Source organism: Thalassophryne amazonica, chromosome 7 (genome assembly GCF_902500255.1).
Source record: "Thalassophryne amazonica chromosome 7, fThaAma1.1, whole genome shotgun sequence".
In the NCBI taxonomy this organism is placed as follows: domain Eukaryota; kingdom Metazoa; phylum Chordata; class Actinopteri; order Batrachoidiformes; family Batrachoididae; genus Thalassophryne; species Thalassophryne amazonica.
Window position 1 is genome coordinate 38,083,362 of NC_047109.1, and position 72,089 is coordinate 38,155,450.

Sequence of the window (72,089 nt, forward strand, 5' to 3'; positions counted from 1 at the left end):
TCCTCAATAATAAAGATCAACAACAATAAAATAATAACAAAAACAATTATAACTAGGACTGCAAGCAGTCATATACGGGCCCTCGTTCCGCGCGACCGCCTACCTAGGCCAGTGGTCCCATTGTGACTACATGTGGCATGTGCATGCAGGGGAACAACTCATCACGCAGTTAAATTTTAAACAATCACACAATGCATCAAGGAGTTTGACATTGTGATTGTCCATCCACTAGGGGGCGCTCAGTGTACAAACAGATGGGCTGGTGTGTTCAGGGGCCAACCGTCATCATACATGTGAAGTTTCAAGTCAATCAGGCAAAACATGAAGGAGTTATCATGACTTGATGTTCCATGGCAAAGGGTCAAAATGGCGGCACCATAGCGGCCACACCCTTCAACATAGAGAAAAGCTTTTGATAACTTTTGGTCAGTATCATCTTTGGATGCTGTCAAAGAAATTTGAAGTGCATTGGACAAAATCCCTAGGAGGAGTTCGTTCAAATACATGTGGAAATCATTCAAAATGAGAAGAAAATTCAAAATGGCCGACTTCCTGTTTGGAGTAGACCCATGGTGCAAGAGACTTTTTTGTATGTCTATGCAAGGCACACATGTGTACCAATACATATCTCCCTACTCCAAAAAAACCCCTATGTGGAGGGGTTTTTGAAAGTTTCAAGGGGGCGCTATTGAGGTATTTTGCCCCGCCCATGGGCGACACCCCTATGAATTGTAAGAGGTTGTCGAGCTTGACCTGTGTATCAATTTTCATGATGATGTGACAAAATTAAAGCCGTCAAAAGGAAGAACGTAATTTCATGGCAAATGGTCAATATTCGGCACGACGCCACACGGACGCCGTTACTCGTAACTTCACGGTATTCATCGCCTACATTCACCAATTTGTTCTGCATGTTTTAGAAGTGGAATGAAGTTGATTGGGTTACGTATGTGACATAGGACCTTCCCTCCACCACCGGGGGGGTGCTATGGCGCAAGTGGGAACTTAAGATATGTAGACGTTCAGGGCAGAGCCCTCATCATGTCCAGCAAGTTTGAAGGATCTACGATGAAGTATGTGGGCGTGACAGCCGTTTGAAGTGAAATGGCATGCTCCGAAAAGCTCGCCAAAGTTGACGACCCGTAGCAGCCACGCCTTTTGACTTAATTAGAATCTTTTGATAACTTTGATCACCATTGTGTTGTGATGATTTTGACCAAATTGAAGTTATCGGATGAAATCCCTGGGACGAGTTCGTTCAAATGTAAGGTAGTGGAAATGGCCAAAAATGGCAAAAATTTGCTCAAAATCGAAACTTAAAATCAAAATGGCCAACTTCCTGTCGATATTTCACTATGACAGTAAGGAGCTTGTTTCGTGCACCCTGGCATGGTAAATAGGTGTACCAAATTTCGTGAGGCTACGACGAAAAAAGCCCAATGCGGAAGGGTTTTTTAAAATTTCTAGGGGGCGCTATTTCGCAATTTTTCTGCGACCATGTGCGAGGCCCCCAAAATATCGAATTTCGGATCTGGCCGGATGACTTTGGAAAGTTTGGTGAGTTTTTGAGCATGGGAAGAGGCCGAAATTTCTATTTCAAGAGTGAGAATAATAATAATAATAATAATAATAATAATAATAAACAGAGCAATTACAATAGGGTCCTCAGAGGACGTTGCCTACTCGGCCCTAATAATAATAATAATAATAATAATATAATAAGAATAACAGAGCAATTATAATATGGTCCGAGAGGACTGTTGCCCGTGACTCGGGCGCTAATAATGAATAATAATAAATAATATATAATAATAATAAGAATAAACAGCAGCAATTGACAATAGGGATCCTCGTAGGAGCGTTGTCCGGTACTCGGCCCTAAGAATGAATAGATCATAATATTATAATATAATAAGTAGATAATAATAATAAAGTTAATAAATAAATAATAATAGAGTAATAGAGTAATAATAATCAATAAACACGGCAGCATTATCAATAGGGAGGTCCTCGTAGGACGTTGCCTGACTCGGGCCCTAATGTGTGGTTGAAGGTGTGGTGGTAATAAGTTTGCACGTTTCTGTTAAGGCTATGGTTATGCTCTTAACTGAGTGCCCCTCTAGTTCTATTAGCGACATCACTGGGTTAGGTAGTTCTTGTGATTTCCCTGTTGTCTATGTAACTATAGATGTATGTTAGGAATATATCTGAAAAATAAATCATCCAGTTTTGCTCAAACGTGGCAGGTACATTGTTTCTGGGAATGGGAAGAAATTATTTGATTTTGGTTAGAATCAGTCAACGATTAAGGTCAGAGGTCAAGGTCAAAATGGCTACATATATGGAAATGGGATCAGACGTTCACTGTTTGTGATGTTGACTTTTGAAAGCACATGTAACATTTTCTCTGCATGTCTGATACTTTGTAATCTGGGTGTGGTGTCGCTGGTCTCTCTGGCAGCTTGTGATGGCATTATTTTAGTTTTTATGGTTTTGCGGCGCTCTTCGTGGGATGATTTTCGGCATAATCAGCAGGTGTTCTGCATTTTCTCTCCATTTCCATTTCACCTCCTAATAGCGATAGCACATTCTGAGCCGTCTGTGTGACATGAGGACCCCGTTTACTGAAAACTGCAGTGGACGACTCCTCTGGAGAGGGGTGGAGGGGGACACACTAGAAAATGATTTTAAATGCTTCAGGTGTTAAAAAAAAAAAAAAAGCAAACTGGGTATAGATGAAAATGTTTGGAAATGAAAGTGTCCGGTACGATCAGTACCGAGCTTGAGCCCAGCAGTTATTGCAATGAACACTTGGAGCAGGGTTCAACGAGAGGACAGGAGGAGGGCGGAGCTAAAGTGACTGAATGCAATCACACACGGAGGGAAAACGGTGAATAATATTGCCACACACGGATGCAAATGTGGCCAAATGACACGCCCACACATGTGAAATTTGAAGCAGAAGGCCCTCGTGTAAAGTCACATGCAGGAAAGGATAAATGGAAATTGAAACAGCTATTATCACTGGCGTGTTTAGATGCACAGCGAGGCACAGCGACGGCGCCTTTGGACGCAAACTGTCACCAAGACAGTTCCTTGATAAAGTCACAGCCTTTCGGCCTTAATTGTCACAAAAAGATTGACTCTTCAACTCTGTACGTGTGCACATGTGGGCCCGCCACGACACCAAACATGCCCGGAGGATGGCTTACACCCTGCTGCTCGCACAGGAGCGGGAGAGCGATGCAGGGACAGATTGAGGATGGAGATGGAGAAGAGGAAGAAGGAAACAAGAAGAGTGTGCTGGGAGACGAGTGAGACATAGAAATGGGGTGATAGAAAGAGACCGAGAGAGCTGGGAGGAGAAGGAGCGAGTGAGAGGAGAAAGAGAGAGTGAGAGGAGAGGTAATTTGAGATGACAGAATGAGAAAGGGAAAACACAAAGGTAGAAAGAGACAGCAAGGGGGAGATATGCAGCGTGATATATAAAAACAAGATGAAAGGCGATGGAGAGAGTGTTCATCAGACAAGAGAAAAAGGTGGAAAGAGTATTTATCTAAGGCCTTGGGGGAGAGAAAAAGACAGCGTGTGATAGACACCATATGTGAAAGGAAGAACAGCAAAGGAGGAACATGAGGAATGAGAGAAGCTCATGAGGTGCCATAAATTCAGGCTGCATTTAGCCGGCTCTGTGAAGTGCTCCTCGAACAATGGATTCATCAAGCAGCCTGCACAATCTGAATGTCATTACAGGAAAAGAAGCAAGGAGAGGAGGAGTGAAGACACTGAGGAAACACCGAGAGGAGTGTGTGGGTGGATGTTCATCATCAACAGATCGGCAAAAAAAATTACTGCAAAACTACTGTTCCTGGTGCTGGTAACAGGGATTAGCAACTCAAACACAGGCGTTTTGAGGCACACGTAGCACCCGCCACCCATCTTGTCACTTTCTGCTACAAACATGTCAGACACTTGTGACTCAACTTCACTTACATATGAACTTACACATGAAAAGCTGGAAACCACAAAAACACTGTGGTATATACACCAAGCCTGTATGTGGCACTGTAACACTCCCACAAAATACAGAGAAGAAGACATGCACATAACCGGTGTAAATGTAGCAGCAGAAGCTACAACTTTCAAAAGCAGCACAGAGAGTAAAATAAAGCTTTTTTTTAAAGAAAGAGGGTCAGTGCTGATTATCTCAAATAGACGTGTATCTGTGTAAAAGTCGCATGACAAAATTAAGTGGTCCGCCCATCAAAACCACCAGACTCTAAGTCTCTGTTTGAATTTATTTGAAAGTGCAGACTTCAAACTACATACGACTTTTTAAATTCTGTTGTAAACTTTGTATAACTTGAATAATGAATAATAACAATCTTGCAGCTTTTTGATGAACATTATGGTCATTTTTGGTGCATGCATTTGCTGAAACGCACACCAAACACGAGTCTGACGTCTTTGTTGAGTGAGCTCCATCACGCTGCAGGAAAGAGCTCCGTCAGGCTCCAAGAGAGAGAGAGAGGTGAAAAAACAGTGTCCCCTTTATCATTAGTGGAAAAACGCACAACCTAATCCTCAATCAGTCAAAAACACCAACCCCCTGTGGTTTAAGGATCATGCCACATGGGGGTTGGACTAAAATACAAACGCTGCCTCCAGGTGGTCAACAGGAGGAGTGACACTCCTGGGGGTGAAGACTGTGTTCATTCTGTCATGTTTTGGACAGGAATTATTTTTTGAATGGCACAAATAATTTGTGTGACATTTTATTGTTTTGTAAAAAGCTGTACAAAACAAAAAAATTCCTGAAGCATTTCCTGCATTTTAATGTAAATAGTTGTTCATTAACTTTCGTTAACTTTGTTATTTGCAACATTTGACATGTCTTTGAAATTCTAAGTTATAAAAATGGTTTGTTAAACATGTTTGTGCTTTTTCTATTTGGATTTTATGTTTTTGTGTGAATTTAGGTTCACTGTGTTAATACAGTATGTCAGAATGAAATAAAAGCTGTAAAGTGACAAAGATTTTGCTGAAAAAAAATGACACCAAACAAGGCAGGGTAAAGGTAAATTATGAAGATAAAACCAAATGTAGAGAAAAATGGTCAGTTATACCCTGGACTCTCGAGGGTTAAAGCAAAACAGTGTTTTGGTCCACTGACTGCTCTCCACCTGCCAGTCACTCATTTTAAGTAAATCAAGTTGAACTATTAAAAAAAAACAGCCTTTATTCGGATTTGATCTGATATGAGTTTTCGTCAACGAGGTGAACAGTGGATTTATCATTGTGGCTTTGGTGGAAAAGCTGCACTCCAGAGCCTAGTTTTTGACAGGCTGCATTCCCTGGCACACGTGGCCACCTCACTGACTGAGGATTTTGCAAACCGCCAGTGCTTATGGTCCAGAAAAGCTCCAAAACTCATAACGACATGATAAAAAAATAATCACTTTGAAAAACAGAGAGGAACACCCTAAATCTGAAAATCTGCACGAGGAGACAGCGACCTTGTGCCACTGCTAAGTGAGAGCCCTGGCAACATTGATACTGTATCCGATTACTTGATTAATCTACTAAACAATAGATACAATACTCAATTCTAAAAATATTCAATGGCTGCAGCCCTACAAGAAATCCATGATGAAATAGGGAAAAAAAGCAACAAAGATGACAAAGTACTGGCCAGCATGAAGCAGATGACACCCATGTTGTACAGATGACATTAAAGGCCACTGAACAATGCAAACTCGCAAAGGTCTCGCGTTACACAGATGCAGTTGGCCACATGCCGTGCACACACAGTGCACAGATGTTGTGCAGAAACTTTGGTTTGCATTTTCATATAAATGAAGATATTTTTGAAAAACTAAGGAAAAACAGGTGAATATATAAATGGCAAAGATAACTAAAACTTTTGACTGTAATACAAATTACTCCCAGCAAACTTGAAATGCTGTTCTTAAACCTTTTTATGTCTTTTGATGATTGTTCTGGAATTCACATGAACATATCCTGTGCTGTCATCTCCTGAACACTGGCACCACCTGGTCAGTTACGGAATGTGCAACTGCGTCAAATGACAAATTTAGTACTTAAAGGCAACATTCAGCACGGGGTCTGTAGCACATGAATTGCTTGTTCATTCAATGGGAAGTCCAAAGACAGCGTGAGGGTAAAGATTGTGTCTATATACCTGACTGAGCATTTGTTTCTGCACCATTGTGACATTCTGATTGTTGACCTTCTATCCTGATGCTTTGATCCTGATTGCTATTTTGTGATCCATTATCCTTGGCCCTGATCACTCATCTCTGATGGATGATCTTTGGTCTTGTCCTTGAATCCTGACTGCTAAACTTTGATCTTGATCACAAGGTGTTGGTCTTGATTGCTGACCTGTGATTACATTTATCTTTGATTCATTGATTTTTGATGCCGTCCTCTAATAACTGATAGAGCATCTTTCATCCTTTGATCTTAATCATGCATCTTTGATCATGATCTCTGAGGACTGATCTTTCAACCTTTCGAAAGACGGTAAGTTTTGTTCATTAATTTGTCTGATTATCTGTCTTACTTTGATGTTGTCATCAAATCAAAGGAATCGGGATCAGAGAGTGGAAGTTTGATTGTGATGATGTTGGTCCTAATTACATGATCAAAGCAATGAGGATATAAGATGAATGACAGAATTAAAATCAAAGGAATCCAAATTCAAAGATGAAAGAACAGAGGAGTCAGGATGCAAAAATCAAAGGTAGCATCAGAATCAAAATCATCAAGGTTACACACTCTTTTTGACCAAATGTCTACGGCTCCAACAAAATTCAGTAAAATCCATTTGCATGTTTTTGAGACATTCTGCAGACAGACAAAATAAATCAGGCAGAAAAAAGTGACCTTACTGCTAAAACAGATGACAACAGCCCAAATTTATATATTAAACTACAGCAGTGCTCCTTTAACATAAATAAACAAATAAATCATTGTTTTATGAGAAAAACGAGTAAAACATCAAATGAAAGCATGTGCATGACTATTATGAATCATGTGATTATCAAATGCAATGACTTAAAAAAATCTCTTCATTAGTCCTTCAGCTTCAAAGGCAATTTAATTATCTGACAGAAAGAAAATAAAAAGCTAATTTTTTTCTCAAGCTGCTTGAAAGTTTTGTTGTTTTTCTTTTAATAAAAACAGTGACATAAGTTTGCTTGCGCCATTGAAAGGTCATAATCATGTGTGGGTGTATGCATGTGGAATCAAACAAGTGAATCACAGATGCATCTTGATTGCTTGAGATGCTTCTTTGGACAAATTTAAATAATTACATGCAATTTGTTGCCTGGAAATGAAATGTCATCCTCAAGTGTTGTTCTGTGCTTACATGAAGACAAGCCCACCGCAATGAATTTCCAGAAGTTTGCACATTTTTGACATTTCCGCCCATTTTGCTGCTCCCGTCTCTCCTCGCCGCCTCTGCGTCTCATCAGTTACAGCTGACACCTCCATCACTCCCTCCGCTGGGATTATTTACCATTTACAGTAGGCTGCTGCATCGTCTGTCAGTTGTCTTTATTTCCCTGCCTCCCATCGCGCTCACAAAACAGCGAGGTCATTGTCCGCGGTAAAATAACAGCAGACAAAAGCATTCAGTGTCTTTCATTTTCTCCCTCCTGTGTTGTCTCCATTTCTGCGCTCTTCCTGGTGCTCCACTTATCTACAAAATTCCCAACCCAGCTCGACAGGAGAATGGAAGCCGAATTCCTCGTTGTACCTCCTTCAAATTATTAAATCCCCCCCACCACCACACACATCACCGCCACCTTGGACAAAAGTGACACTCAGCTAATACAGCTCGCCATAAACATCTCTATAAACCCTCTGCAGGCTCATTTCTCCGTATTAACACTTAAACACTCTATAAAGCTGCACAGTTTAACGCCTCTGTAATGTCCAGCACTTCACAGCAGTCATAGAAGAATGTCTTGGACATTTACGTCTCTGAAATAAAAAGCCCAAGCGCCACCATCTTCTGTTGTGTGACACATTTCTCTGTAAAATTAGGGAATAACCCTGTTGTGTCTGATGATTTGCCGACATTAATGCTGGATTTTGCTGTCATAAATTGAGTTTTACTGCCAATGCGAGTTTCTCTCGCTCTCAGCTGACAGCGCCATTATTGACATCTGCGTAGCAACACGCACGGTCAGGGCGCGGAGTAATACATCAAATGTGAAAGGGTCGAATATTTTGCCACCGTCAACGCGATATTTTATGGTCTGAAATCTCACACGATTAACCAATCAGATTTGCGGAACAAATGTAATGGAATTGGAATGTGATTTTTGACGTCCGCCAATGGCATAATAAAATCATCGCCGTCTATTTATTTGTCTGTCTGATAGCAGGATTACGTCAAAACTACTTCACGGATTCTCACCAAATTTGCACCACAGACAGATATTAGGGCATGCAGGACTCCATTAAATTTGGGTAGCGATCCTGATCCCAATTTCAATTTGTACAATTCACTTTTTCTGATTCTGAGGATTCAGATTCTGGATCAGGATTTCACTTTGTAGACTTTTAAGGATTACATCAGAAGTACTTCACAGATACGACATCATGATGTAAAACCATTATCAGCAAGACACTATTTTATTTCAGTTTGTGAATTAAATATCAGATCTTGATCAGTGTGACCATTCTGAATCAGTATGCAATTATTGCAGTGTTGTGGAATCCGGATTCAAGTAAAGTCCAGGTCACGATGTGAATCACATAAGCTGCTATTTTGAGTCCTCGTCAACACTTGGCGGATGTCACAAATTTTGGAGTGCTCTTATTACGTCACATCAACACTGAAGTCAGAATCAGGATTAGAATCAGAATGGCCTGTATTTGCCAAGTATCTTCAAAAAATAAAAGGAATTTGACTGTACTCTCTCTGTACAAAACATGTACACATACACTAAACACTAAATAATTCACAGCTAAAAATGTGTAAATAAAATGTGCAATATAAATGTGTGCAAAGGAGAAACAGATAAACAGAGTGAAGTTGGTGATGGTCTATCAGTGGTGGTGGTTAAGACCAACGCTTAACCATCACAGTGGTTAAGCGTTGGGCTTGAGACCAGAGGATCCTTGGTTCACATCGCAGCCTGACCAGAAAATCACTAAGAGCCCTTGGGCAAAGTCCTTAATCCCCATGTTGCTCCTGGTGTGTGGGTGAGCTCCTTGTATGGCAGCACCCTGACATTGAGGTGAATGTGAACGCGCTATGTAAATGCAGTTCATTCACCATTTGTACATGAGGTAGATGAATTAGTGAGTTTTGTGGCAGGTTAAGTTGTTCATCAGTGTGATGGCCTGTGGAAAGAAACTGTTTCTGTGTCTGGTTGTTTTGACGTACAGAGCTCTGTAACATTGACCAGAGGGGCAGCGTTTAAACAATGGCTACGTTTACATGCCGTTAATATTCAGGATAAGCTCAATATTCTGGTTTCTGAATCATTAGGAATAACCCATTTACATGCTTAAGCAGACAGAGTTACTCCTGTATACGTGGTCATTGGTATCATTTGGAATATCCCCATCTTAACAGTGACGCACGTCTTCCACCGGTGCTTGATTTGGTCTGGCATTCGTGCAAATCCTGCTTTGCGCAACTTTTCGGCCACCTTCTTGTAAATGTCACTATCTTGGTACTTTCTACTGTCAATAAAAGACATATTCATGTCTTTCATGATACTAATGAAGTACTCGGTTTCCTCCTCGCTCCAAAAGTGTGGTGCTATGCTGCCACGCCTGGATTTCCCCATGCTTGTTTACATCTGCTTGTGGTGTCCGGTGGGTTGCGCGCACCGCATACACGTAGTTGCTGTACTTAAAAGACCAAGATTCCTTGCGGATAGGACATGCGCAGAACACAAAATAATGTTCCTTTCTATGGGGATATTCCAATGCACGTTTATATGACCTGATATTAGGGTTAGAAAAGGAGTAACCCAGGGGTCATATTCGGGTTTTTGCGGGTGTTTACATGGCCGTGTACAACCGAGTTATTGCTAATATTCCGGTTATGAAAGGGTTATGAAAGGGTTATTGGTTGCATGTAAACGTAGCCAGTGAGTGTCTAGGCTGTGAGGCAGAGGTCTCAAACCAGTTCCAGAGGGTGCAGGCTTTCTGTACAACCACCAACTCCAGCAGGTGATTTCACTGATTAACTGATTTCACCTGCTCAAAGTGATGTTAATCAGTGAAATCACCTGCTGGAGTGGGTGGTTGCACAGTAAACCTGCACCCTCTCGGCCCTTTCTGGAACCGGTTTGAGACCTCTGGTGTGAGGGGTCTGCAGAGATGTTACCAGCTCACTTCCTGGTCCTGGACCTGACAGTTTGTTGGAGTCTGTGACTGTCATGTTTGGAAGCAGAAGGAAACCAAACAGAGATGGAGATGCACAGGACAGACTGGATGATGGATGTGTAGAAGATGATGAGCAGTTCCTGGGGCAGGTTGAACTTCCTGAGCTGTCTGAAGAAGTACATCCTCTGCTCTGCCTTTTTCCTGATGGAGTCTATGTGGGAGGTCCACCTCAGATCTTTCGAGATGGTGGATCCCAGGAAGTGGAAGGTGTCCACAGTAGACAGTGTTGTTGAGGATGGAAAGTGGGGGGAGTGATGGTGGGTTTCTCCTGAAGTCCACTATCATCTTCACAGTCTTCAGCGTGTTCCGCTCCAGGATGTTCTGACCACACCAGAAGACCAACTGTTCCATCTGCTGTCTGTATGCAGCCTCAACACCATCCTGGATGAGACCACTGATGGTGTTGTCGTCTGCAGTCTTCAAGAGTTTAACAGAGGGGTTCCAGAGGAAATACAAAGTCCATTTATCCATCCATCCATCCATTCATTTTCTATACCTGTCTACTCCAGCTAAGGGTCACAGGGGGAGCTGGAGCCAGCAGTCATAGGGAATGAGGCAGGGAACACCCTGGACAAGATGCTAGTCTGTCGCAGTGCCACAAAGACAAACTCATAAGACCCAAATTAGCTTGATAATAAAGTATTAAGAGATGATTGGGGACTTGACCTAGTCACCAAAATCACATTCTCACTGTCCCTGATATGCATCCCAGAAGCTCAATGTCTATTTGCCATATAGGTACTGTAAAAAAAAACAAAACAAAAAAAAACACACAACATAGTAACAAATTATGGTTTGATGATGTAATGTGCTGGCACAATATAGCATGTGGACAACATTGTGTTGTGTGGGCCGCCAGAAGAGGAGGTACTGCTGGCCCACCACCAGAGGGCGCCCTGCCTGAAGTGCAGGCTTCAGGCACGAGAGGGCGCTGCCGCCTCACAGGAACAGCCGAGGTGACAGCTGTCACTCATCAACTATGACAGCTGTCACCGATCATCTGCACTTCACCCCAGATAAAAGCAGGATGACACCTCCACCACGTCGCCGAGATATCGTTCTTCTAAGGAGGTAATATTCTTAGCCATAAACTAAACTGTATCTTAGTCTGACCTCTTTTTGCAGCCGCTTTCCTGTGGAGCCTTGTCCGCTGATTGGTGGTTTGTGAGAGTGCCGACGTCTTCGCCTCTCACTCTTTCCAGATAAGTGCTGAAACAGGAGCTGCACGAGTGTGTGATTTGAGGTGGAGGTGGAATTCCCACCATTGTTGTTACTGGGTGTACACACACCCACACTTGACTGTCTTTGCTCTTCGCCAGCAGTACCAGATCCGACACGCGGAGACGGTGGCCACCTGGGGGATTCGGGACCTGGCGGCTCCAGTATCCTTCGGATTCGGTGGCGGAGGAAATCGTGTGGTTCCGGTTCTTCTTTAGACGGACATCTCCTATCGTCGAGCCTGCCCACACGACACCTTTATCCATTGACTTTGTATCATTCTATAATCTGCTGTGTATGGTTGTGGCATTCACAACAATAAAGTGTTCAAATTTGACTCCTTCTATTGTCCGTTCATTTGCGCCCCCTGTTGTGGGTCTGTGTCACTACACTTTCACAACACATTGGGGCTTCCGGAAAACTTCCCATTGATGATGTATATTAATGTATCAGGTTTTACAGAAATGCAAGAGATTACAAAAGCATGTCATGGTCCATGTTTCTGTTGTTCAGTTCTAGTCTCTAGCACTGTGTCCTGCATAATGATTTGTGTTGGTTTATTGCTTTCTGGTCATTTCCTCACTTCGTTATGTAGTGGTGTTTCTTAGTCGTGCTCTTATTGTGGCATTCCTGCTGTATTTCTGCTGTGTTGAACTCATTCTATCTCTGATAACTGAACTCATTCTTTGAACTTATTCTATGATTTGGATATTCTGCTGCCCAACCCCTTGAAAGACTGTTGCTACTGAAAACTCTGGTAACTCCGCCTGGCTTTTTTGGATTCTTCTCCTGTGTTTTCCTCTCAGATAAGCTGAGGCAGTGTTTGGAGTAATTTTCTTGTATCTTGCTCAAACCAGTGTTATTGACCATTCCTCCTGCCTGCCAGTGAAAGGCAGGAGGAAACAGTGAAACAGTGAAAGGCATGCCTTGGTTAAAACAAGAGCACAACACAATGATGGAATATCGCAATTCATCACACACAACCAGATGAAGCTGCCAACCACTAGTGTTATTTCTACCAAATGGACAATGTTTCAAATCCTGATCTTTCAGGATGCATATCTGTAAAAGTGAGAACATGGCTTGATAAGACCCAATGTTCCATCCACTACAAAGCAGAACGCAGTGTAACAGAAATGCTTGTTGCTTGTTTCCACCCAACAGAGCTGTCATTTGTTATTGCATTTTCAATTTTCAATTTCAATTTATTTTCATTTATATAGCACCAAATCACAACCAAGCTGCCTCAAGTCACTTTACACAAGTAAGGTCTAACCTTATCAACCCCTAGATCAAGCACACAGGCAACAGTTGTAAGGAAAAACTCCCTCTGATGATTTGAGGAAGAAACCTGAAGCAGACCAGACTCAAAGGGGTGACCCTCTGCTTGGGCCATTGCAGAGTTGGACACACCTTAAATGTAGCCATGTACTTGAAACAGCAATTGTACTTGTGCTCATCTGTGCAATCGTCAGTGTGTTGGTGTCAATATGAGGTGATTACACTACAGATCTCCAAAGAACTAGTCAAAGTCAGGTGGAGAGGTTTCTGCTGTATATAATTTGCAATATTCAGACACACCTTACATAGGCAGGTTCATGACACCCATACACTCACCTTATACACACAGGGATATACATCAATAGACCAAATTGCAACCAAAGTGAATTGAAAACAAAAATGAAGAACTACGTAAAATGAAATACTACTGGAAAACAAGAAGTTTTATTTTATTTTTATTTATTTATTTTTTGTACAACATTTTTCAACTGTTTCTTCCTCCTAAGACAGGTATGGTCATAGTATAGTGCAGATGCAGTGGATATATAGGGGAGGCAGATGGAATATGTCTGTCGACATGTGGGAAATTGGGTTGTTGGAGAAAAGTGAGGAAGCATCACAGGAGGTGGTCTAATGCTTCACCTCAGGTAACCAAGGTAGATGACTGCTGCTTCCATTCTTTGGCTTTGATGGTTTACATGTAGAAACTGTTCCTGACAAGAAAACCTTTCACTTCTGGATTGGCCATCTATAGTAAATGTAAATGCACCTGCTGATAGTGCACCTGTATATTAACCCTTTAATGGTCAACTCAACCATTTGGTAGATCACATTGATATTTACTACATCCTATTGAAAAACATGAGGATATCAAAGTGTTAAAGTTAATGACAAGTGAAATTCTGATGGATGAAACATGCACATGACGACGTGATCAAATACAATACCCTTGGATAAATGAGTTAGACACACCTGAAATGCATTTAAATTATGCATTCCGCACTATTCTGCAATTCAGAATTCCAAGAGAGTAACTTGACAGTGGTTTTCTCTCAGCTCTTGGAGTAACTTGTTTGAAAATAAGCGGGGAAAACACATTGAAAGACAATGGTTATTGCTCTCCTTTGAACTGTGGAGGACGGAGCTCACGACATACTTCATCTTACTGTCTGTTTGTCAAAGAGAAAGGAAAACCCTTGATTTCATGTTGTATGTCTGCAACTGACAAAATCTTGCATGATCATGTTTAACATTGTTACCTCTGCCAACCAACAGAAGAGGATGGAAAATTTGTTTGTCTCTTAGATTGAAACCAAATTTTGTACAGCTTTAATCTACCTTATGACCAGTGATGCCGGTAACGTGTTACTTAGTAACGCGTTACTCTAATCTGACCACTTTTTTTAGTAACGAGTAATCTAACGCGTTAATCTTTCCAAATCAGTAATCAGATTAAAGTTACTTCTTCATGTCACTGTGCGTTACTATTATTTTTCATTGTGGGTCGATAGCAGCATTAAACTTGGTCCGTGGGCAGGAGGTCGGGGTTCGACTGAACTGCCCACTTTCAGTGAGCTGTGAGCTTATCATCCGCGGTTTTTTGCAGCTGCTCGACTCGTCGTCACCTCTTAAAGCGCGGTGATCAGCACACCTGCACTGAGCTTTACAAATACATTTTTATACTTTTTTTCCTCCTTTATTTAGAGCTGAGCCGCTCCATATCTGCACGTTAAAACAGCTGATCCTCCGCGACGCGTCAACAACTAATACTATTTTCCACTCAAATGCACCTAAACTCTCTTTCTGAGGACCACATGATGTGAAAACACAATAAACTTTCTTACCTGTAAATCTGGTCACGTTTTCTGCATAAATAAATGTTATCCATTCTTTGTGCTCAAACGCCAAAGTAGGGGCGAATCCAGATGGAATGGGGGCGTGGGGGAGGGATGTGCCCCCCTCACAACACCCCTAAATTAAAGGTCCAGTTTTGAAGCCTTTTTTTTACTACAACTACTAATACTACTTAAAATAATATTAATTTCGACAAGTAAAATATTTAGAGAGAATTTAAATGTTAGAAAAATGCTAGAATGAATTTAATAGTTACATTTATAAACAATGTAGGTTCGAAATTGCAAGTTTTACTGTTACAGTGCTGTCAACAGTTAAATATGAGGTCAAGAAAGAGGTCTTTATTTTACTTTTTATAAAACAAGTATTTATTTTCATTGAAGTCAAGAAAGGGTGACTATAAAGTAAGTTTTGGCAAAACAGGTATCATTGTCATGTTGAGGTGGCAGAGGGTTGTTGTCGGCAGCTGGGAAAAGTAACTAAAAAAGTAACTAGTAATCTAACTTAGTTACTTTTACAATTGAGTAATCAGTAAAGTAACTAAGTTACTTTTTCAAGGAGTAATCAGTAATCAGTAATTGGATTACTTTTTCAAAGTAACTGTGGCAACACTGCTTATGACATCACAAAGCCCTATAGAGCCAAATATAAACCCCTCTTGTGATTGATAAAGGCATTCTTGTCTTGAAGTACCCTTTCAAATTCACATTACTGATTCACAGCAATGAAATATATCAGACAATAAGATCCCTTCCATAAGTCTGGGCTGTTTCATCCTACCACAGATATGGCCAGTCTGAAACACTGACAAAATGTGACCTGGTTTCACAGGAGTTACGAGGGCAATCTCTGAAGTATGGCACAGGCTTTTATGCTGATGTCCTCCAACTGCACCTGATCCACATTAAACCAATACAGCCTTTGATCATGAGCAGAGCACATTAAAAAAAATGAAAATCACATTGTTGACAACATCCAAAAAGAGAGAGACCTTAGGCCAATGACTTTGCTCCGCCAGCTACTATGAACACAATTAACAGACAACTTTAGTTTTAACGGGTAGGTTTTCTGATTGCCCAGTTTGACAGGATTCAGTTTTGTAAATATGTATGCTATCTACAATATTTTATATTTTTCTGGCTCTTTCAAATACTACTAGGACAGCACTGTGAACCAGGGGTTAGCATTATTGTCTCACAGCAAGAAGGTCTCAGATTTGAGTCAAACCTAGTCCTTTCTCTGTGGAGTTTGCATGTTCTCCGGTGTTCCAGTAGGATACCTCTGGTTGCACCAGCTTCCTCCTGGCAGCCTGTCCAGGGTGTACACTGCCTCTGGAACAATGAAAGCTTGGATAAGCTCAAGAACACCTGTGGCCCTTAACTAGAATAACTGGGTTAACGAAATGAAAGAAAGACTAAAGGATAAAATACCACTTTTTGTTAATGCTTGCATGGGCTGGGTGTTGGGTGAAGAGGAAACCAGTGACTAAAGTGGCTGTTTTGGTAAGGAAAGGTTTCTTGACCTTGACTTCACAGACAATACTGCTGTCTTTGTGGAGTCAATGAATGTCCTGACTGCACCACTTGACCATCTGGGTCAGGAATCGAAGCATCTCGATTGTGATTTTCTTGGATCAAGACTAAGACCCAGGCTTTCAACGACTTCCTGTGTTACTGTGTTGTGAGACTTCAATGCTAACCAGTGACCAAAGGTTATCTTTGGTACTAGATATCTTCATATCTTCAGAGGCTCCTTGCATACTGCTGGAATGACTTTGCATCAAATGAGTGGTTATTTTGGGAGACCAAGATGAGGAACATCACTGACATTGTGAGGGAGTGTCAACTTCAATATTTTGGACATGTGTTGCGTTTCTCTGTGCATGATCCAGCACACAGGTGGCTCAGTATTGAGGACCCCAGTGGCTGGAAAAAGACCAAGAGGACACAGCACTTCTCTTGGCTGTGGCAGTTAGTTGGTTACCTTGGAGAAATAGGGATAGATTGGATGCCAACCAAGGCAGTTGCCATCCAGGACCTAGGATATGTTGGATGTGGCGAAATGCGGAACTAGTTCATGCTCCCAGACTTGAATTAATTTGACTTGTCTGATTAATAACAGACAAATTCAATGATGGACACAAAAACAGATCTTGGAAAAAAAACATTTTAAATTTCAGTCTGTTCTTTTTCTAGGAAAAAAGAAAAGCCAGAATTTTAAAGACACAGCTCATTTGCCAACTTGCATTACAAAATGCTCTAATTGGTGCTGCAAGGAGACATTTTCAGTACTGTTTTCAGTAAACCAGGTCTTCTTGCAATGTGACAGCTCAGAAACGATTTTGCTAATAGAAATGATGTGGAAAATGTGGAGGAAACACAAATAAGCTGTTGGCTCTACACGAAGACAGTCTTAGCAAGTAAAACAAACGATTGTGCCTTTGTGCAGTCAATTGCATTCTTGCATTCTGATTTTTATGTGTTTTGTCATCTATCTGAAGATTACCAATTCAATTTTAAATAGAATTCACAGCATTTAATATTATTTCATAGAATGGACTAAGGTTTATGGCAAATTTCTGGGTTTTTGACTTATTGTTTTCACAACCTGGCCTGGGCAGACTGATCCACCTACTGAGTATCAACAATACTTTTATTTTTGTGTACAGCACAAGGAACACCATTCTGTGCAATAACATTTCATGTTGCACAGTTCTGGAGAGTGTCTGTTGCCAATGAAAGTCTGTCCAAACACTTTTCTCAGTGTTTCTTTGCTGTCTTCACTCCCATATGGGGTTACTTATTGTACAGCATCATGGTGGAGTTGAACAGGGAAGGATTTTCTTTAAAAAGCAAAACAAAAAACAACAATAAAAACAACAATAAAAAAGATGTGAAAATTCAGCTACACTTTGTCAGACGGTACACGGGAGACTGGAGCCATGGATGTCATTGCTTTTCTTGTCTAACAACCAATTTCTGTTCTACTCCACCATGAATTTGGCGCTACAACAAGCAAAGAATTGGTCTCATGAATGCCACAAAAGCCTATGATTCCTTCAGAGTTGTCATGGGTGTCTTGGTGACCCAGTTTTTGAGATCTGCCTACTCCAGACCGATGTATAACACAATACCATACTTTTTGTATTTCTTAATTCAGTCACTCATTTATTTCTATACCAGCTTACTGCTGCCAAGGGTCACGGGGGGTGTAGCCTATCCCCACAGTCATGTGGCACAAGGTAGGATACACCCCGGACAGGGTACCAATCTATCACATTTTTTTTTAATGACTGATGTAAGACACATTCATTGACCTGCAAATGTTCATATATCCATCCCCTGACTTTTTGAAGGAAAACATCTGTAAAACTGTGATTTGCATGAAAAATATTACTTATATTACTAATAATATAATATGACTATAATATTACTTTGTCCACTGACTTATGGGCTCTGAAAATGGAGGCATAATGCAAAAATAAATAAATAAATAAAAGGCTCCAATTCCAAACCTGACACAGCCAGACTAATTCTTAAAGTGAGAATTACCTCTCTATTCATGTTTCACTTCCAGGGGGCAGTACCATCAGGCCCCTGGTCACAATTAGACATCCAACCAATCAGAGCAATGAAGCATGTGATGAAAACAGACTAACAACACACTCATATAATAATAATAATAATAAATTTAATTTATGATGCACTTTACATTTACAATAAATCACAAAGTGCTACAATAATTAAAAAGAAAGATCGATAAAAACAGAAACAAAAATAGGCAGATAAAAAAATTAAAACAACAGAGGAAGAAAAATTTTGAAATCAATTAAGCACAGTGGATTAGTGGTTAGCACTGTTGCCTCAAAGAGAGAAGGTCATGGGTTCAATTCCCCCCTGTGGCCTTTCTGTGTGGAGTTTGCATGTTCTCCCTGTGTTTGTGTGGGTTTCCTACGGGTGCTCTGGTTTCCTCTCATATCCAAAGACATGTGGGTTAGGTGGATTGGAATATTTCAATTGTCCATAGGTGTGCGAGTGGGTGTTGAAGTTGAGTGAGCTGAAGTTTGTTTGTCTGTTTGTGGCCCTGTGACAAACTGGCATCCTGTCCTGGGTGTACCCCACCTTGTGCTCTATGACTGCCGGGATTTGGCTCAAGCCACCCGCGACCCTTAATTGGCCTAAGTGGTTGACGATGAGTGTGTGTATGAGTTAAATCGGCTAAAAAGAAAAGTTTTAAGGTTCTTTTTAAAAGATTCCTTGGTCTGTGGAGCCCTCAGATAAGGAGGCAGGGCGTTCCACAGTGGGGCTGCTCAGAAGAAGGCACAGGCTCCTGTGGTGCGGGATCGAGTCCTGGGAGTGAGAAGAAAGTGAGTGTTGAATGAGCGAAGAGAGCGTGCCGCACAGTGAGGGGTGAGAAGTTCTGTGAGGTATGATGGGGCGTTACTGTATAAACATTGACAAGTAAGCAGTGAAATTTTGTATGTGATCTGGACAGAAACGGGAAGCCAGTGAAGTGAAGGGAGGATGGAAGTGATGTGGGCATGCTTACATATTCTCATCAGGACCTTGGTGCCACTGTTCTGGAGATACTGAAATCTACTGAAGTCATGTACTTTGATGAATGACTGCAGGCAGTTTTGCAACAAAAATCTGGAAGTCCACTGCATTTTTAGTCATTTAAAAACATTTTCTGAACAGAACATGAAGCAAAAATCAGTTTCACAGAACAATGATGCCTCAATCAGTCATCACATGAAGCACACCCCATGTAGGGTAAGCAGTTGGCCCGGCATGTTTGTCTGGTTTACCAGGCTAGTAATTCCTTAATGTTTAACACAATTATTTTTGCGAAACCAACTGAATAAAATTTAAAAGGCTACACACCGTCTGTACATCTTCATTGTTTCATTTCAACTCCAAAGTAGTGGTTTACCAAGGCAAACTAATGCTGCGTTTACACATAACGACGACAAGTCACAAATGCCACGAAGTACACATTCTTGGCTGCTGATCACGAATGTGATGAATCGGGTTCAGAGGCATCAGGTGTCCTCAGGAACTGCTGCAATCTGTTACCACACGTTACGATTAATGGCACGTGTTGCAGGAGAATTATCAGGAACCATTACGCACAGTCGAGAATAGTGTTCCGCGTTGCGCGTAACAGCGCATTAAGTTCTGTCACATTGTGAACGAGGAGAATTGTCTCCACACACACACCCATATTCATACAACCGAATTCAGATCACTCCAGTTTTTCAGAAGAACTTTGTGACTGCATGCATAGTTGGGCTCTGTGCCATGGAATCGTGCAGAGAGGAGGAGGAGCCAGATGTGTGGCTTCATGCGGCTCTCGTCTCGCCCATTTTCCCAAACATCAGGCACATGCAGCAGGTGGAACACCTACAGGAGCGCGCTGAAGAGCACTGAAATTAGACTTTTAGCCGACTTGGTATCAGCAATCAAACTGAATGCGGCGCAGCAGGGTTTAATTGTGCATGCGCTTCTTCCTCCACCGGACTGGAGGAGGTGCAGAGATGTCTGGCTGCACGTGAGTCTCCCCTCGCTCCTCTGGTTGCTCAGACTCGTTCTCCCGCTCATCGGTTACAACAGCAGGTGGAACACCTGCAGGAGCATCCTGAGGACCTTCAGCAGGAACTGTGGAATGACATTTGGAGCCTAGTTTAATTGTGCACACATGACAGAAAACTGATTTGTCGTGGCGTGCAGTGAAATGTGACGCCGCGTTACAAGTCATGTCAAAACTTGACAGTTTCCGTGTCACTTCGTAATAACGCGTGGCATTTTGGGCTCCAAGAACCATCACAGGAACCACTACGAACGTTGTCACGTTCTATTAAGGATCACTACTCATCAAGACGGATCAATACGCTCAGTTGCGACCTCCACGACGTGAGACGAAATGAGGGTGGTGTGTGACATTCGTGGAAGATTTTTTGACAGGCAAAAACATGCTCCACGAATATCAAAAATATCACGCACCAACACGCACTATTAAGAAACCTATTCAGATGCATTAAGCCACATTAAGAATGTCATGAATGTGTCACAAATGACAGAAAAATGACATTCGTAACGCGTCTTGGTTATGTGTAAACACACCTTTAGAATAATTGTGTCACTGTCAGAGTAGTAATGGGCGTGACTTTTTGGTAGCTTGAAATGGGCTTGATTGTAAGTGTGTTTAAATTGCAAAGCCTCAGTCTGCTGCTTGTTTCTACATGTACACGCACGGAATCACTGAGGAATATTTAACATGACATACCAACCCCATTTACAATAATTGCAAAAGGAAACCAGAAACAAAATCTGTTCAATACGGCACTTTAAATGAGTTATTCAACATCAGTGCACAGCAGCTACAGCAAGGATTAGAGTGAGGAACAACCATGATTTTACTTCCAACCTTTTTGGTCTGTGACAGGACAAAAGAATCCCTGGCACAAAAAGCCAAATCCACCACAAACCCGCTTACAACATCACAACACAATGTGCATGCTTCTGCCCGTTCTGGCACTGAACACTGGCGTCAGATCAAAACTCAGGTGTTGCAGATCCGTCCAGTATGAACATAATTCGTAGTGAGACTGGGCTGTCACCGCACAAACCATCAGTGGTGAGGCTGTTACGCCAACCTCCTGTTTTCTCTCATCACTGGGCCTCATTATGTTACATCATCCTTTGTTTTACCCGTGACCTCTTTCACGCACACACAAAAATGCCGCTTATCTGGTGAGTTTGGGTGTCTTCAGAAAACCCCAGAGACACCTCATGAAAAGATTCTCATCCAACTGGCTCCTGTGTTCACTCTGGTACCCCCAAAGGATGTGGCCCATATTGATGGGAGCAGAATGGCAAGGCCGCTGTCAGTCTGACAGAACAGAGTGACACAGTTCTCACACTACCTGAATTAAACCAAATGAAGCTGCACATAATAATAATAATAATAATAATAATAATAAAGAAGAAGAAGAAGAAGAAGATTATGGTGTATTTGTCCCTTTCAGAGGGTGATTTCACTCAATTTTTGCAATAATATTGTGGTGAGTGTAAGGTCAAAACTAACTACACTCACCAGCCACGTTATTGTGTATTTGTATTTTTATTTATAGTTGAAAACTGTTTTTCTTTTATTCACTTTTGATACTCTGTGTGCTTCTTACCCTGTGTGCTGCTATATAATGCTGCTGGAACCTCAATTTCCCTAAGGGAGTCTTCCCAAGGGATCAATAAAGTTTGTCATGACTGAGCTCCATGCTGGGTGTGTGTAACAATGACACATTCAAATAACAAAATAAAACCTGTTTTTTTTTTGTTTTGTTTTTTTGCTGTTTCTTCTTTAAATAATTGATATACGAGGTCTATTAGAAAAGAAACCAACCTTTTTATTTTTTTCAAAAACTATATGGATTTGAATCACGTGCGATTACATTAGACAAGCTTGAACCCTCGTGCGCATGCGTGAGTTTTTTCACGCCTGTCGGTTGCGTCATTCGCCTGTGGGCAGCCTTTGAGTGAGCACTGGTCCACCCCTCCCGTCGGAATTCCTTTGTCTGAGAACTTCCTGAGAGACTGGCGCTTTGCTTGATCAAAATTTTTTCAGAAACTGTAAGGCACATCCAAGTGGACACCATTCGGAAATTCAGATGAGCCAGACGGCGCGCTGCGCCCCGAGCCGCCGTCGTCAGCCTGTTTCGAGCTGAAAACTTCCAAATTTAAGCCTCTGTTGACCCAGGACGTCGTGAGAGAGCAGAGAAGTTTCAGAAGAGGTCGGGATCAGCAGTTTATCCGGACATTCCACTGTTAAAGGAGATTTTGTAATGAAAGACGTGCGGACGGATTCGCGCGTCAGCACACAGCCGCTCATCGCACGGCGCCGCAGAAAAAATCTCTCATCAGCCGTTAAAATTTTCACCGAAAACCATCTGAATTTCTCGAATGGTGTCCACTTGGATGTGCCTTACAGTTTCTGAAAAAATTTTGATCAAGCAAAGCGGCAGTCTCTCAGGAAGTTCTCAGACAAAGGAATTCTGACGGGAGGGGTGAACCAGTGCTCACTCAAAGTCTGCCAACAGGCGAATGACGCAACCGACAGGCGTGAAAAAACTCACGCATGCGCACGAGGGTTCAAGCTTGTCTGACGCAATCACACGTGATTCAAATCCATATAGTTTTTGAAAAAAAATAATAAGGTCGGATACTTTTCTAATAGACCTCGTATACACACAGTCCAGTCTCACGTTTTTTTGTGTTCCCATCACGAAATGAATCAAATTTTCGTGACTTTTTTTTAACTCACTATTACTAACCCTACTCCTTCCCCCACTGAATGAATTAGAATTAATTTGTGCTGCTGTGATGAAAATGAGGCACTTTTCATCACAATATCACAAACCAATAGATTAATGTATATTTTGTGCTGCTGAATCACGACTTGCTGTGAGACCAGGTTGATATACACACTCACTTATCTTAAACTGCTTACTCTAATTAAGAATCCCGAGGGAGCTGGAGCCTATCCCAGCAGTCACAGGGTGTGACTGCTGGGATAGGCTCCAGGGACAGCATGCAAACTCCACACAGAAAGCCCACAGGTGGGAATCGAACCCATGACTTTCTTGCTGTGAGGAAACAGTGCTAACCACCAAGCCACCGCACTGCCATAAATCAATATATATTTGGTCCCAAAAGCTAAAAAAGTATTTACATATCACTTTTGTAAAAAGTGCTTCACAAAGTACACATGAAATCGATAAAAGTAATTGAAGCACACAAACATACGTCCCACAGTAAAGAAAACTGCACAAACAGGTTTTCAGATTCTATTTGAAACTGTCTGGAGAGCTAAAAGAAATCAAGAAGCTTATAGCAGATGGTGAAGGCTCCAGCACTAAAGGTTCAGTCACCACTGACACTGATTTTTGCTCATGGAATAGCCAGTAATTCCGGTGAGTCATGCTCATGTTCAAGCAGAGGACTGATTGTAAAAAGCACATGATCACCAGGCTGTAAAAATCAGCCCGTCCATTCAGCCACAAGCTGGCAACACAAAGCCAAGAAGAAAAACCCTGCTGCAGGTTCCACATTTCATCATTTATATCATTCATCATATATATATATATATATATCCAGACCACTCCATGGGATGGAGCACCAACAGATCAAGGAGGTGGCTGACATCAAGAAATCCTCCACAGGCTCTGTGATGTTCCTCATCCCAGCACAGGCACCACAAGCCTGACTTATATTATGAAACATAAAGTAGGCTCATGCTAAAATGCACTATGAAAAACTGCAAAAAAAATAGCTTATGGAAAAAAAAAAATCTGACTTCTAAAACTGCTTGTATGCACAACTGCAAGTTAAATCACCTTCTTAAACCAAACACTACTGAACTGGGCACATGATCGGCCTCATATCCTGCCCTCTGCACACCGACACTCAACCACAAATGGTCAATGCAAAACACCTCATGAGCATTCAAACATACACGTGAAGCCTGAAACATGCACTTATGATGGCAGCTGAGAGGAAGAACAGGAAAATAAACCATTCTTAAACAGAAGTTGAGACCCTTGTGTGATCACAGCAGAGGAGTGACAGAAAACAAAAAGTAAAACAAGCAGTAACACCATGTGGCAGCAGCACCCCAAGTACTTTTGAAGAAAAGCGTTTGTAAGGATGATTCACTTATAGTGCAACAAGTTTACTTAATTGTGGGATCATAATAACTAATTAACATAACTTTAGCAAGTTTTTAAGACATTTTCATAAACGACTGAAGTTTTACAACTAGAACCTCTGGAGCCTATCCTGGTGGTCATTCTGTACTTTAGTGGTTCCCATAATCCCCCTGCACTTCCCAGAATGCATCACTGCGCCACCAGAGTTTTGGTATCTCACAGCACATGTAAACAATGGCTAGCAAGGATGTGGATGACATTGATCCAGCGAGTTCACGGGCGATTATGATGATGAGACGTTCTCCCAAGTTGAACGTGTTATCTAGCGGAGGTGTATCACCTGTGATGGACTTCTGCCGTGCCCCAATGTCCATACTTCAAGAGGTTTGTTTACAATGTGTCCTGAAACTGAACTCTGCTGAAACGGACCACCGCATGAGTCACGGACCGCATATAGTGCAAGATTCACAACTGCGAAAGGTGAGAGAGGTGAGGTACACCCTGAACACACTCACACCTACAGTCAATTTAGAGTCAACAATTCCCCTAACCTGCATGTCTTTGGAAGTGGGAGGAAGCCGGAACACCCAGAGAGAACCCGCACAAACATGGGTAGAACACGCAAACTCCTCACAAAAAGGACCAGGTCGGACACGAACCTGGGACCTTCTCCCTGTGAGGCAACGGTGCAAAACCATGAAAGCACAATGCTGCCCCCTGGTTTAATTACAGCTCTGTAATTAACTCTGTTGTCTTCCAGCTTGATTAGCTGAGCACTCCTGTCGGAGGTAATTAGCTGTGGGCAGAGCAGGGTGAGTTGGATAACATGCAGGGCTCCAGGAGCGTGGCTGGAGATCCCTGGTCTACACAGACTGACAGTATGTGTAAAATCAAGGACTGTGGTCCAACTTCCTGTGCCTGAAAAAAAATAAATAAATAAATATATATATATATATATATATAGTTCCACTTCCAGTTCAGAAGAAGTTCAGAAGAATTAATCATTGAATGGATGACCTGTACAAAACAAGAGCTCATGAACCATTTTGAAAAATACAAAGAATGCAAAAAAAGTGCCAGAGAAGAAGAGATTTTTTCCATTTGAGGCTGATGGCTGGAGTGCACGGGGGGGGGGATGGCTGGAAGGAAAGTAGGTGGGAAGAAAGGTGGTTCTGTGCTGATGGGACTTTTATGAGGTCCTGTATCAGTGGAGCATGGAGCCAGATGGAGGGATAACAGCCATGAAAGAATGTCAGCGGGGCCTCGACAGAGCCGCGCTCCAAAGCGAATGCCTGGTGAGTTTGGGTGTTTTAGCAAAGGCAGAGCGCCCCCCTGTGTGAGCCTGTGTTCTATTGGTCTTCAAACATCATGAAACAGTTTAATGGATTGACATCCAGAGAAAAAACTTTAATGCTTTTTTTGCCAAGGAACTTATATTGAGGTTTGAAAGACAAGATTTCCATTTACGTATTTTGAGTCTTGATTAAAGTCAAAAGAAAAGGAATATTTCAAAGTGCATTTGCCCAAACTTCATCTGTTGGGGGGATGTCCAGACCTGTGTGATTATATAGTCAGGTTCATAAGTAATTGGACAGCAGTCTATTTGCCTGTGTACATTACCACAATACAAATGAAATGAAACAAGATGTGCAAGTAGTATAAATTTTCAACTTTAATTTAATAATTTAATATAAACATCATACTTAAGGGGAACTCCCCCATTTTTTTCAATCTAGGCTCTACTTTTATAAGTTCTGGGTGTTATCTTTGCATTCAGGGGGGAAAAAATAAATAAATGAAGCAGTGCCATATTGCTTTAAAATGCAAACGCTGTCATGAGGTAACTATGTAAAAAAATGTAACTGTACAGAAACACAAAAACACTTTTTTGTTTAACAGTTGAAAATGTCATTAGCGGTGTTTGCTGGCATGGAGAGGATCCCTAAAGCAGCAATAATGCCCATGTTTATGTCACTAAATGTAAATAACCCTTTTAAGATGACCTGTCATAAAGATGGCTGCTTACCTTAGCATGCAGTAAAGTTTAAATATGCCTTATTAATAACCAAAGGGTCGAAGTTTTGACCTTGACTCGTGATCTCACGTTTTGACACATTTTTCTCAAAATTAAATCAATTTTGTCTTTGGCTGACCTTCAATTATTCCACCAAATTTGGGCCAAATCAGATCAGTACACTTTGGGCCTGATTTAGTAAATGTTTACATGTATAAAACATGTTTAAACTCTATACCACCAGCAAATCTATGTGCAACCTGATTAATGTTGTGCACTGATGACTAAGGCTTGGTTCACATGGTAGGATAATCCCCTTCCCCTTCCAACAAGCTTAAGGACACCCCGACAATCATGAAACACTAATGATAATCTTATCAGATATTCCTGCCGTGTGTGGTGTGTTAAAAGTGCTCTGATCTGCTCGGAAGGACGTCAGGGGCACTCCGATCACAAATCGGGGATATTCAACATGTTGGATTGTCTTGACCCGATATCGCAGCATGTTGTATCCCCCGACCACAAACAAGCACTCAGCCTGCTGAATGTGACGTGCAGCCAATCAGAAAGCGAAGTGATAAACGTACAGAGCAGAAAATAAAATCAAAACAGCTGTTCTGACTTACAAGAACGTTCGGTGGTCACGCTGTCTCCACTCCTTTAAGGAACGCCTTTAATTTTTTTGTGCAAGATTTCCGGTCTGAGCTGGGAATGTTCGTGTGTGAAATCTGTTCATGTGTGGTGTTGTTGTCCTTACCGTGTGGCTGAACACCACACACTGTACGACCAAACCTGTTAGATCTATGACATTTTTTTTTATCTTTACGTGTGTGGTCTCTCAGGTTTTGGAAACCTAAAGATAAGATAAAATCCTGTCATGTGAACCAGGCTTAAATCTTCTTCTGCATGTTTAAAAAAAAACACATATTGTCCACATATTGCCTTAATGACTATACAGTTAGTGGCATGTCTACTTGAATGCACAAAATACTGGGAGGAGAACATGCAAATAAGTTAATCAGGCACACACAAAGATATATACCAACCCCCCCCCCCCCACCCACCTCCCCCAAACATTTAAGAGACTGCACATGTATTCTGCACATTTGACCGTAGGGTGCTAAATTGTGTCTGTCAGTAGTACTCACAGGGGTGGTGGCCAAGTGGTTAATGCGCTTGGTTTCAGTTCAGAAGGTTCCGGGTTCAAATCCCACCCCTGCCACATTTCTCCATGTAATGTGGAGTTGCGTCAGGAAGGGCATCCGGCGTAAAACTTGTGCCAATTCAACATGCAGATCCACCATGGATTTGCTGTGGCGACCCCGAGTGCAAACAAGGGAACAGCCGAAGGGACTTACTTACAGTAGTACTCACAGAAGGTCAGTACCATGGACAGCTCTACCTACAAGTAAAACATACTCAAATCTATATGATTTTCACTCTATATCATGTTCCCCTGCTTATGTGAACGTGAAGAGAATATATTAACACCAGTCAATAATCCTGTTGTGAAAAGTACCTCTGTCATTGAATGCGCATTTGAAACCAACAGTTTAAGGTGGCGCATGGAGGCGGGGGGAGGAGGGAGGTGAAATAGCAGACAAACCATTTTCAAGGCACATTCATTTTTGATTTGATCAATGTTCAGCCAGTAACATTTTTCAGTTAAAATAGGTGTTTGTTTTATTTTGTGCATATCTGCAGGTGGCTGACTGACTTTCATTTTGCATTTATGGTTATTATTGCAAACACAAAATCCTTATTTAGATACTGATGTCTGTGCCATGTTACCACCCGCTGTCACTTGAGCAATTATTCATGGTAAATCACTCGCAAACCTCTCAACAACCCAATGTGTGGGTGTCGCGGTGGATTAGTGGTTAGTGCTGTTGCCTCACAGCAAGAAGGTTGTGGGATTGCTACCCACCAGCATCTTTCTGAGTGGAATTTCCATGTTCTCCCTCTGTGTGTGTGTGTGTGTGTGTGTGTGTGTGTGTGTGTATGTGTGTGTGTGTGTGTGTGTGTGTGTGTGTGTGTGTGTGTGTGTGTGTGTGTGTGTGTGTGTGTGTGTGTGTGTGTGTGTGAGAGACACCCACACACTCCAACAAACAATATCTGTGCAAGTGCTACAGTGTAAAAATAAAGTGTGGAGAGTACTGTACCTGCAGTGCACTGTGGGAAGTGCAACCATGGCCCACCATTAATGTGCAAATGGCTTCGGATAATAAAGAAAAAAAATGTAATTTGTAAGTTATGTAATAGTTTCATTTCCGCGGGAGGGCAACGTGACCAAGAGAGAAAGAATTGCATCAACAGAAACAACCAATATTTTGCTTTGAAAATGTTTTCAATTCTGTGCTGTTTCTAGAATGAAACAAAGGAAGATGAGATTGTTTTCCTGTGTGCGGAATAAACAGATTCCACATAGAATTTGCTGAGTCCTTCAAATGTAAACCTCAAACTCATCATTTCCCTTTTTGTTTGCATTGCTGACTGCTTTTCGTGCATTTTGTCACGAGACTTGAGTTATGATTCAGCCTTGAACAAAATGTAGGTTGAGTATTATTTAACCATAATATTATCAGGTAGAAATACATGAATATTACATTTTATATGGATTGCATCGTATTGAATCTGACTCTCCTGCAGCACTGTGCGTGAAATGCCAGCGTATAGCCACAACCCACCTCAGCACATGCCGAGTGACTGTACTGAGTAAAATTTACCGCCAGTGTGCAATGTGAGCACAGGTCAGAGAACATTATTAGAGTCGCTGGATGGCTCACTGTCAGCGTGAGGCAATAAATTCATTATTTAAGCACTTTAACATCTTCTCCCTGTTATTGGTGCAGTCTATGACCTGCACTCATAAAGGTTTGTTACGAATGATGAGCCAGGTGTAATAAAACATGATGTGGCCGAGTTGAAAAGTGTAATTTGCCTTTGCAGAGGTAGACGCACCTGCTTTTCATCACTTCTGAAGGCTAGTGTTCACCGAGACGAAAATACAACCATAATATAAAGGAGACACAAATCTGGCTTTCCAAACTCTGTTTATTTGTTTCTCTGAGTAAAAAAGAAGTCAAGAGATGAAGCTGGCCTGTACAGGAAAGATCGAATGGGAGGATTTTCTCTGTAATTGTGAAGATGTGCAGATGCAAAAATAACTACTAATTTTGTTGCCAGTATTCACCTTATGAATTGGAGGGGATTTCATGGCAACTATAGTGAGTTCTCACCAGGAGGTTTTTACAGACAGTATGAAGGAGGGAATGTGTTCCCTGCAATATGCAAATGTGGACAAATTCATGACAAGTTGTAATCCTGAAAGTGACTGTCATTTTTGTAAAGGCGTCGCATGCTTCTGGTGGGAGAACGAGGACCGAATATTGATGTCTCTCCAGCCTTGCAAATTACCATTTTGGTCTGAATATAAGACATGTTTTGCTTTTTCCCAAGACTTCTACATATCATATATCGTATTTTCCAGAGTATAAGTCGCACTGAAGCATACGTCATATTGGTCCAAAAACGCCTCTTTAAAAGAAATAAAAAATGGATATAAATCACACCAAAGTACAGTGGTCCCCCTCATTAGCAGCCCCTCTCACAAGCAGCCACCCTGCATATATGGCCACATGTCTACTGCAACAACTGTTCCACTGATTTCACCTCTCAAGAGTGGCCACCTCTCAAACGTGGCCAGCGGCCCACTCAAAATGAATTCGGTGTTCTCCACGGAAGTCACGTCCAAACCTTTCCACGAATGTGAGCTTGTGAGATTACTCCAGTAAACAAAAGACCAAAGAAAAGTGGTTCCTGTTGGCGAAACTCCTGCATTACAGAAAAGAAAAGTTTTAATGTTACAGTAGAAGGAAAGATGAAAACAAAAGACCAAAAAAAAAATGGCTCCTGTTGGCGAAACTCCCGCATCAAATCAAATCAAATCAATTTTATTTATATAGCGCCAAATCACAACAAACAGCTGCCCCAAGGCGCTTTATATTGTAAGGCAAGGCCATACAATAATTACGGATAAACCCCAACGGTCAAAACGACCCCCTGTGAGCAAGCACTTGGCGACAGTGGGAAGGAAAAACTCCCTTTTAACAGGAAGAAACCTCCAGCAGAACCAGGCTCAGGGAGGGGCACTCTTCTGCTGGGACTGGTTGGGGCTGAGGGAGAGAACCAGGAAAAAGACATACTGTGGAAGACAGCAGAGATCAATCACTAATTATTAAATGCAGAGTGGTGCATACAGAGCAAAAAGAGAAAGAAACACTCAGTGCATCATGGGAACCCCCCAGCAGTCTAAGTCTATAGCAGCATAACTAAGGGATGGTTCAGGGTCACCTGATCTAGCCCTAACTATAAGCTTTAGCAAAAAGGAAAGTTTTAAGCCTAATCTTAAAAGTAGAGAGGGTGTCTGTCTCCCTGATCTGAACTGGGAGCTGGTTCCAGAGGAGAGGAGCCTGAAAGCTGAAGGCTCTGCCTCCCACTCTACTCTTACAAACCCTAGGAACTACAAGTAAGCCTGCAGTCTGAGAGCGAAGCGCTCTATTGGGGTGATATGGTACTATGAGGTCCCTAAGATAAGATGGGACCTGATTATTCAAAACCTTATAAGTAAGAAGAAGAATTTTAAATTCTATTCTAGAATTAACAGGAAGCCAATGAAGAGAGGCCAATATGGGTGAGATATGCTCTCTCCTTCTAGTCCCTGTCAGCACTCTAGCTGCAGCATTTTGAATTAACTGAAGGCTTTTCAGGGAACTTTTAGGACAACCTGATAATAATGAATAACAATAGTCCAGCCTAGAGGAAATTACTGCATGAATTAGTTTTTCAGCATCACTCTGAGACAAGACCTTTCTAATTTTAGAGATATTGTGAAAATGCAAAAAAGCAGTCCTACATATTTGTTTAATATGCGCATTGAATGACATATCCTGATCAAAAATGACTCCAAGATTTCTCACAGTATTACTAGAGGTCAGGGTAATGCCATCCAGAGTAAGGATCTGGTTAGACACCATGTTTCTAAGATTTGTGGGGCCAAGTACAATAACTTCAGTTTTATCTGAGTTTAAAAGCAGGAAATTAGAGGTCATCCATGTCTTTATGTCTGTAAGACAATCCTGCAGTTTAGCTAATTGGTGGTGTATTTAAGATCGAAGCATTAATTAATGGTAGGGCTTCCTTGAGCAGCCTGGTAGGAATGGGGTCTAATAGACATGTTGATGGTTTGGAGGAAGTAACTAATGAAAATAACTCAGACAGAACAATCTGAGAGAAAGAGTCTAACCAAATACCGGCATCACTGAAAGCAGCCAAAGATAACGATATGTCTTTGAGATGGTTATGAGTAATTTTTTCTCTAATAGTTAGAATTTTATTAGCAAAGAAAGTCATTACTAGTTAAAGTTAAAGGAATACTCGGCTCACTAGAGCTCTGACTCTTTGTCAGCCTGGCTACAGTGCTGAAAAGAAACCTGGGGTTGTTCTTATTTTCTTCAATTAGTGATGAGTAGTAAGATGTCCTAGCTTTACGGAGGGCTTTTTTATAGAGCAACAGACTCTTTTTCCAGGCTAAGTGAAGATCTTCTAAATTAGTGAGACGCCATTTCCTCTCCAACTTATGGGTTATCTGCTTTAAGCTGCGAGTTTGTGAGTTATACCATGGAGGAGGAGGAGCTACAGCATCCAAAGTTGTCTTCAATGAGGATGTAAAACTATTGACGAGATACTCTATCTCACTCACAGAGTTTAGGTAGCTACTCTGCACTGTGTTGGTATATGGCATTAGAGAACATGAAGAAGGAATCATATCCTTAAACCTAGTTACAGCGCTTTCTGAAAGACGTCTAGTGTAATGAAACTTATTCCCCACTGCTGGGTAGTCCATCAGATTAAATGTAAATGTTATTAAGAAATGATCAGACAGAAGGGAGTTTTCAGGGAATACTGTTAAGTCTTCTATTTCCATACCATAAGTCAGAACAAGATCTAAGATATGATTAAAGTGGTGGGTGGACTCATTTACATTTTGAGCAAAGCCAATTGAGTCTTATAATAGATTAAATACAGTGTTGAGGCTGTCATTCTCAGCATCTGTGTGGATGTTAAAATCGCCCACTATAAATATCTTATCTGAGCTAAGCACTAAGTCAGACAAAAGGTCTGAAAATTCACAGAGAAACTCACAGTAACGACCAGGTGGACAATAGATAATAACAAATAAAACTGGTTTTTGGGACTTCCAATTTGGATGGAGAAGACTAAGAGTCAAGCTTTCAAATGAATTAAAGCTCCGTCTGGGTTTTGGATTAATTAATAAGCCGGAATGGAAGATTGCTGCTAATCCTCCGCCTCAGCCCGTGCTACGAGTGTTCTGGCAGATAGTGTGACTCGGGGGTGTTGACTCATTTAAACTAACATATTCATCCTGCTGTAACCAGGTTTCTGTAAGGCAGAATAAATCAATATGTTGATCAATTATTATATAATTTCCTAACAGGGACTTAGAAGAGAGAGACCTAATGTTTAATAGACCACATTTAACTGTTTTAGTCTGTGGTGCAGTTGAAGGTGCTATATTAGTTTTTCTTTTTGAATTTTTATGCTTAAATAGATTTTTGCTGGTTATTGGTGGTCTGGGAGCAGGATGGGGTAATGAGGGGATGACAGGGGGAGAGAAGTTGCAGAGAGGTGTGTAAGACTACAACTCTGCTTCCTGGTCCCAACCCTGGATAGTCACGGTTTGGAGGATTTAAGAAAATTGGCCAGATTTCTAGAAATGAGAGCTGCTCCATCCAAAGTGGGATGGATGCCGTCTCTCCTAACAAGACCAGGTTTTCCCCAGAAGCTTTGCCAATTATCTATGAAGCCCACCTCATTTTTTTTCACATCACAGAAAAGTTTTAATGTTACAGTAGAAGGAAAGATGAAAACAAAAGACCAAAAAAAAAATGGCTCCTGTTGGCGAAACTCCCACATCACGGAAAAGAAAAGTTTTAATGTTACAGTAGAAGAAAAGGTGAAAACAAAAGACTAAAGAAAAATGGCTCTTGTTGGCGAAACTCCCACATCACGGAAAAGAAAAGTTTTAATGTTACAGTGAAGAAAAGGTGAAAACAAAAGACCCCAAAAAATGGCTCCTGTTGGCGAAACTCCCACATCACGGAAAAGAAAAGTTTTAATGTTACAGTAGAAGAAAAGGTGAAAACAAAAGACCAAAAAAAAAAATGGCTCCTGTTGGCTAAACCCCCGCATCACGGAAAAGTTTTAACGTTACAGTAGAAGAAAAGGTGGAAACAAAAGATCAAAGAAAAATGGCTCCTGTTAGCGAAACTCTCGCGTCACGGAAAAGAAAAGTTTTAACGTTACAGTAGAAGAAAAGGTGAAAACAAAAGACCAAAGAAAAATGGCTCCTGTTGGCGAAACTCTTGCATCACAAAAAAGAAAAGTTTTAACGTTACGGTAGAAGGAAAGACGAAAACAAAAGACCAAAAAAAAAAAGGCTCCTGTTGGAGAAACTCCCGCAACACGGAAAACAAAAGTTTTAATGTTACAGTAGAAGGAATGATGAAAACAAAAGACCAAAGAAAAATGGCTCCTGTTGGCGAAATCCCCCCATATCGGAAAACAACATTTTTAATGTTATAGTAGAAGAAAAGATGAATGAATGAATGAATGAATGAAAATGAATGAAAAATGAATGAATGAATGAATGAAAACTGTTTATTTCGAACATATGATACAACAACAATTACAAGATAGATCAGTAAAGACAACAACAAAAAAGTTCCTACTGTGTACCCAACATGTCCGAAAAGGGGTAGGGTGAAGCATCAGCTTATTTATCCCTACCCCTTCTTCCCCACAACCAGTAATACCCTTTGCCACATATACACATAGATTCCTACACACCTAAACCGATATATATATATATATATATATATATATATATATATATATATATATATATCAACATACATACACATATATATATATATACACATATACACAAACATAAATATACACCTACACATACCTACTTACATACAAAATACTATATATTTACAAGCCGAAGCAAAAAACAAAAACACCCTAACCCTCATTACCCTTCCTCCTCCCTATACCTAGAAAAAAACATAATTTTGTACCGCTGTTTGAACTGGTTCATGCTTGGACATTGCTTGAGCCCCACTCCCAATCTGTTCCACATCCTCACCCCACAGACAGAAATACAGAAACCTTTTAATGTTGTTCGTGCCCACTGATGCTTTAAATTAAATTTCCCCCTCAGATTGCAATCCCCTGATCTGTTAAAAAACATATTTTTAATATTTGCTGGAAGTAAATTGTTTATTGCTTTATACACGATTTGTACTGTTTGAAAATGAACCAAGTCTGTGAATTTTAAGAATTTGGATTGTAAAAATAGTGGATTTGTATGATCTCTATAGCCAGTATTATGAATAATTCTTATAGCTCTTTTCTGCATTACTGATAGTGATTGTGTTGTAACTTTATAAGTATTACCCCATACCTCTGCACAGTACTGTAAATATGGTAAAATCAGTGAGCAGTAAAGAATGCGGAGTGAGTTGTGGTCCAGAATATGTTTCGCTTTGTTTAGAACTGAAATACTTCTTGACAGTTTACTTTGTATATGTTTTATATGAGTCTTCCAGTTTATCTTATCATCTATTATCACCCACCAGAAACTTATTTTCATGTACCCTTTCAATATCTACCCCCTCGACTTGTAACTGAACCTGTATGTCTGTATTACAATAGCCAAATAACATGTATTTTGTTTTACTTAAGTTTAATGATAATTTGTTTCTGTCAAACCATATTTTCAATTTTCCCATTTCTATACTGATCCTCCTCAGTAACTCCTGCAAATCCCCCCCTGAACAAAAAATGCTTGTGTCATCTGCAAATAATACTAATTTTAATATTTTGGAAACATTGACAATATCATTTATATAAATTAGAAACAGTTTTGGACCCAATACTGACCCCTGTGGGACGCCACAAGCATTGTCCAAGCATGATGACGTATATTCCCCCAACTTCACAAACTGTTTTCTGTTACTTAAGTAGCTTCTCACCCAGTGCAACACCAACCCCCTAATCCCATACTGTTCAAGTTTACTGATTAATATGTCATGATTGATTGTATCAAAAGCCTTTTTAAGGTCTATAAATATTCCAACTGAATGTAATTTGTGGTCTATGGCGTTTGTAATCTCCTCAACTGATTCTATTAATGCAAGTGATGTTGAACTATGTGCTCTGAATCCATATTGACTATCAGTAAGTAATTTATGTTTATTTATGAATTTGTCTAATCTATTATTGAATAACTTTTCTAATAATTTGGAAAATTGTGGAAGCAAAGAAACAGGTCTATAATTTGTGAAGTGGTGTCTATCCCCAGTCTTATACAGCGGCACAACCTTAGCTATTTTCATTTGATTGGGAAGTTTGAAATGATAAGTTACAGATGTATGTTAATGGTTCTACAATCCATTCAATGACCTGTTTTGCCACCACCATATCAATTTCATTTAAATTGGTAGATGTTTTATATTTACAATTATTCACAATGTCTATAATTTCTTTCCCATCCACTATTTTATAATCCATGTTCTTATCCACATACACAGCCACTCCTCCTCCACTCTTATTCTTTCTGTTTACACAATTAAATTCATATCCATCCAATTCAAAATCCATTCCTTTATCTTCATTGATCCATGTTTCTGATATAGCAATTATGTTAAATATTTTTTTAAATTGACTTAAATATTCTTTAATGTTGTTAAAGTTTGCATATAGACTTCTGCTGTTGAAATGGATTATTGATAATTTGTTATCTGTTTTAATGATCCGATTAAACTGTTCATCTGTATAATAGCAACAACTGTCATTGATATTTGAGAAGAAATTATTGTCCGGGTCTATATCGTGCTCCAAGTCCAGTACATTGTGGTCTGTGTATTTAAATGTTCTCAGTTCTAGTTTTCCATGATCAGCAATTCTTTGAGTTATATCCTTCTTATCTCCAGATGTAGATGAGGTAGTAGATGAATAGGTTCCTCTGGTCTGTGTCATGGTGGTGTGATGTGTTTGTGTCCTCATACCTTATTGGTCGTATTTGTCCAGATCCTCGATGTTCCTGATTACCATAACCTTCGCTTGTTCTGGTGTTCCGTTCAGTTTGATGAATGTTTTGCAGTTGGATGTCCATGTCTGTTGAATTTTTCCCTGCTTTTTTAAGAAACGAGCTTTCCTGGTGATGTCTGCGTTTCTTTTGGTCAGATGTTCATTGATGAATACGTTTGTTCCTTTGAGTTTCTGTCCCTGTTTTAACAATGCCATTTTATGTTTTCTGTTGACAAACCTCATTATAACTGCTCGCTTGTCTCCATCCTCTCTCCTGGGCAGGGGGTGGCACGCTTCAATGTTATTACAGTCCATTTGAATACCTTTAGATTGCAGGAAGTCAGCCACCTGTTGTTCCACTGAGCTGGCCTCCTGCTCACTGGCCTCCCCTCCGCTGTCTTCTGACACCGCCCGTGCGTAGGATCGAGGTTTAATATGAATTCCTGTAATAATAACGTCGTTCATCCTTGTGTACTGTTCCAACTCCGCAACACGGTTCTCCAGGTGCACCAGACGCCGGTCTTTCTCGGCATTCTGGATCCGGAGAGCCTTCACTTCTTCCACCAGCTCCATAATGGATTTCTGCTGCATTTTAACAACAGAGATTTCCTCAGACAAAAAGTCCAGGGACTTTTTGATATCGTCTCCCTCCTCCGCCGTCAGTGCCTTCTTCGGACCCATGGTCAGATAACTCCGCGCTGGCGCCTCGGGCCTCGGTAAAGCCGCACCGGTGGAACTGCGCTGACGCCTCGGGCTTCAGGTGTAGCCGCACCGGTGGATGTGAAAACAAAAGAAGCGAAATCCACTGCTGGAGTGGCGAATAAAACCTGCACCCTCTTATCCCTTTCTGGAATGTGTCTGGAAACCCTGGTTAAGAAAGTTTATTCAATTGATAAGTTAACTTAGTGACAATAAGATGAGCTGACAGCCAAACATTGACAGTTGTGTCCTTTGCCCTTATGGGCAATTTACCTGAATGAAGCTTAGGAAATAAAATTACAGCCATGCAGCATAAAATCATAAAAAAAATCCAAAAGCTTTTCAATTTGAATGTGTCTGTATATGACTGAATGCAAAGCTGTGTTTGGCTAAACAAACAGCCCCAAGAAAACTGGTTTCTCTGGCACTTGAGTCTTACCCCCTCTGCGAGGCTCATTGTTGTGCTGCCTGTCAACTCGTGATGGTTTTCTTCGAACTCTTTGTTCTTTTCACTTCTCTTTTCTTCACTCTGTCCATAAGACTGGTTCACGGCCTCTATCAACTGTGCTGGAAAACTCTCATCTCCATGCTCCTGAAAACTAAGATGATGCAATTTCTTGTTGTTAACCCTTCTTGCATCATGCGGTGTGTGATGTCTACTTGCAATTATGTTTTGTTTTGTTTTTTTCTGGGGCAAATATTTTTTACAGTGGCTGCCACTTATCCCATGTAGTCGAGTATCTTTCCAGGTTTTCCTCATTCTGATCCTACTGCCTGTTTGTTGTACATATATTTTGGCTGACACGCTCTTTGATTGATAATATCATAGACATGCCTCTGGGTGTAATAGTTCACAGACATGAACCAAAAACAGTTGAAAGAAATTATTCAACAACCTCATTTGATGGACCCCTGGAACCATGTAAATGTACTATGAATCAGTAGAATCCAATTTTTATGTGATGAACTGGTTGAGTGAAGCTGTTGTGCTGCTATTTCCACACTCTAAACCTCTCAGAAAATTTGAAAAGTGAGTGCAAGACTATCACAGGTTCATAATGGGCTGGAATAGTAACAAAATAAAGAATAAAAATGAGGAATTCAAACATCAAAAAAATGCAAGTGAATATCAGCACATGGAAATTTATGCTATGGTGACAAGCTAAAAGCAGTGGTGGGCACATAGTGCAGCAGATAACAGAATATTTGCAGAGGAATCCTTCAAATGCACCTGTACATCTGCTTTGTACAGGGGTCAACAGTTAAAGTTGCTCCAATTATGGTAAAACATGATGCAAATTATTGGTTGCGGTAGTAGGATTTTAAAAAGGAATAGTTTGCATCATGTGTTATGCTTAGTTATCATGTTACGGGGTAACATATGTCACATGTCATAGAATCCAGTGGACGTTGACCTTTACTTTGGAGACCAAACATTCAACACAGTCAGAACTATTCCATTTGGTAATCCTATTAGTTCAACCAATAATTTGCACCACATTTTTTTTTTTTTTCTACAATATGTACCAAAAGGTATACCCAGTCAAATTTTGGTGCTTGTAACAGGATTTGAACGATTCTTACAGTTATCTGCTGTATTAACAGTTCTGCTACACCATTAATTAGTGAAGCTAATGTTTCTGTCAGGAGATTAACTTTTCAGCTAACTTTGAAAATCGTCGGCTAAACCAACACGCTAAATTTAGTTCCACTAACTTTTAGTCTGCTAACATTTAGTCTGCTAACATTTTTTTATTTTGCAGGTAAAGTAAGGTTTAACCCTCAAAAACATTTATGAACCCTAAAATCATACGTTAGTTCCTGTCTGTTGTGTGTCTGCAACAGTCTATTCTGTCGAGATGAGTTCTCGTAGCATAAATCAACAGTTAGCATGTCTGCTTTAAAGACAGTGTGAACATGCAAATCTTTACTTTTTTAAACTGAAAAGACACTTATTGTTATATTTTTATGGAAAGATAAAGCTTACCTGGGTTTTCTTCAGTGGGGAAGCTCAACGCGACAGGTGAGATGTAGATTTTACTAGTCGCGTTGAACGCAGCACGGGTGAGCCATTCCTGTGTTTATAAATATAATAAACTGTGACTATTAATACTGCAATTTACTGCTTTTTATAAAGACGATGACTGTGTTTGGGATTTTATTTTTTATATATTTCATTTTCATGCATTTGTGAAAGCAGCTCCATTAATGGTTTATGAATATATAATTTAGAGATAAGCTGTGATTTCTAATATTGCGATTTACTGCTTTTGATAAAGATGATGAGTGTGTTTGGAGTTTTATTTTTTACATATTTATTTTTCATGCATTTGTTGTGTGTTTGTGATCCTGGGAATTTACTCAGCAACCCCTGCTGGCTTATCAGTAGCCAACAGTGTAATCTGATGTGGCCACAGCCCAGTAAATACTCAAGGTTAGCGGTTAGCAGTAACGTTTGCTAAATATTTTTCGTGGTTTATTGGTTTAGCATTATAAAAAATTACTTTTCATTTAGCGGAGTAATGGCTATTGAAGCTAACTTTTCAGTTAGCTGTGCCCACCACTGACTAAAAGCAGAGAGAACATAGAGAGGGCCGACTTCCTATAAGCTGCACTGCAACTGGCTGAGCGCAGGCCGCCATTTTGAATGTGTGTAACTGGGTGTTGCTATAGACGCACAATGGTAGTCTTTGTGTCAGTCTAGAGTTGTATTAGAGACAAAAGTTTCTGTTTATGTGCATTTTTCATGACCATGGATCATAAATATCATACCAGTAACATCAAAAAAATATCAAGATCTAAAGGAACTGAGTGTTCAGCTATCAATTGCACCAAGTACACTAAAGCAAACAAGGAAGTGGCATTCTACTCCTTTCCAAAGGGTATCATTAAGAAATGATTCGATCCACTGACATCAATAACCTTTTTGCTTTACGATTCCCTTATCAGTCCTTCAGAGTGGCTGTTGTTTTTTGGGGTGTTGGTCAGGAAAACAATAATTTCTCTACATTGATTACAGACCCTGCAGTGGGACTGTAATCAACTTTTTTGCAGCGTGGCTTTGCGTTGAACCTTGAACCAATCGAAGCAGTGATTCATAGAATGAAGCAGTGCTTTAATCTAATCTTTTCGGACATGTTTGGTACACAGTAGGAACTTTTTTGTTGTTGTCTTCACTGATCTATCTTGTAATTGTTGTTGTATCAAATGTTCGAAATAAACAGTTTTCATTCATTCGTTCATTCTTCCTTGATTCATTGTTTTATTTCACCTTATCTTAATTTCCCCCTACTAAAACCCTAAAGAGCATATGTCTGGGAGTAATATTTACCTTTTTTTATGTTAAACATACCTGTTATGGTCTTCTGAAACTGTTGATAGATGTATTTTATAACTTAAAAACGGGACCAATGCTAACACATTAGCATGTCTATGGCATTTTCAATGTTAAAGTTAGCATTAAGCTGTTGCAGCTGTCAGCACATTTGTGTGCATGTTTTCTGTATAATAATGGCTCACTGTTTGTTGTTGTAAGAGTCAAATGTATTATAAATTGTAATATTTTTAAATGTATTTTATTTATATATTAATAATGATAGCAACAACAATAGTAATAATAACTAATAATGCTACAATACAATTTTAGAGAAAGAGATGGAAAGAACCTGATTAAAAACACAACAGAAAATATAAAACTAAATATACTGTATTTCCACATGTACTGAGGGGGAGTGTCCTGATTCTTGTGAATTTTAAGCTGTTGATGGAGCTGACATCATTAGGCCAAGTGATTATTATTTATCCACCCTCTCAGTTGGCATAAGGTCCGCTTCAGCTGGCGCATCTCGCAAATCATTAACCCATTTCTTTGTTCTTCAGCGCTCTCACACTGAACCTCATGGATTCATGTACAGCATGCGACTGCACCAATCAGCAAGGACAAAATAAGAACATTACGTTCTACAAATTTCCCTCATAGGCAGAAAGGATTCAGATAATAAATGTTTTTAACATCATCATGATGTCACTTATGTATGCCACGTTACCACAAGTGACTAGCTTGGATCATCTCTCTGCAGATATCATAAAGCATGTATTTTACAGATAATAATGATCATTTCATCACATTTTAGTTACATATTGATTATGTTGCTCAAACTATTTCATTTAAAAATGATGTGAGGTTTGGTTTACATAGTTTCTCTTGCCCTGTTGCTTGTGGAGGTATTGTGTAAAATGTGTGTGTGTGTGTGTGTGTGTGTGTGTGTGTGTGTGTGTGTGTGTGTGTGTGTGTGTGTGTGTGTGTGTGTGTGTGTGTGTGTGTGTGTGTGTGTGTTTTGCTATATTTTTGGTAACCTTGACATTCCCCTTTGGCTGATATAATCCAAAATTTGTTTGGGCTATATTCAACACATTTTACATTCCTACCTCCATCACCTCCTTAGGGGAGGTCTAGTGGTTAAGGTGTTGGGCTTGAGACCAGAAGATCCTCAGTTGAAATCCCCACCTGACTGGAAAATCACTAAGGGCCCTTGGGCAAGGCCTTTAATCCCCTATTGATCCCGGTGTGTAGTGAGCGCCTTGTATGGCAGCACCCTGATATCGGGGTGAATGTGAGACATAATTGTAAAGCACTTTGAGTGTCTGATGCAGATGGAAAAGTGCTATATAAATGCAGTCCATTTACCATTTACCATTCCTACCTATTCTGCTGAAAATCTGCTCACCCTTATGTTGTACAAAGTGAGACATATGTAAGTGACTGCAAAACCCTGAGCTACTGTTTCAAGTTGTTTTTGCTGGAACACCTTTGGATCGGTAAATAAAGCTAGGAAAAATGCAGGTGGCACGGTGGATTAGTGGTTAGCACTGCTGCTCACAGCAAGAGGATTGTGGGATTGCTTCCTTCCTGGAGCCTTTCTGTGTGGAGTTTGCATGTTCTCCCCGTCTTCAGATGGGTTCCCTGCGGGTGCTCCGGCTTCCTCCCACATCCAAAGACATGCAGGTTAGGTGACCGTAGGTGTGTGTGTGTGTGTGTGTGTGTGTGTGTGTGTGAATGTGTTTGTCTGTCTATATGTGGCCTTTGCAATAGACTGGCATCCTGTCCAGGGTGTACCCACACCCTATGACTGCTGGGATAGGTTCCAACCACCCCCCGGTGACCCTTGACTGGAGTAAGTGGGTGTAGCTAATGAATAGGAAAATTCCATATTTTTATTAATCTGATAATATTGCACATGATGATGGTAGAAAAACTGTTGTACCAGTCACATGAGTCAGCTGCAGTGGCAGAGTGTAGGCAGTGAAGGCAAAAAATAAGAAAGGAAACTGTGACATAAAAGAATAACGATGTGTTAATTAGAAACATAAACTATGTTGGGAAGACATCCTGAAGTTAAATGTTTTAAATATTTAGCAACCAGTTTGTTGGAGCACAGCATTTGTAATTGATTCATTTCACTGCATGATTAAGTTTCGATGTCTAAAGAATTTGTATTGTACAATGCATATTTTATGAGTCTGTAAAGTGTATGTTTATCTATTAGTAAAACATTTACAGTGCTGACTATGACACCTACGGATTCACAGTACGAATGGTTGGAAACGTTCCACTTCAACTGATGTTGAAACATTAACACACAAGTGAATGAAGAAGGATCTCACTGTTTTTGAACTTCATATTTAAAGGCTGCAATCAGTCTGTATATGTTTTATTTATTTATTTATTTCAGCTTTTTTGAGGGAATCTTTTAGGGCCCGTCATTGCTAGTGTTCAACCAAGGCAGCTGTCACTGTCACACAAAAGATCCATGTTATTTAAATAGTGTACTTGTACTCATTTATGCGCCCAAGGGTCTGTTGGTCTTAAAATGAGGTGTGGTTGGTGTGGTGGTATATTCATTTTGTGAATTGTTCTGTAACTTGTGTCTGTAGCATGGCCCAAGCAGAGGGTCACCCCTTTGAGTCTGGTCTGCTTGAGGTTTCTTCCTCAGAGGAAGTTTTTCCTTATCATTGCTGCTCTGGGGGTTGGTAAGGTTAGACCTTACTTGTGTGAAGCGCCTTGAGGCAACTCTGTTGTGATTTGGCGCTATATAAATGAAAATAAATTGAAAATTGAAACTGAAAAACTGGGAGCATATGCGGGTGTTGTGCATCTCCTCAGTCACACCATGAAACCACCACAAACAAGCAATTCATTTTTTTTTTTACTGTGTGTGTATATATATACACACACACACACACACACACATACACACACACACACACAAAAAAAATGTAAGTGTCAAATGAATGATTATTTAGATATTCTAGTCAGATAGACCTTATAAAGGTGGCTTCACAACATGGGTACACTAGAGAGCTGCATTGAGATTGGGTCCCCCCGAGACCCAATGCAAATCTGTCGGGAGCAGGTGGTCACTCCCTCTGTGGGAGGCAGTGGGCAGCTAAAAAACACTGTGGGATAGGAAGTGACAGGATGACTCAGTCAACAAAGGAGAATAGTGTAAAGTATGCAGTGCCTACATGCTACTGTCAGAGAACATGTTTAATTTAACAGGAGCAGAGGACATAACAGGAGCGAACAGGTACACATACAGTGAGACGCACAGTGCAGTGAGTTACTGTGGCAACACTGCATGCCCATATATGGCACAAACATGAAACTGTCTTTAAAGCAAATGAAAACAACAAAATAGTAGCGCTATTCCTGACCAGTGTGATGACATACAGGCCAGGGATTCAAAACAAACATCCCCTTGACTCTCTTTCATTTACTAAATGCCTTGTTTTCTCCTGAGGGACGGGGCGAGACACAAAATGAATGCATCTCTGTTACTATCCGCGCATAAGTTCTCAGCATTTTGCGGGTGCAGACGGAAGTGGACAGGTACATTGTGGGAATGGGCGGAAATGTAACACACATTGCGAGTGCGGGCAGGAACGGGACGAAGAAATTACCCGCGTGTAGGTTCTCTAGTATACATTCTGCTTCTACACACATTCATGCTCATTTTTTGTTGCTTTTACACAAAATCCCTCCTCTCGCCTGAAATCTTCTCACTTATGTTACCTACTGAGTCCGCTAGCAATGTACCAGATTCAAGTCCACACATCTCTTAAAGGCACTCTACAGTCTAATTGGTTTAATTCATGTTATGCCAGAAACACATAAATACAACCCCTGGCAAAAATTATGGAATCATTGGCCTCGGAGGATGTTCATTCAGTTGTTTAATTTTGTAGAAAAAAAGCAGATCACAGACATGACACAAAACTAAAGTCATTTCAAATGGCAACTTTCTGGCTTTAAGAAACACTATAAGAAATCAGGAAAAACAATTGTGGCAGTCAGTAACGGTTACTTTTTTAGACCAAGCAGAGGGAAAAAAATATGGACTCACTCAATTCTGAGGAAAAAATTATGGAATCATGACAAACAAAAGAACGCTCCAACACATCACTAGTATTTTGTTGCACCACCTCTGGCTTTTATAACAGCTTGCAGTCTCTGAAGCATGGACTTAATGAGTGACAAACAGTACTCTTCATCAATCTGGCTCCAACTTTCTCTGATTGCTGTTGCCAGATCAGCTTTGCAGGTTGGAGCCTTGTCATGGACCATTTTCTTCAACTTCCACCAAAGATTTTCAATTGGATTAAGATCCGGACTGTTTGCAGGCCATGACATTGACCCTATGTCTTTTTGCAAGGAATGTTTTCACAGTTTTTGCTATATGGCAAGATGCATTATCATCTTGAAAAATGATTTCATCATCCCCAAACATCCTTTCAATTGATGGGATAAGAAAAATGTCCAAAATATCAACGTAAACTTGTGCATTTATTGATGATGTAATGACAGCCATCTCCCCAGTGCCTTTACCTGACATGCAGCCCCATATCATCAATGACTGTGGAAATTTACATGTTCTCTTCAGGCAGTCATCTTTATAAATTTCATTGGAACGGCACCAAACAAAAGTTCCAGCATCATCACCTTGCCCAATGCAGATTCGAGATTCATCACTGAATATGACTTTCATCCAGTCATCCACAGTCCACAATTGCTTTTCCTTAGCCCATTGTAACCTTGTTTTTTTCTGTTTAGGTGTTAATAATGGCTTTCGTTTAGCTTTTCTGTATGTAAATCCCATTTCCTTTAGGCGGTTTCTTACAGTTCGGTCACAGACGTTGACTCCAGTTTCCTCCCATTCATTCCTCATTTGTTTTGTTGTACATTTTTCGATTTTTGAGACATATTGCTTTAAGTTTTCTGTCTTGATGCTTTGATGTCTTCCTTGGTCTACCAGTATGTTTGCCTTTAACAACCTTCCCATGTTGTTTGTATTTGGTCCAGAGTTTAGACACACCTGACTGTGAACAACCAACATCTTTTGCAACATTGCGTGATGATTTACCCTCTTTTAAGAGTTTGATAATCCTCTCCTTTGTTTCAATTGACATCTCTCGTGTTGGAGCCATGATTCATGTCAGTCCACTTGGTGCAACAGCTTTCCAAGGTGTGATCACTCCTTTTTAGATGCAGACTAACGAGCAGATCTGATTTGATGCAGGTGTTAGTTTTGGGGATGAAAATTTACAGGGTGATTCCATAATTTTTTCCTCAGAATTGAGTGAGTCCATATTTTTTTCCTCTGCTTGGTCTAAAAAGTAACCGTTACTGACTGCCACAATTTTTTTTTCTTGATTTCTTATAATGTTTCTTAAAGCCAGAAAGTTGCCATTTGAAATGACTTTAGTTTTGTGTCATGTCTGTCATCTGCTTTTTTTCTACAAAATTAAACAACTGAATGAACATCCTCCGAGGCCGGTGATTCCATAATTTTGCCAGGGGTTGTACAACCCTTTACACCCTGGGCCTTACAGTATGTGGAGTTGGACACGTCTCAGATGCCAAACCTTTGTGCCAAAACTACCCGTCATCATAGGGGATAGAGCCTAATAAAGAGAGCAGAATAAACCAAAATATAATTACATTAATCCTGAATAAAAAATTTTATAATTCACTTACGTTTAAGTTATTTTACTTTCACTTTAGTGACAGGTTTGCTGGAAGAAGTGGCTATTGCTGCCATGGTAACAAATTATACAGTCACACTGTCAGATAGTCCGTGTTGTTGCCCATAGCTTAAAAAGTAAATTAATTAATAAAATTCTCCATGTAGAAAGCAGAAATAATTATACCCTGCAAACCTTCTTCTAGATAAAAAAAAACAAAACACAAAAAACATGCAATTTCTGTCAATGCCCATCTGTGTTGATGCATTCACAATGTTAAAAAGAAGTCACCCATCTTTCCGTATTTCTGTCCTTGCCCCGTTGAATATTATCACATTCCAGATTATATATGGTATGTATGGTATAGAGTCAATCAAGGCCATTTACCAATTCAAAACAAAGAAAGCATTTATATTTATATGAACTCCTGATCAGAAAACATCTAACGCAGATCTGTGGGCACTCCCATTGTATTGTGCGTTGTTTCAAGTGTAACAGTTACAATTTTCAGATTCATGCAAATTAACCCTTTGTGATTCAATGATACCATATTATATATTTCTGAGTGGCTTTGACATTTGATCAATTCTGTTCAAAATTGAAACTCTTTATCCTTGATGAACAGATGTAGATACAGTGTATCTGGAATGGATTAACAGTGCTTCACTTTTCCCGCATTTTGTGACATTAGAGCCTTCTTCCAAAATGGAGTAAACTAATTTTTCCCCTCAAACTTCTACTCACAACACCCCATAATGACAACATGAAAAATGTTTTTTTAACATTTTTGGCAAAATTATTAAAAATAAATATCAAATGAATCGCATGTACATACGTAAGTATTCACACACCCTTTTCTCTCAATACTTTGTTGATGCACCTCTTGGCAGCAATGACAGCCTCAGGTCGTCTATAATATGATGCCACAAGCTGGCACCCTGTTTATCGGCAGCTTGCCCATTCTTCTTCGCAACACCATCAGGTTGGATGGGGGAGCGTCAGTGCGCAGCAATTTCAGATCTCTCCAGAGATGTTTAATCAGATTCAGGTCTGGGCTCTGACTGGGCCACTCCAGGACATTCAGTGTTACCTGAAGCCACTCCGTTGTTATGTTGGCTCTGTGCCCCAGTCTGAGGTCAAAAGCGCTCTGGAGCAGGTTTTCATCCAGGATGTCTCTGTACATTGCTGCTTTCATCTTTCTAGTCTCCCAGTTCCTGCCATTAAAAAACACCCCCAGAGCATGATGCTGCCACCACCATGCTTCACTGGTGCCTGGTCTCTTCCAAACATGATGCCTGGCATTCACACCAAAGATTTCAATCTTTGTCTCATCAGAGCAGAGAATTCTGTTTCTCATGGTCTGAGAGTCCTTCAGGTGCATTTTGGCAAACTCCAGGTGGGCCACCATCTGCCTTTTACTAAGGAATGGCTTCCATCTGGCCACTCTACCATACAGGCCTGATGGTTGTCCTTCTGGAAGGTTCTCCTCTCTCCACAGAGGAATGCTGGAGTTCTGACAGAGTGACCATCGGGTTCTTGGCCACCTCCATGACCAAGGCCCTTCTCCCCCTGATCACTCAGTTTAGACGGGCAGTGAGCTCTAGGAAGAGGCTACAGAGGATATGAACTTCTTCCATTTATGGATGACGACAACTGTTTTAACTTCATGCTTGCTTTGTGCTCTGACATGCACTGTCAACTGTCGGACATTATATAAAGACAAGTGTGTGTCTTTCCAAATCATGTCCAATCAACTGAATTTACTCCAGGTGGACTCCAATTAAACTGTAGAAACATCTCAAGGATGACCAGTAGAAACAGGATGCACCTGAGCTTAATTTTGAGCTTCATGGCAAAGGCCATGGCAAAGGCTGTGTACATGTGATTTCTTAGGTTTTTTATTATTATTATTATTAATGTTGTCCATTCGGCTGCTCCCATTTTGTGTTCGGGGTCGCCACAGCAGATACAACCAGATCCACACTGATATTTGGCAAACGTTTTACGCCAGATGCCCTTCCTGACGCAACTCCAGTGTTACATGGAGAAACACACACAGCCGCTGCTGTTCCAAAGAGGTCTCCCATCAAGTACTAACCAGTTCCCGCACTACTTAGCTTCTGAGATCTGACGGGATTAGGCTTACACAGAGCAGATTATTATTATTATCATTATTATTATTATTAATACTAAATTTGCTAATATCTAAAAACAACTTTCACTTGTCATTAGGGGGTATTGTGTGTAGAATTTGAGGGAAAAAATGATTTTCATCCATTTTGGAATAATGCTGTAATATAACAAAATGCAGAACAAGTGAAGTGCTGTGAATAGTTTCTGGATGCACTGTAAGCATTTGTACTCATCTACAGTATGCACTTAAGGTGAGTTGGTCTAAAAAAATTAGATGTAGTGTGGCAAAATCGATTACACCACAGATGAGCAAAAAAAAAAATTAGCAGCAAACATAAACAAAAAAAAAGAATAAATACTCTTTGGCACAGTATGGTCACCTTTGTTGTCAGATTTTGATTTTCTTTGCAATCGAGACGTGGCCCAGATGGTAGCACCATAGACACACTTAAATCAGCTACGTGAAAAAAATCAATAAAATCACAATTAACAGCAATAAAACAGTAAAACAAAAAATAATGCCACATACAAGAAAGCTGGGACAGTGGTGTGTACCACTGTGTTACATCACCTTTCCTTCTAACAACACTCAATAAGCATTTGGGAAATTGAGGACACTAAAGCCCGTTTACACATAGACAGTAAGAGCCCCTGGAAGCGTCCCGGAAGAGTTTTTGGCCGTCTTAAGGATCACACGCAGTTGTTAACGCCGGCACTAGGGGGCGTGGCTTAGTTCCGGCTTTACCAGGAATCGTCGAAAAAATTATTCAACATGTCGAATAATTCCGGGAGCGCTCCGGAGAATTCGCGTGACAACAGAGACAACGCGATCAATGGTGTTTGACACTTTTTAATCGCCGTTTCATCCTGCCTCTGCCTGTAGTGCCGCAGTTTACACCGCCGTAATTGGCGGCCGGCGTTGTATTCCTAATCAACGGCGTATAAAACGGCGACAGAGCCCACATCAGCGTCCTCAAAGGCGTTTTAACCGGCACAGAGGAAGACAAAACGGCGGCGCTAGTGGACAGTACGCCGTTCTAAATGCCACTCCCGGTTAACGGCGTTCCAAATGTCCGATAGCTGGCAGTCAGTATAAAAACGCTAGCGCGCTGCATACAGGCCTCTCACTCGCGGCCAGCTCCAGATATTTTGCAGAGAAGCTCCAGTATGCCTCCTAAAAGAAAACTGGCAGCGGCAAGGACTTACCAAGAGGTCTGGTTCAGAAGCAGAGGGTAGCCCTGTGGTGGAGATGAGCAACAGGTTGAGGAGGGGAAAAGGAAGGAGAATAAAAGGCTGAGGATGAGCTCCCTCCCCCTGCAGTGACAGCTGCTTCAGCCTATTATACTCTAGAGGCGGTGCCTATATGCAAAAGTTCCTGGAGTAACACAGGATTTGCCTGGATAAATCCAGCGGTACACAGGGCATTATCATCGGCAGCAGAACACCGCCATTCTCACGCGCGTCTTAACCTGCGATTGTAAAGGATAGAACTGGGTATTAACCCCCGTTGCCTGACGTGTGCCGGATGCTACGGCGTCAAAACGCCGCTTTATTCGGCGGATTTAGCTGCGTTTTATCCGCGTATTTGCGGCTAGTACGGCGCTCAAAACACCGGCGAAATGCTCCGCCCCTTTCCACCGCGAAAACAGCCGCGAACTTCGGTCTACGTACTACCCGCCGACAAAACCATCTATGTGTAACCTGGGCTTAACTGTTGAAGCTTTGTAGGTTGAATTCTTTCCCATTCTTGCTTGATGTATGACAGTTGTTCAACAGTCCGGGGGTCTCCGTTGTCGTATTTTGCGCTTCATAATGCGCCACACATTTTCAATGGACAACAGGTCTGGACCGCAGGCAGGCCAGTCTAGTACCTGCACTCTTTTACTACGAAGCCACACTGTTGTAACACGTGCAGAATGTGGCTTGGCATTGTCTTGCTAAAATAAGCAGGGACATCCCTGAAAAAGACGATGGCAGCATGTGTTGCTCCAAAACCTGGATGTACCTTTCAGCATTGATGGTGCCATCACAGGTGTAAGTTGCCCATGCCATGGACACGAACACACCCCCATACCATCACAGATGCTGGCTTTTGAACTTTGTGCTAGTAACAATCTGGAAGGTCTTTTTCCTCTTTTGTCCAGAGGACACAACGTCATGATTTACAAAATCTAACTGAAATGTGGACTCATCAGACCACAGCACACTTTTCCACTTCACGTCTCTCCATTTCAAATGAGCTCGTGCCCAGAGAAGGTGGCGGCGTTTCTGGATGTTATTGATATATGGCTTTCGCTTGCATGGTAGAGTTTTAACTTGCACTTGTAGATGTATCGACGAACTGTGTTAACCAACAATGGTTTTCTGAAGTGTTCCTGAGCCCACATGGTAAGATCCTTTATACAATGATGTTGGTTTTTAATGCAGTGCTGCCTGAGGGATGGAAGGTCACTCAATGTTGGTTTTGGTCAATGTTCAATGTTGGTTTTCAGCTTTGTCGCTTACATGTACAAAGTTCTCCAGATTCTCTGAATCTTCTGATTATATTATGCACTTATCCTTAAATTCCTTGCAATTGAACATTGAGAAACATTGTTCTTAAACTGTTGGACTATTTTTTGCACGCAGCTATTCACAAAGTGGTGATCCTCACCCCATCTTTGCTTGTGAATAGCTGGGCCTTTTGGGGATGCTCCTTTTATACCCAAAAATTACACTCACCTATTTCCAATTAGGTGTTTTTTAAGCATTCATCAACTTTCCCAGTCTTTTGTTGCCCCATCCCAACTTTTTTGAAATGTGTTGCAGGCATCCATTTCAAAATGAGCAAATATTTGCACAAAAACAAAAGTTTATCAGTTTGAACATTAAATATGTTGTCTTTGTGGTGTATTCAGTTGAATATAGGTTGAAGAGGATTTGCAAATCATTGTATTCTTTTATTTACATTTTACACAACGTCCCAACTTCACTGGAATTGGGGTTGTAAATAGCTATGTGGAGTTGGACTCACTTGCATTATGTGTTTTAGGCTGTGTGTGTGTGAAGATAGGGCCCTCAGAGTTTTCATATAAATTTATTCAAATTGACATTGTAACAAACAGAACTCAACAATGTGGAATCCTACATTGTAATTCTTTTTTTTTTTTTTTTCTGCCCGTCTTGTTCAGCCTGAGACACCTGTGTAGTTTGGTTCATGATTTGAGGCGGGGTCTCTTTGCATCTCAAGCTGTGCACAATCTGGAGCCACTCTGTTGTGGTTTTCTTCTTTTTTTTTTTTTTTTTTTTGGCTCCTCGTCAGTCCATAGGTTCCTCTGAATTGTCAATTTGTAAAACATGGCCCTCCGTTAGCCTTCTCGCTCGCCTCACAGCCCGGCCCCGCAAGACTGCTCCCCTCCCTCATACGTCTCTCTCTCCTGCTCGCATCACTTGTTTTACCTTCTCCCTCTTTCCCTCCATCTCACCGTCATCTTATTTCCATACCTCCTGCACGCTCTGCATCTTCTGTTATCACCTTCCCTCCAACTGTTTATCATCCATCGCCTTCCAGTTTCTCACGTAGCCTTGTTCTCTCCTCTCTCATTTGCCCTTCCTTGTCCGTGCAATTTTTCTTCTTCATTATTGCTACCTCTTTCTTCTACATCCATAGCTGCAGTTGCACTCACATTACTTATTCTCGGCCTCCTGTACTTTGTAAATGATGCTTTTAGGGGTCTCAGTTTTGCTCTTACACACACTGTAATTAAGTTTGTTTCTCTGTGCACTTGACGCTCTGCACGCACAGAAGTAGACCCTCTTCAAACTGCATACTTGATGAACTGTTGCTCACTCTGTCTCTTCCCAAGAGAGATTGTTTGGAAGAATAACGTTTTGTGCTGCTTTTGCTGTCACTCAAACTTACAAGGAAAGATCGGCACGCTGGCTGGTTAGGACAAGCAGGAGTAGTCACCATAATACTTTGGTCTCCTTTGAAAGAAATCTAAAAGAAAATACCACTGGAATTACGGCTGCAAAACAAATACAAGACGAAAAGATGTGTGCGTATATGGCTACAAATGAGGAGGCTTGGATTTCATTTAACACAGAGGTAATTTGCAGAATTGGACACTGTGGACGTAGTGAGGTTGGACTGCATCGAGAGTATCTGCAGATGATCGAGCTTCAGCGCTGGCAGTATTCACAAAAATGACACAGAGGACAAGGATTTACAGTACTCAGCAAAGTTTTTGGGCACACGTAGTATGCCTAAAACTTAAATATGACGCAATGCTAAAATACCCTCGGCCGTATCAGCATTGTGTTATCAATTGTTTAATTCATTATTAAAATCCTACTGTCTTATGTACAATTTGTACATGTTCAATGGAGCCCCTCTATCAATAAATCAATCAAAAACAATATTTACATTTTAAGAGCAGAAGCTGTGCAAATCAAGCAGTATTTGTGGGTCACCCTCTGTGTATTTTCAGGTATTAATGAGACAACTCTATAGGAAGTTAGCTTGAGTTAGCGGAGGTTAGCATGCATGCTAACATCTGCAACTGTCTTGTAAATGACTCCAGACATGTTATCAGGTTCCAAAAACAGTGTTTTCAGTTTTAGAAGTGTTTATTTCTCATAAGCTATTACATAATAATACAATAACGTGCTTTTGGAGGGCGGTGTGCATTTTCAGAGGCCCGGCATTCATGCCCAGTCGCCCAAAATGACAGACATTCGCCCAAGTTATACGAGAAAATCATCCGGAACATCCATATTGGGACCAACACACACTTCTTGCCTTTTTATCTTTTCCTCTGCGGACAGAACTTGGGCTGTGCGCGCTATGACGTCATTTGTTTACGCACAGCGGGCGGGTAGAGCCAGGTCGCGTCAACATAAATCTTCGATACCGGCCTAGCAATGCCTCGGTAAAGTGATAATATATGATACAGAAGTATATTTACACACAAACAAAACAGAGTTTTGCAGCTAGCTGCCAGCTCTAGCTAGCAACCGCCCTAACGTTTATATATATATGAGACAAATGTATATAAACACACAAATGGAGCAATTTTGGACAGATTAGCCACTGATGTCACAGTGCAGCTCTACTCTGATTGGCTGTCATGCCTACCACTCAAAAACAAAACTGAACAGATTGAAACAAAATGTGACTTTTTAACCTCTTAAAATAGGTAAAGGTGAACCATCTTTTAACTTGTTCAATGTCTGTGTCCCAAGAATGTTCCTTGTGAATTTGAAGACTCTGGCAGTAATAGAACTGTCTGAGCACAGACAGACGGACACAAAGCCTTTGCATATCGATTGGCCATATTTGATGTCCTTGGGTAAAAATTATTATAAATACATCTTATGTAATGTTCCAAAGCTTTGAAAGAACATTGACATGCAAGCACTCTCAAAAATGCATTAAATGAACTTGATTTTAAGCATCATTTACCTCATTTAAGACAACATGCATCAGTCAAATACTATATGGAGGGCATACTATGTTATAAAGCAGGAGGCCCCATAGCATATTTTCTGTGGCCATACAACAGCAAGCAATATTTAGTTGTTTCCTGCAAAATCAGCAGACAGACAGACAAACAGATAGATAAGTCCACCCCCTCCAGTTTGTTAAGATAATATCACATACCAAGGAACTAATTTCAGATTGCAGGAAGCAGGCCTGCCCCTTGCAGTCTATCACCAACAAGGGGACTGAGGCGGAGTCGTCTGACAGTTTTATGTTTCTTGGCCTTCATGTATCTGAAAAGCTGAGTTGGGCCAAAAACACTCTGGTGGCAGTGAGGAAAGCACAGCAGACGCTGTTGAAGAAGGCTGGACTCAGGCATCTGGTTGAGACTATTCTCACCAGAAAGCATCAGTAGACAGGGTTCCATTACCCTTTTAAACTGTTTAATTTGAAGTAGTAAGTTGAAAATATGCTTAAACTGAATTAAAAAAAATATATATAATAAAATAAAACTCAATTTATTGAAAAAAGTCTTATGCTTACAAGATATGGTTTTTCTGGTGATTTAGAACCTGCCATAACTTATAAGACAAATCATTACAGCAATACTGGATTTATTTATTTTAAAAAGCAAACACAACAATGACAATAATGAAATTAATATTTAGCAGGACTGCCTTTGGAATTGGGAAGAAGCTGGAGGACCCAGAGGGAACCCCATGAACATGGGGAGTACATACAAACTCCACACAGAAAGGCCCTGGCAGGAAGCAACCCAGGATCTTCTTGCTGTGAGGCAATAGCGCTGACCACTATGCCACCGTGCCACCTTTGTCAACATTCTGAAATAAATTTAAGATTTACGCAAATTTGCACTGGAAACCCACCTAGTGAATGGTATGGAAAGGCCACATAGGCTTAGATTAAATCTATACAAGTCTTCAAGAATCATGATAATGGTTACTTGTGTGGGTCACACTATGACGGATTGAGGAAATGTGTGATTAAGGTAAATGAAAATTTGTCGTCTGTTTGTGTCTGTTTTTGTTATGTACAAGCACTTTTCTTATTCATTAAATGCAGCTAAAGTCCATCAGTAAGTTTTGTGCATGCTCAAAACCTTGAGGAGACATCAGGCAGAGAGCTCTTCTGGTGGTTGCATGTTTGTTTACCATACTGTCCTGTACATCTTAGTTACTTTAACAATACTCGTGCCTTCATATCCTGTGGTTGTCTAATGCTTCAGACTAGGCTTCTACTTGGCCAAAACTGTGGGGTGTGAATCCAGCACCAGGAGAGAGAGGACAGTTCCTGACGCAGCAACATTGAGTGCGGCTGTTCATTTAACCAAGGTCAGATTTGTGTGTGTTTTTATCTGGATGTCAGAGTGCATCCAGCATAGTCTCTCGGTGAAAAGGTGCCACAGAGAAAGGTTTGCTGTTCTCACTGGTGCAGCCACAGTGACACGGTGGAGAAGATGCTGTCAGCGCACAATTGTAGTGAGGAAGTACGATGTAATGCTGGCCGAGCTAGCCGGATTCTAGACCCATTTGCATTCAGAACCCACTCAAATCCAGCTCCACCCACTGTGCATATTTCGTGAAAACAAGAAAATGAGTCACATTCTGCTGAATGTGACTCTTTGTGTTGCCAGTGGAAACGTGATGTCATCTGTCCATCAGAGCCCCAAATCCACCGGAGACTGACGGATGACACGACATTTGCTACTGGACAAATTATTTCAATCCATTACTAATCCATTTATTCAATTTACTGTAGTGTGACAACACCTCCCTACGCCTTTATGCATTTTTAGTGAAAACTGGAAATAAAAGTGAAGACTGCGTTGTGTTATACATACTAAGGGGACATGCCATTGTTTTGGTGTTGATATTTTTTCTTTGTCATGGTGTAGAGATTTATTTTGTTGTTAGTAGAAAGGGCACAGTGTTGAAATTTCAACATAAAGAACCTTGAATTCTCTTTTTTAATGGCACCATAAAATTTAACTCCAAAGCTGAGGGGGCACAAACCTTTTGACAGCACTGTATAAAATGAAAGAAGGGAAGACAGATGGAGAAGAGAGTGTTGAGCAGATAACACACACAGTCTTGTCTCAGTCTTGGCTGCGTCATGTCACTTCCCTCATCTTATCTTCTCAAATTTTCCATCAGTGAGGTCAGTTCATTATTGCAGCTTCTTGGTCACCTCTAATAAAGTTGACCGAGTGCTCTCCATTAAGTTTCTTTATTACCCAAATTCTTCTTGTCAAAGAACCCTCCCTCCTTAATCCTGATGCCTTTTGCTTACCTCCACCCGCCTCTCATTTACACCTTTTTGTCACCTCTTGACCCATCTGTCATCTAACCACATGCACACAAATGCACACGTCAACACAAAAACTGCCCCTTCCCCTGCTCATTTGCATTTTATTTGCATGTTCCTAAGCGACCGCCGGCATTTGACTTTGACATGGGCGGTAGAAGTGATGGAATGATGTCCGTTTTCTGTCGCTTTCTGTCAGCGTGTGTTCCTCGCACCGAGTCCGTCTCCCCTCGTCGTTCTCTCTGTTTTTCTCACTGTAGTGTCAGTTTGTGCCGCACTCTCCTTGCTGTTTTGGAAATAGCTTTCAATTTGTCAAAATTGCCCTTTTGCCTCCTCCGTCTCACTTTGTCTCATTTGTAAACATATTCCTTCCATCATTCTTTTTCTTCGACGCAGCTGAAAGAAGCCGCTTTCATTCGTTCTTTGAATTAAAGTCACACTTGCAGCCTTTTTGTAATCGGACGAGACTTTTCCACCCATTTCCTGTGCAGACAAACACAGCTGTTGCTAAACACGTGCACATCATTACTGATGCAGTGCCGCGACACGTCTATTAGCAGTCTGGAACAGGAAACACAAAAACACGTGCAACGGCAGACACGTGCTGAAATCGCACAGACATCAAGCCCATCACAAAGCAAATGTTATTTACAGTTTTGCAAACAGCTCTGTTCTCAAAGATTTTACCAAAAAGCTGTGAAATTAAACTTATTTTTTAGACATGAGGCGGAAAAACCTTTAGAGTCGCTAACCAGGCACAAAAGCTCAAGCTGGTTTTTAATACCTTCGGGAAGATTTGTAATTAAAAACGTGACACAAATGAGACTCCAGCCTTTAAATACTAAATTCAAACACAGTGTCATCATAGCTGCTGCACTTGTGTTTTAAAGGACAATTTTGCTCAGCTCTTAAGCAGTGAAGTTGGTCAACCTTACTGAGTGAAAGCAGAGCAGCAGATAACTGAAACAATCATTCAAATGGTGATGCAATCACCAAATTTGGCACAAATACTTCTTAAGGCATTACTCTTTTGAAAAAACTAACTGGCCGGTTGAACTTTCAATAGGTGACCAGGTAGGGGTCAATTGAGGAATTAGACAGGAGTGAAAATTTTAAAATGCTCCAATTATATTGAAAGCTATACCACATTATTTGTCTGATCATAAAGATTCTATAAAAGGTACAGTTTGGACTATCCATGACTAAATGTTCTGGAGTTATGGGGTAAAAACGGCAAGAACGGTGACAAAGGTCAATTTCATTTGTACAGGGGGTCAAAAGTTAAAGTTGTTTCAATTTTGGTAAAAAGTGATGTTAAGTATTAGTTGAACTAATAGGATTAATAAATGGAATAGTTTTGACTGTGTTGAGTGCTTGGTCTGCAAAGTAAAGGACAAATAATGTTGACCTCTATTGGATTATGACATGTTACATATGTTACCCCGTAACATGATAACTAAACATGACACATGGCACAACTATTCCTTTTAAAACCCTATTAAATCAGCCAATAATTTCCATCACCTTTTACCAAAATTGGAGCAACTTTAACTTTTGACCCCTGTACAAACTGAAATTGACCTTTGTCACCATTCTTTCTGTTTTTACCCCATAACTCCAGAACATTTAGTCAAAGATAGTCCAAACTATACCTTTTGGGAATTGTTGTGTTCAGACAAATAATGTGGTATAGTTTTCAATATAATTGGAGCCTTTTTAAATTTTGACCCTAGTGTAAATCTTCAATTTATCCCTACCTCGCCGCCTATTGAAAATTCACGTGGCCAATCTATTTTTTGTTGTTGTGTTTTTTTTTTCCCAAAAGAGTAGTGTCTAAGCAGTATTTGTGTCAAATTTAGTGCTTGCAACACCATTTGAAGGATTCCTCTGTCAATATTGTGTTATCTGCTGAACTAAAGGATGTTCTTTGTGCTCAGCACCTTGAGCTGTGGAGTGTAGGACACTTCAGCACCACACCAGCCACCATCTTCCAAAGACAGACCCATGATGCTCTCCTGTTGTTTATTCTCATCCAGTGATGAGGCTCTCAATGGCTGCGAACACGGTGACTGGAGAAGGCCAAGGGGACACCCACAGTACACTTGGCTGTGACAAATAAATGGTTATTTTACAGATTTGGAGATGGACCGGTTGTCTCCCTGTGTGATTGCCATCCAGGACTCACAAACCCATTAATTATTTAGCTTGTGATGCCTTCCTTTTGATGTGGACTCTGGAACAAAAGAAGTTTCAAAACATTCCAGAGTGGTCAGAGCTATCACTAATATGCAGTACAGACTAAGTGTTTTGGCACATTCCCCAGCCGCGTGTTCTATTATTGAATTCTGGTTTAACTTTCCTTATCTGTTGGGTGTTCATCTCATATTTGAACATGTGGGGATACTGACTTGCAAGCTGGGTAGTGCAGCACTACGAGCATGATGTGCCCAGTCAGAGACAGACAAAACCCATAAGTTACCACTGCAGTTTTTTTGGTAATTTTTGAAAATTTAGTCAACGCCCCTAATCATCTAGCAGGTGGCAGTGCATCTATGGGATCATGCTGTACAAAACTGCTCTTTTGCCAATCTGTTATCTTCATTGATCCATGTTTCTGATATAGCAATTATGTTAAATATTTTTTTAAATTGACTTAAATATTCTTTATGTGTTAAAGTTTGCATATAGACTTCTGCTGTTGAAATGGATTATTGATAATTTGTTATCTGTTTTAATGATCCGATTAAACTGTTCATCTGTATAATAGCAACAACTGTCATTGATATTTGAGAAGAAATTATTGTCCGGGTCTATATCGTGCTCCAAGTCCAGTACATTGTGGTCTGTGTATTTAAATGTTCTCAGTTCTAGTTTTCCATGATCAGCAATTCTTTGAGTTATACCTTCTTATCTCCAGATGTAGATGAGGTAGTAGATGAATAGGTTCCTCTGGTCTGTGTCATGGTGGTGTGATGTGTTTGTGTCCTCATACCTTATTGGTCGTATTTGTCCAGATCCTCGATGTTCCTGATTACCATAACCTTCGCTTGTTCTGGTGTTCCGTTCAGTTTGATGAATGTTTTGCAGTTGGATGTCCATGTCTGTTGAATTTTTCCCTGCTTTTTTAAGAAACGAGCTTTCCTGGTGATGTCTGCGTTTCTTTTGGTCAGATGTTCATTGATGAATACGTTTGTTCCTTTGAGTTTCTGTCCCTGTTTTAACAATGCCATTTTATGTTTTCTGTTGACAAACCTCATTATAACTGCTCGCTTGTCTCCATCCTCTCTCCTGGGCAGGGGGTGGCACACTTCAATGTTATTACAGTCCATTTGAATACCTTTAGATTGCAGGAAGTCAGCCACCTGTTGTTCCACTGAGCTGGCCTCCTGCTCACTGGCCTCCCCTCCGCTGTCTTCTGACACCGCCCGTGCGTAGGATCGAGGTTTAATATGAATTCCTGTAATAATAACGTCGTTCATCCTTGTGTACTGTTCCAACTCCGCAACACGGTTCTCCAGGTGCACCAGATGCCGGTCTTTCTCGGCATTCTGGATCCGGAGAGCCTTCACTTCTTCCACCAGCTCCATAATGGATTTCTGCTGCATTTTAACAACAGAGATTTCCTCAGACAAAAAGTCCAGGGACTTTTTGATATCGTCTCCCTCCTCCGCCGTCAGTGCCTTCTTCGGACCCATGGTCAGATAACTCCGCGCTGGCGCCTCGGGCCTCGGTAAAGCCGCACCGGTGGAACTGCGCTGACGCCTCGGGCTTCAGGTGTAGCCGCACCGGTGGATGTGAAAACAAAAGAAGCGAAATCCACTGCTGGAGTGGCGAATAAAACCTGCACCCTCTTATCCCTTTCTGGAATGTGTCTGGAAACCCTGGTTAAGAAAGTTTATTCAATTGATAAGTTAACTTAGTGACAATAAGATGAGCTGACAGCCAAACATTGACAGTTGTGTCCTTTGCCCTTATGGGCAATTTACCTGAATGAAGCTTAGGAAATAAAATTACAGCCATGCAGCATAAAATCATAAAAAAAATCCAAAAGCTTTTCAATTTGAATGTGTCTGTATATGACTGAATGCAAAGCTGTGTTTGGCTAAACAAACAGCCCCAAGAAAACTGGTTTCTCTGGCACTTGAGTCTTACCCCCTCTGCGAGGCTCATTGTTGTGCTGGCCCTGTCAAACTCGTGATGGTTTTCTTCGAACTCTTTGTTCTTTTCACTTCTCTTTTCTTCACTCTGTCCATAAGACTGGTTCACGGCCTCTATCAACTGTGCTGGAAAACTCTCATCTCCATGCTCCTGAAAACTAAGATGATGCAATTTCTTGTTGTTAACCCTTCTTGGCATCATGCGGTGTGTGATGTCTACTTGCAATTATGTTTTGTTTTGTTTTTTTCTGGGGCAAATATTTTTTACAGTGGCTGCCACTTATCCCATGTAGTCGAGTATCTTCCAGGTTTTCCTCATTCTGATCCTACTGCCTGTTGTTGTACATATATTTTGGCTGACACGCTCTTGATTGATAATATCATAGACATGCCTCTGGGTTGTAATAGTCACAGACATGAACCAAAAACAGTTGAAAGAAATTATTCAACAACCTCATTTGATGGACCCCTGGAACCATGTAAATGTACTATGAATCAGTAGAATCCAATTTTTATGTGATGAACTGGTTGAGTGAAGCTGTTGTGCTGCTATTTCCACACTCTAAACCTCTCAGAAAATTTGAAAAGTGAGTGCAAGACTATCACAGGTTCATAATGGGCTGGAATAGTAACAAAATAAAGAATAAAATGAGGAATTCAACATCAAAAAATGCAAGTGAATATCAGCACATGGAAATTTATGCTATGGTGACAAGCTAAAAGCAGTGGTGGGCACATAGTGCAGCAGATAACAGAATATTTGCAGAGGAATCCTTCAAATGCACCTGTACATCTGCTTTGTACAGGGGTCAACAGTTAAAGTTGCTCCAATTATGGTAAAACATGATGCAAATTATTGGTTGCGGTAGTAGGATTTTAAAAAGGAATAGTTTGCATCATGTGTTATGCTTAGTTATCATGTTACGGGGTAACATATGTCACATGTCATAGAATCCAGTGGACGTTGACCTTTTACTTTGGAGACCCAAACATTCAACACAGTCAGAACTATTCCATTTGGTAATCCATTAGTTCAACCAATAATTTGCACCACATTTTTTTTTTTTTCTACAATATGTACCAAAAGGTATACCCAGTCAAATTTTGGTGCTTGTAACAGGATTTGAACGATTCTTACAGTTATCTGCTGTATTAACAGTTCTGCTACACCATTAATTAGTGAAGCTAATGTTTCTGTCAGGAGATTAACTTTTCAGCTAACTTTGAAAATCGTCGCTAAACCAACACGCTAAATTAGTTCCACTAACTTTTAGTCTGCTAACATTTAGTCTGCTAACATTTTTTTATTTTGCAGGTAAAGTAAGGTTTAACCCTCAAAACATTTATGAACCCTAAAATCATACGTTAGTTCCTGTCTGTTGGTGTCTGCAACAGTCTATTCTGTCGAGATGAGTTCTCGTAGCATAAATCAACAGTTAGCATGTCTGCTTTAAAGACAGTGTGAACATGCAAATCTTTACTTTTTTAAACTGAAAAGACACTATTGTTATTATTTATGGAAAGATAAAGCTTACCTGGGTTTTCTTCAGTGGGGAAGCTCAACGCGACAGGTGAGATGTAGATTTTACTAGTCGCGTTGAACGCAGCACGGGTGAGCCATTCCTGTGTTTATAAATATAATAAACTGTGACTATTAATACTGCAATTTACTGCTTTTTATAAAGACGATGACTGTGTTTGGGATTTATTTTTTATATATTTCATTTCATGCATTTGTGAAGCAGCTCCATTAATGGTTATGAATATATAATTAGAGATAAGCTGTGATTTCTAATATTGCGATTACTGCTTTTGATAAAGATGATGAGTGTGTTGGAGTTTTATTTTTTACATATTTATTTTTCATGCATTTGTTGTGTGTTTGTGATCCTGGGAATTTACTCAGCAACCCCTGCTGGCTTATCAGTAGCCAACAGTGTAATCTGATGTGGCCACAGCCCAGTAATACTCAAGGTTAGCGGTTAGCAGTAACGTTTGCTAAATATTTTTCGTGGTTTATTGGTTTAGCATTATAAAAATTACTTTTCATTTAGCGGAGTAATGGCTATTGAAGCTAACTTTTCAGTTAGCTGTGCCCACCACTGACTAAAAGCAGAGAGAACATAGAGAGGGCCGACTTCCTATAAGCTGCACTGCAACTGGCTGAGCGCAGGCCGCCATTTTGAATGTGTGTAACTGGGTGTTGCTATAGACGCACAATGGTAGTCTTTGTGTCAGTCTAGGTTGTATTAGAGACAAAAGTTTTCTGTTATGTGCATTTTTCATGACCATGGATCATAAATATCATACCAGTAACATCAAAAAAATATCAAGATCTAAAGGAACTGAGTGTTCAGCTATCAATTGCACCAAGTACACTAAAGCAAACAAGGAAGTGGCATTCTACTCCTTTCCAAAGGGTATCATTAAGAAATGATTCGATCCACTGACATCAATAACCCTTTTTGCTTTACGATTCCCTTATCAGTCCTTCAGAGTGGCTGTTGTTTTTTGGGGTGTTGGTCAGGAAAACAATAATTTCTCTACATTGATTACAGACCCTGCAGTGGGACTGTAATCAACTTTTTTGCAGGCGTGGCTTTGCGTTGAACCTTGAACCAATCGAAGCAGTGATTCATAGAATGAAGCAGTGCTTTAATCTAATCTTTCGGACATGTTTGGTACACAGTAGGAACTTTTTTGTTGTTGTCTTCACTGATCTATCTTGTAATTGTTGTTGTATCAATGTTCGAAATAAACAGTTTTCATTCATTCGTTCATTCTTCCTTGATTCATTGTTTTATTTCACCTTATCTTAATTTCCCCCTACTAAAACCCTAAGAGCATATGTCTGGGAGTAATATTTACCTTTTTTATGTTTAAACATACCTGTTATGGTCTTCTGAAACTGTTGATAGATGTATTTTATAACTTAAAAACGGGGACCAATGCTAACACATTAGCATGTCTATGGCATTTTCAATGTTAAAGTTAGCATTAAGCTGTTGCAGCTGTCAGCACATTGTGTGCATGTTTTCTGTATAATAATGGCTCACTGTTTGTTGTTGTAAGAGTCAAATGTATTATAAATTGTATATTTTAAATGTATTTTTTATATATTAATAATGATAGCAACAACAATAGTAATAATAACTAATACTGCTACAATACCAATTTTAGAGAAGAGATGGAAAGAACCTGATTAAAAACACAACAGAAATATAAAACTAAATATACTGTATTTCCACATGTACTGAGGGGGAGTGTCCTGATTCTTGTGAATTTAAGCTGTTGATGGAGCTGACATCATTAGGCCAAGTGATTATTATTTATCCACCCTCTCAGTTGGCATAAGGTCCGCTTCAGCTGGCGCATCTCGCAAATCATTAACCATTCTTTGTTCTTCAGCGCTCTCACACTGAAACCTCATGGATTCATGTACAGCATTGCGACTGCACCAATCAGCAAGGACAAAATAAGAACATTACGTTCTACAAATTTCCCTCATAGGCAGAAAGGATTCAGATAATAAATGTTTTTAACATCATCATGATGTCACTTATGTATGCCACGTTACACAAGTGACTAGCTTGGATCATCTCTCTGCAGATATCATAAAGCATGTATTTTACAGATAATAATGATCATTTTCATCACATTTTAGTTACATAGTGATTATGTTGCTCAAACTATTTCATTTAAAAATGATGTGAGGTTTGGTTTACATAGTTTCTCTTGCCCTGTTGCTTGTGGAGGTATTGTGTAAAATGTGTGGTGTGTGTGTGGTGTGTGGTGTGTGTGTGTGTGGTGTGCGTGTGTGTGTGTGTGGTGTGTGTGTGTGGTGTGTGTGTGTGTGTGTGGTGTTTTGCTATATTTTTGGTAACCTTGACATTCCCCTTTGGCTGATATAATCCAAAATTTGTTTGGGCTATATTCAACACATTTTACATTCCTACCTCCATCACCTCCTTAGGGGAGGTCTAGTGGTTAAGGTGTTGGGCTTGAGACCAGAAGATCCTCAGTTGAAATCCCCACCTGACTGGAAAATCACTAAGGGCCCTTGGGCAAGGCCTTTAATCCCCTATTGATCCCGGTGTGTAGTGAGCGCCTTGTATGGCAGCACCCTGATATCGGGGTGAATGTGAGACATAATTGTAAAGCACTTGAGTGTCTGATGCAGATGGAAAAGTGCTATATAAATGCAGTCCATTTACCATTTACCATTCCTACCTATTCTGCTGAAAATCTGCTCACCCTTATGTTGTACAAAGTGAGACATATGTAAGTGACTGCAAAACCCTGAGCTACTGTTTCAAGTTGTTTTTGCTGGAACACCTTTGGATCGGTAAATAAAGCTAGGAAAAATGGCAGGTGGCACGGTGGATTAGTGGTTAGCACTGCTGCTCACAGCAAGAGGATTGTGGGATTGCTTCCTTCCTGGAGCCTTTCTGTGTGGAGTTTGCATGTTCTCCCCGTCTTCAGATGGGTTCCCTGCGGGTGCTCCGGCTTCCTCCCACATCCAAAGGACATGCAGGTTAGGTGACCGTAGGTGTGTGTGTGTGTGTGTGTGTGTGTGTGTGAATGTGTTTGTCTGTCTATATGTGGCCTTTGCAATAGACTGGCATCCTGTCCAGGGTGTACCCACACCCTATGACTGCTGGGATAGGTTCCAACCACCCCCCGGTGACCCTTGACTGGAGTAAGTGGGTGTAGCTAATGAATAGGAAAATTCCATATTTTTATTAATCTGATAATATTGCACATGATGATGGTAGAAAAACTGTTGTACCAGTCACATGAGTCAGCTGCAGTGGCAGAGTGTAGGCAGTGAAGGCAAAAATAAGAAAGGAAACTGTGACATAAAAGAATAACGATGTGTTAATTAGAAACATAAACTATGTTGGGAAGACATCCTGAAGTTAAATGTTTTAAATATTTAGCAACCAGTTTGTTGGAGCACAGCATTTGTAATTGATTCATTTCACTGCATGATTAAGTTTCGATGTCTAAAGAATTTGTATTGTACAATGCATATTTTATGAGTCTGTAAGTGTATGTTTATCTATTAGTAAAACATTTACAGTGCTGACTATGACACCTACGGATTCACAGTACGAATGGTTGGAAACGTTCCACTTCAACTGATGTTGAAACATTAACACACAAGTGAATGAAGAAGGATCTCACTGTTTTTGAACTTCATATTTAAGGCTGCAATCAGTCTGTATATGTTTTATTTATTTATTTATTTCAGCTTTTTTGAGGGAATCTTTTAGGGCCCGTCATTGCTAGTGTTCAACCAAGGCAGCTGTCACTGTCACACAAAAGATCCATGTTATTTAAATAGTGTACTTGTACTCATTTATGCGCCCAAGGGTCTGTTGGTCTTAAAATGAGGTGTGGTTGGTGTGGTGGTATATTCATTTTGTGAATTGTTCTGTAACTTGTGTCTGTAGCATGGCCCAAGCAGAGGGTCACCCCTTTGAGTCTGGTCTGCTTGAGGTTTCTTCCTCAGAGGAAGTTTTTCCTTATCATTGCTGCTCTGGGGGTTGGTAAGGTTAGACCTTACTTGTGTGAAGCGCCTTGAGGCAACTCTGTTGTGATTTGGCGCTATATAAATGAAAATAAATTGAAAATTGAAACTGAAAAACTGGGAGCATATGCGGGTGTTGTGCATCTCCTCAGTCACACCATGAAACCACCCACAAACAAGCAATTCATTTTTTTTTTTACTGTGTGTGTATATATATACACACACACACACACACACACATACACACACACACACACAAAAAAATGTAAGTGTCAAATGAATGATTATTTAGATATTCTAGTCAGATAGACCTTATAAAGGTGGCTTCACAACATGGGTACACTAGAGAGCTGCATTGAGATTGGGTCCCCCCGAGACCCAATGCAAATCTGTCGGGAGCAGGTGGTCACTCCCTCTGTGGGAGGCAGTGGGCAGCTAAAAAACACTGTGGGATAGGAAGTGACAGGATGACTCAGTCAACAAAGGAGAATAGTGTAAAGTATGCAGTGCCTACATGCTACTGTCAGAGAACATGTTTAATTTAACAGGAGCAGAGGACATAACAGGAGCGAACAGGTACACATACAGTGAGACGCACAGTGCAGTGAGTTACTGTGGCAACACTGCATGCCCATATATGGCACAAACATGAAACTGTCTTTAAAGCAAATGAAAACAACAAAATAGTAGCGCTATTCCTGACCAGTGTGATGACATACAGGCCAGGGATTCAAAACAAACATCCCCTTGACTCTCTTTCATTTACTAAATGCCTTGTTTTCTCCTGAGGGACGGGGCGAGACACAAAATGAATGCATCTCTGTTACTATCCGCGCATAAGTTCTCAGCATTTTGCGGGTGCAGACGGAAGTGGACAGGTACATTGTGGGAATGGGCGGAAATGTAACACACATGCGAGTGCGGGCAGGAACGGGACGAAGAAATTACCCGCGTGTAGGTTCTCTAGTATACATTCTGCTTCTACACACATTCATGCTCATTTTTGTTGCTTTTACACAAAATCCCTCCTCTCGCCTGAAATCTTCTCACTTATGTTACCTACTGAGTCCGCTAGCAATGTACCAGATTCAAGTCCACACATCTCTTAAAGGCACTCTACAGTCTAATTGGTTTAATTCATGTTATGCCAGAAACACATAAATACAACCCCTGGCAAAAATTATGGAATCATTGGCCTCGGAGGATGTTCATTCAGTTGTTTAATTTTGTAGAAAAAAAGCAGATCACAGACATGACACAAAACTAAAGTCATTTCAAATGGCAACTTTCTGGCTTTAAGAAACACTATAAGAAATCAGGAAAAACAATTGTGGCAGTCAGTAACGGTTACTTTTTTAGACCAAGCAGAGGGAAAAAAATATGGACTCACTCAATTCTGAGGAAAAAATTATGGAATCATGACAAACAAAAGAACGCTCCAACACATCACTAGTATTTTGTTGCACCACCTCTGGCTTTTATAACAGCTTGCAGTCTCTGAAGCATGGACTTAATGAGTGACAAACAGTACTCTTCATCAATCTGGCTCCAACTTTCTCTGATTGCTGTTGCCAGATCAGCTTTGCAGGTTGGAGCCTTGTCATGGACCATTTTCTTCAACTTCCACCAAAGATTTTCAATTGGATTAAGATCCGGACTGTTTGCAGGCCATGACATTGACCCTATGTCTTTTTGCAAGGAATGTTTTCACAGTTTTTGCTATATGGCAAGATGCATTATCATCTTGAAAAATGATTTCATCATCCCCAAACATCCTTTCAATTGATGGGATAAGAAAAATGTCCAAAATATCAACGTAAACTTGTGCATTTATTGATGATGTAATGACAGCCATCTCCCCAGTGCCTTTACCTGACATGCAGCCCCATATCATCAATGACTGTGGAAATTTACATGTTCTCTTCAGGCAGTCATCTTTATAAATTTCATTGGAACGGCACCAAACAAAAGTTCCAGCATCATCACCTTGCCCAATGCAGATTCGAGATTCATCACTGAATATGACTTTCATCCAGTCATCCACAGTCCACAATTGCTTTTCCTTAGCCCATTGTAACCTTGTTTTTTTCTGTTTAGGTGTTAATAATGGCTTTCGTTTAGCTTTTCTGTATGTAAATCCCATTTCCTTTAGGCGGTTTCTTACAGTTCGGTCACAGACGTTGACTCCAGTTTCCTCCCATTCATTCCTCATTTGTTTTGTTGTACATTTTTCGATTTTTGAGACATATTGCTTTAAGTTTTCTGTCTTGATGCTTTGATGTCTTCCTTGGTCTACCAGTATGTTTGCCTTTAACAACCTTCCCATGTTGTTTGTATTTGGTCCAGAGTTTAGACACACCTGACTGTGAACAACCAACATCTTTTGCAACATTGCGTGATGATTTACCCTCTTTTAAGAGTTTGATAATCCTCTCCTTTGTTTCAATTGACATCTCTCGTGTTGGAGCCATGATTCATGTCAGTCCACTTGGTGCAACAGCTTTCCAAGGTGTGATCACTCCTTTTTAGATGCAGACTAACGAGCAGATCTGATTTGATGCAGGTGTTAGTTTTGGGGATGAAAATTTACAGGGTGATTCCATAATTTTTTCCTCAGAATTGAGTGAGTCCATATTTTTTTCCTCTGCTTGGTCTAAAAAAGTAACCGTTACTGACTGCCACAATTTTTTTTCTTGATTTCTTATAGTGTTTCTTAAAGCCAGAAAGTTGCCATTTGAAATGACTTTAGTTTTGTGTCATGTCTGTCATCTGCTTTTTTTCTACAAAATTAAACAACTGAATGAACATCCTCCGAGGCCGGTGATTCCATAATTTTTGCCAGGGGTTGTACAACCCTTTACACCCTGGGCCTTACAGTATGTGGAGTTGGACACGTCTCAGATGCCAAACCTTTGTGCCAAAACTACCCGTCATCATAGGGGATAGAGCCTAATAAAGAGAGCAGAATAAACCAAAATATAATTACATTAATCCTGAATAAAAAATTTTATAATTCACTTACGTTTAAGTTATTTTACTTTCACTTTAGTGACAGGTTTGCTGGAAGAAGTGGCTATTGCTGCCATGGTAACAAATTATACAGTCACACTGTCAGATAGTCCGTGTTGTTGCCCATAGCTTAAAAAGTAAATTAATTAATAAAATTCTCCATGTAGAAAGCAGAAATAATTATACCCTGCAAACCTTCTTCTAGATAAAAAAAAACAAAACACAAAAAACATGCAATTTCTGTCAATGCCCATCTGTGTTGATGCATTCACAATGTTAAAAAGAAGTCACCCATCTTTCCGTATTTCTGTCCTTGCCCCGTTGAATATTATCACATTCCAGATTATATATGGTATGTATGGTATAGAGTCAATCAAGGCCATTTACCAATTCAAAACAAAGAAAGCATTTATATTTTATATGAACTTCCTGATCAGAAAACATCTAACGCAGATCTGTGGGCACTCCCATTGTATTGTGCGTTGTTTCAAGTGTAACAGTTACAATTTTCAGATTCATGCAAATTAACCCTTTGTGATTCAATGATACCATATTATATATTTCTGAGTGGCTTTGACATTTGATCAATTCTGTTCAAAATTGAACATCTTTATCCTTGATGAACAGATGTAGATACAGTGTATCTGGAATGGATTAACAGTGCTTCACTTTTCCCGCATTTTGTGACATTAGAGCCTTCTTCCAAAATGGAGTAAACTAATTTTTCCCCTCAAACTTCTACTCACAACACCCCATAATGACAACATGAAAAATGTTTTTTAACATTTTTGGCAAAATTATTAAAAATAAATATCAAATGAATCGCATGTACATACTGTAAGTATTCACACCCTTTTCTCAATACTTTGTTGATGCACCTTTGGCAGCAATGACAGCCTCAGGTCGTCTATAATATGATGCCACAAGCTTGGCACCCCTGTTTATCGGCAGCTTTGCCCATTCTTCTTCGCAACACCATCAGGTTGGATGGGGAGCGTCAGTGCGCAGCAATTTTCAGATCTCTCCAGAGATGTTTAATCAGATTCAGGTCTGGGCTCTGACTGGGCCACTCCAGGACATTCAGTGTTACCCTGAAGCCACTCCTTTGTTATGTTGGCTCTGTGCCCCAGTCTGAGGTCAAAAGCGCTCTGGAGCAGGTTTTCATCCAGGATGTCTCTGTACATTGCTGCTTTCATCTTTCTAGTCTCCCAGTTCCTGCCATTAAAAAACACCCCCAGAGCATGATGCTGCCACCACCATGCTTCACTGGTGCCTGGTCTCTTCCAAACATGATGCCTGGCATTCACACCAAAGATTTCAATCTTTGTCTCATCAGAGCAGAGAATTCTGTTTCTCATGGTCTGAGAGTCCTTCAGGTGCATTTTGGCAAACTCCAGGTGGGCCACCATCTGCCTTTTACTAAGGAATGGCTTCCATCTGGCCACTCTACCATACAGGCCTGATGGTTGTCCTTCTGGAAGGTTCTCCTCTCTCCACAGAGGAATGCTGGAGTTCTGACAGAGTGACCATCGGGTTCTTGGCCACCTCCATGACCAAGGCCCTTCTCCCCCTGATCACTCAGTTTAGACGGGCAGTGAGCTCTAGGAAGAGGCTACAGAGGATATGAACTTCTTCCATTTATGGATGACGACAACTGTTTTAACTTCATGCTTGCTTTGTGCTCTGACATGCACTGTCAACTGTCGGACATTATATAAAGACAAGTGTGTGTCTTTCCAAATCATGTCCAATCAACTGAATTTACTCCAGGTGGACTCCAATTAAACTGTAGAAACATCTCAAGGATGACCAGTAGAAACAGGATGCACCTGAGCTTAATTTTGAGCTTCATGGCAAAGGCCATGGCAAAGGCTGTGTACATGTGATTTCTTAGGTTTTTTATTATTATTATTATTAATGTTGTCCATTCGGCTGCTCCCATTTTGTGTTCGGGGTCGCCACAGCAGATACAACCAGATCCACACTGATATTTGGCAAACGTTTTACGCCAGATGCCCTTCCTGACGCAACTCCAGTGTTACATGGAGAAACACACACAGCCGCTGCTGTTCCAAAGAGGTCTCCCATCAAAGTACTAACCAGGTCCCGCACTACTTAGCTTCTGAGATCTGACGGGATTAGGCTTACACAGAGCAGATTATTATTATTATCATTATTATTATTATTAATACTAAATTTGCTAATATCTAAAAAAAACTTTCACTTGTCATTAGGGGGTATTGTGTGTAGAATTTTGAGGGAAAAAATGATTTTCATCCATTTTGGAATAATGCTGTAATATAACAAAATGCAGAACAAGTGAAGTGCTGTGAATAGTTTCTGGATGCACTGTAAGCATTTGTACTCATCTACAGTATGCACTTAAGGGTGAGTTGGTCTAAAAAAATTAGATGTAGTGTGGCAAAATCGATTACACCACAGATGAGCAAAAAACAAAAATTAGCAGCAAACATAAACAAAAAAAAAGAATAAATACTCTTTGGCACAGTATGGTCACCTTTGTTGTCAGATTTTGATTTTCTTTGCAATCGAGACGTGGCCCAGATGGTAGCACCATAGACACACTTAAATCAGCTACGTGAAAAAAAATCAATAAAATCACAATTAACAGCAATAAAACAGTAAAACAAAAAATAATGCCACATACAAGAAAGCTGGGACAGTGGTGTGTGTACCACTGTGTTACATCACCTTTCCTTCTAACAACACTCAATAAGCATTTGGGAAATTGAGGACACTAAAGCCCGTTTACACATAGACAGTAAGAGCCCCTGGAAGCGTCCCGGAAGAGTTTTTGGCCGTCTTAAGGATCACACGCAGTTGTTAACGCCGGCACTAGGGGGCGTGGCTTAGTTCCGGCTTTACCAGGAATCGTCGAAAAAATTATTCAACATGTCGAATAATTCCGGGAGCGCTCCCGGAGAATTCGCGTGACAACAGAGACAACGCGATCAATGGTGTTTGACACTTTTTAATCGCCGTTTCATCCTGCCTCTGCCTGTAGTGCCGCAGTTTACACCGCCGTAATTGGCGGCCGGCGT

The 72,089-nt window shown here is 40.6% G+C and overlaps 1 long non-coding RNA gene across 1 annotated transcript; it reads left to right on the forward strand.

Annotated features, from left to right (window-relative positions):
- Positions 1 to 19,437: 19,437 nt before the first annotated feature.
- Positions 19,438 to 30,169, forward strand: LOC117513805. The gene is made up of 3 exons (XR_004561722.1): positions 19,438 to 19,448; positions 28,063 to 28,068; positions 30,088 to 30,169. It is a non-coding gene; the product is annotated as an uncharacterized LOC117513805 (long non-coding RNA).
- The last annotated feature ends 41,920 nt before the right edge of the window (positions 30,170 to 72,089 follow it).